This window comes from Dendrobates tinctorius, unplaced genomic scaffold (assembly GCF_039654945.1).
Source record: "Dendrobates tinctorius isolate UK_male_01 unplaced genomic scaffold, ASM3965494v1 ptg000082l, whole genome shotgun sequence".
Lineage (NCBI taxonomy): Eukaryota > Metazoa > Chordata > Amphibia > Anura > Dendrobatidae > Dendrobates > Dendrobates tinctorius.
Window position 1 is genome coordinate 10,029,294 of NW_027361750.1, and position 63,902 is coordinate 10,093,195.

At 47.2% G+C, this 63,902-nt stretch overlaps 1 protein-coding gene across 1 annotated transcript; it reads left to right on the forward strand.

The window, feature by feature from the left end:
- The first annotated feature begins 19,368 nt into the window (after positions 1-19,368).
- VCPIP1 (valosin containing protein interacting protein 1) lies at positions 19,369-38,323 on the forward strand. The gene is made up of 3 exons (XM_073583895.1): positions 19,369-22,261; positions 28,144-28,230; positions 29,679-38,323. The coding sequence occupies exons 1-3, from the start codon at positions 19,618-19,620 to the stop codon at positions 30,503-30,505; spliced, it is 3,558 nt and encodes a 1,185-aa protein (XP_073439996.1). The 5' UTR covers positions 19,369-19,617; the 3' UTR covers positions 30,506-38,323.
- Positions 38,324-63,902: the final 25,579 nt, after the last annotated feature.

The following is a 63,902-nucleotide window of genomic DNA, read 5'->3' on the forward strand; positions in this document are numbered from 1 at the left end:
CACGTAGAGTTTAAGCTGCATTTTTGCACCTTTGCATTGCTTTCAATGGTGAAAAAAAACATTCACCGGGAAACTTAAATTTTTTTTAATTCAAAGATTTTATTGGATACATTTTTGACTAATCAGAGAAAAGCTACACACTACAAAAAAACAATTAGAAGTGTATGAATCAGACAATGCCATAAACAATGAAAACTAAACTGAAACGACGGGAGAGGATGCGGACAAAAGGAAGGGTAGAACTAGGAGAGATCATGAAGTAAACCTAACTTCTGATAGCGGACACTAGAGACCATGTCACAAATGGCTTAAACTACAGGAGAATTATCTATGGATGCCTCTATACAGGGGTGAGGTTAGAAAGATGTCCCGATGAAACCATTTCTTAGAGATTTTACTCCTTCCTTCTTGCGAGAGGTCAATCAACAATTCCATACATTGGGCTATGGCAATTTCCGTGAACCACTCCTCCAGAGATGGGGCAGCTGATGATTTCCAGTGACGTGGGATAATCGTTTTAGCAGCTTGGAGTAGATGTCTTTAGAGCGACTTTTTAAAGCCAGGACCCAACATAGGGAACATGAATAAAAAAAAAATGGCTTCAGGTCTTAAGGAAACTGTAACACCGGTAACTTCTAGAATCACCTTAACGGGAACCTGTCAGCTGGGTTGTGCACAGTAACCTACACACACTGTCAGGTTGGCGCCGTTATACTGAATAACATGATACCTTGGTTGATGAAATCCGTCTTGTGGCTGTTTCTTAATCTTTATTTTCAGTTTTGTGTTAATGATATGCTCGTGGCGGGGTTCATGAGCAATAGCAGCTGTTGTCAATCTCTGAGAGCTGCCACTGTGCAGTGGGAGCCGAGTGTCATGCTACTGTGCTCCGAGCCTCTCGCACAGAGAGGATCGGAGCACAGCTGCGGAGGAAGCAGAGAAACTAATTTCTCCATCTCCTCCATTGCCGGTGTCAGAGTAAATTGCACAGCACTCGGATGATATCTGAGTGATGTGCGCTGTGTCACTCGCACCCAGTCTCGTTGCCAGTCTCAGTGCCAACCGCAGCATGCTGCGATTTTTCTCGCATGTAGAATATAGGTGAGAAAAAAAACATTGATGGGAGCTGCCCTATACATTAAGAGTGGTCCAAGTGCTATGCAATGTTTTATCACATAGCACTTGTCCGTATTCAAAGCAAGTGTGACCCCGGCCTAATCAGTATAATGGCGCCAACCTGACACTGTCTGTAGGTTACTATGCATAACCCTGCTGACAGGTTTACTTTAAGTGCTCCCTCACAGATTGAAGTCAGGGCTGGGCAAAACCACCAAATGTGAACCATTGTGCCCTCATGTGCTCTACAGCAGCCAACACAGGCTGGAAACACCTGGGAACCTGGTACCACATCATCACACTATCAGACACCACATTCAGGGGTACCCCATGCAACCGCACCACATGCTCCACAAATAATCTGGACAATGTTTCCGCATTAGGTAGAGCTGCCAAAGGTACAAAATGTGCCTGCTTACTAAACCTGTCCACTACGACCCAGACCACGGTATTACCCTTGGAAGGGGGAAGGTTGGTGATGAAATCCATGGACAGATGAGTCCATGGTCTCTCAGGAATTGGCAGTGGTACCAATTCCCCAGCCGGCCGGTTATGGGGAGTTTTCGCACAGGCACAAACCTCACACGCAGACACATAATCCCCAACATCAGAGGCTAAAGAAGACCACCAGAATATTCTAGCAATTGCCTTCCGGGTCGCTGAGATCCCTGGATGTCCACCCAGAACTGAGTCATGGAACTCCTGGAGGACCTTGAGACGAAACTGAGCTGGCACAAAAAGTTTATCCAACGGCTTAGCTGGAGGTGCAAGAGCCTGGGCTTCTCGAATCTCCCGTTCCAACACATTAGAAACCTCTGCCACCACCACCCCAGGCTGAAGAATGGAGGATGGAGGTTCCGGGGGGACACCGGATCAAGACTGCGTGACAATGCATCCGCTCTGATATTCTTGGATCCTGGTCGAAAAGTGATCGAGAAGTTGAATCGGGAAAAAAAAAGTGACCATCTAGCCTGTCTGGGAGTCAACCTTTTAGCTGACTCAATGTAAGCTAGGTTTTTGTGGTCCGTGATTACCGTTATAGGATGAACAGCCCCCTCCAAAAAATGCCTCCATTCTGCAAAAGCCAATTTTACGGCCAGAAGTTCCCGATTCCCCACATCATAGTTTCTCTCCGCAGGGGAGAACTTCTTTGAGAAAAAGGCGCAAGGTCTTAAATTGGTCAAAGTGGCGGGTTCCTGGGACAATACCGCCCCCACCCCCACCTCTGAGGCGTCTACCTCAACAATAAATGGTTCAGAGGGGTCCGGTTGGATAAGAACCGGGGCCGACATGAAACATTTTTTCAAAAACTGAAATGCCGCTACCGCTGCGGTTGACCAATTCTTGATATCGGCCCCCTTTTGAGTCATGTCTGTGAGGGGTTTAACCACCTGTGAGAACCCCCTTATGAATTTCCGATAATAATTAGCGAACCCTAGGAAACGTTGCAGACCCTTCAAATCACACGGTTGAACCCACTCGAGAATGGCCTGCACCTTATTAGGATCCATGCGATACCCTTCAGCAGACACGATGAACCCCAGAAAGGACAGTTCCTGAACAAAAAATAAACATTTTTCAAGTTTAGCAAACAGACAGTTCTCCCTGAGCCTTTGGAGAACTGCCCGAACATGACCAATGTGAGTCTGTTTATCAGGCGAGTAGATTAAAATGTCATCCACAGTCAAACGCTCAGGGGCCGTGGTAGGAAGGGAGAAAGCCCAAGCTTGGGGGGCTCCCCTTAACAGAGACATAATGACCCCCACTCTCTGACTTTCATCCCCAGAAGAGTGTGGTCTTAAGGAAAAAAAAAGCTTACAGCCCTCCTTGAAAACTCTGAAGTCATTTTTATCTCCAGAAAAGGTATCTGGTAACTTCACTGGAGACTCAGGGGAAATTAATGTAACATCCCGAGCCCCCAATGAAAGAACCCCCTGCACAGGGTCGGCGATCAGCTGCTGAGACTGAGCCAGGACTCTTTGTTCTCCAAAGAGTTTCTGAGACATCTGCGTCAGATGCTTAACCTGCTCAGAAAGAGTGTGCACAGGATCCATCACACACACAGGTGAATGGGAGCAGAGAAAAAAAAATGGTATGGGTCAGTTATAATGTCAGAGACACCGCACTGCACTTGCTCATAGAGCCAGAGCACGTGTCCTGAGTACAGAAGCAGTGCTAAGAGTTACCTGGGGAGCAGGGCAGCAGAGGTGACCAGGCGTGCTTAAGGCTAATAGTGTCAGGATCCAGTCAGTGCTGGAAAGTAAAGATGCATAGGACCTGCGGACACTGAAACTGAATAGTCTGCACGGGACCTATGGTCATGTGACTGCAAGGGGGCGGGGCTTAGCGTCCTGTACTCAGATAGGACAGGACACCATACAACAACTCAGAGTCAGGCAAAACAGAGGTCACAGCAGTACGGGCAAACGAGGTACAGAGGGACAAACAGACGGGTAGTCAGACAGAGCCAAAGGTCATACACAAGAGGGCGACGTGGTACCAAGGGGACGAGCAGAGAGGAGTCGGGTCACAAGCAGAGAGTCATACACGAGAGGTAGCGCAGTACAAGAGGGTCAGGCAGAACTCGTAACAGGGACAGAACCAGATCACAACCGAACAAGCAAGCAAGTTATCAGGCACAAGGCACACGTATACAAGAGGTCACTTAACTCAGCCGAGGGCAGGAGTATAACTGACACCGGACCCAGGTCCAGTGAGCATTAAATAGCCTCCTGCTGCCAGAGAGAGGCAGCACAATTAACCCATAGTCTAACCAGGACGGGTCAAAGTGAAATCCCGTCCTGGATCATGACAACAGGTCTATACACAGCGAATGCGTCTGTTCATTGTGTGTTAAACCCGACGTACCCAAAAATGCGGTAGATTTTGGCATTCATTAGGATGCATTACTCTAATTGCGGCCAATGGATGCGTTAACGCATTAGGTGCCAACACATACCCATAACGCAATGTGAACCAAGCCTTGTCAGTGCACTAGGTTTTCATGGCAACTTTCAGCAGCTGCTCCCCCTAGTGTTTATAAGTGGAAATATATCAAAAGTCTTTCAATTAGGCTAGTTTCACATTAGCGTTTTTTTGCGCAGCGCATCGTGCGCATAAAAAACGCAAAGAAAAACGCAAAACAAATGCGCGTTTTTTTAACATCATGCGCACGCTGATGTGTCAAAAAAACGCAGCGTTGCTTGCGTTTTACATGCGTTTTTGCATGCGTTTGCGTTTTTTTATGCACATGCGTTTTTAGGTGTGACGTTTTTTCCATTGTCTAGAGAACATTCTAGACTTCTTTCACTCAAAAACGCATGCGCAAAAAAACGCAACTGTGCGCAAGACCATGCGCACGCATGCGTTCCCATAGACTTCAATGTGTTGTTTTTGCGCATTCCGTGCGCAAGCGTGCGCATGCGTTTTTTTGCCGAGACAGGGCGCACCAAAAAATCCAACATGTTGCGTCTGGCGCGCCTGGCGCAAAAGACAAAAAAACGCATGCGCACGAAAACGCAAGTGTGCGCAAGACCATGCGCACGTCATGTTAAACATAGGTGCGCAGTGCGCATGCGCACGGGTGCGCACGATGCGCAGCGCACAAAAGCGCAAATGTGAAACCAGCCTTATTTTTCATATTTTACTCCATTAAAAACAAAATGACAATTTTTTAAAAAAAATTAATACTTTACATTTTTTCAATTGTTGAAAAAAAAAAATGATGATGACTCCTTCCCTTCAACATCACCTATAATCTGTACAAATCAATTGAAAAATGATATGAGATGCTGACACCAAAGTATGTTACACACCGTGCTGAACAAAGTCATAGTAGTCAGCATTAGGTGCTGCAGAGACATATGCACTGATCCTTTCTTTCCTAAAAGAACAGGCTCATATCACAAGTGCTGGGGTGCAGCAATACCCGCACTGCTCAAACACTGCTGCAGGGTTTCATCCATCCTCATAGACCTGCAAAAAGACAACAAGGACATTGACTTTAAAGGGAAAATAACAGAACTTAAAAATGACGTCCTACGTAGCAATGGCAGCAGAAAGATAAAGCAGCAATTTGTCCAGATGGGCCTGGGGTACATCCTACAACTGCAGGGTCTGCAGACAGTCTGGCCAAACTGAAGGCTGGAAGGAAAGGAAAAGCGGAGGACGAGGACGCTGCAGATTTCCTTGCAAAATGTCTGTGTGAGGGGCCATAAAAAATGGGGGAAATCTGATTGGCTTTTGTGAAATAAGCGAAAGTCCCACAGAGACCTATCAGCAAAATAAAAGAAGAATCGGTGCCCACTGGAGTGCCAAGACCCCTTCACTGCAGTACGTGGCACAGGAACATCCATGTAACTGTGACTGTAGGTCTGCATCTGAAACATCCTCAGTCCGAGTGACACACGTGTAGCAATACTAGTATGGATGTCAATGTAATATTCTGCAAAACCCCTGTAAAGGGAGTGTATTATCAAAAACTGACCTATTGTTTAAATCATGTTTTTTTTGTGTTAAATTTATTTTTTCTAAAATTGTTGGCATTGGTTTTTTTTATATCACAATCGATATTAAAAATAAAATTGATAAATCTTGCAATTTTCACAATGACCACTGGGGCATTTATAGACTTTTAAAGGGAACCTGTCAGCAGGATTGTGCACAGTAACCTACAGACAGTGTCAGGTCAGCGCTGTTATACTGATTACAATGATACCTGGGTGATGAAATCCGTCTTGTGGTTGTTGTTTAATCTTTATTTTCAGTTTTGAGTTAATGATATGCCCGTGCTCCGGGGCGGCCTGTGAGGGGGGGGTGCTTCATGTGGTGGTCTGATTATGTATTCATCAGTATGGCTTCTGATAGGTCACTGATCCCTAACCAGTCTTGCCTCAAACCCTGATGAAGCCAGGTTAATTGGCGAAACATGTCGGGGAGGTCTATGAGTTGTTTTTAGGTGCTAGCTAGTGGAGTGTGTAGAAACTTCTAATGAGAGTAGTGGTAGCGGCCGCACCAACTCTAGGGAATCCATAATAGATAGAATATTGGAGAGAAAATCCAGAGGATTAGATAATTCATATAATGATATCCTAATAGTGAACACTCACTGGCTTAGCAAATTTTAAATTTATTCTTTAATAGTTGAATTAAATGTTATGTTTTACCTTAACCTTTAGCTAGGGTCTAGTTACATTTGGCAAATTGTAACAATCCAGCTGACAGGTTCCCTTTAACTTTTGGGATATTTTAGGACATCCACATGTACATGGCCACAATGCACAGATACCGATCCTATCTTTTGCAGTGAAGCCACTAAGCCTTGCACTTTATACTGTACGCACATTATGTAAATGAATGGGTTATTTGGCTGAGGTTATTCCAGGAGATTGCTGTGACTATACTTATATATGAAAAACACAGACATTCTACTGCAAGTTCACCTGAAACTACAGTCACATTTCTCCATAGAATTTTACGAGCACTAATTGTCGTCTATGTCAGTAATACAGAGTGTAACGTTCCACCATGTGAGTGGACGGGGATTACTCACTTTGCAGGTCTTTGAGGTAAACACTGGCACGCTCAGGGTTAAAATTAAGCCATTCAGTTTATTATTTAGACAGTTCCAGCAGCCATTACACTGTGTGTTAAACCTTCAGCTTTAAGAAATGGATGCAGCTACAATCTCTCACTGACCCCGGTCAGTATAACATGGACACCTGTCCATTACCTGCTGGTGTCAGCCACACAGGTTCCCAGGTACCTCTTATCCACAGAGGCACCCTATAGCCACTTCTCACACAGTCTTTCACTGACCCCGGTCAGTGTAGCACACGGTTGTCAATACCGTTACCTGTTGGATCGCCCACACAGGTTCGCGGATCCCTCTTGTCCTCAGAGGTCTCCGATAGATATCAGTTCACACACAGTGTCTTTCTGACCCCGGTCAGTATCACACGGTTTTCAAGACCGTTACCTGTTGGCCATGCAGGTTCCCGGATCCCTCTTACCGCAGAGGCATCCTGTACACATTTCTCTCTGACCCCGGTCAGTATCACACGGTTTTCAAGACCGTTACCTGTTGGACACGCAGGTTCCCGGATCCCTCTTACCGCAGAGGCATCCTGTACACATTTCTCTCTGACCCCGGTCAGTATCACACGGTTTTCAAGACCGTTACCTGTTGGACACGCAGGTTCCCGGATCCCTCTTACCGCAGAGGCATCCTGTACACATTTCTCTCTGACCCCGGTCAGTATCACACGGTTTTCAAGACCGTTACCTGTTGGACACGCAGGTTCCCGGATCCCTCTTACCACAGAGGCATCCTGTACACATTTCTCTCTGACCCCGGTCAGTATCACACGGTTTTCAAGACCGTTACCTGTTGGACACGCAGGTTCCCGGATCCCTCTTACAGCAGAGGCATCCTGTACACATTTCTCTCTGACCCCGGTCAGTATCACACGGTTTTCAAGACCGTTACCTGTTGGACACGCAGGTTCCCGGATCCCTCTTACAGCAGAGGCATCCTGTACACATTTCTCTCTGACCCCGGTCAGTATCACACGGTTTTCAAGACCGTTACCTGTTGGACACGCAGGTTCCCGGATCCCTCTTACCGCAGAGGCATCCTGTACACATTTCTCTCTGACCCCGGTCAGTATCACACGGTTTTCAAGACCGTTACCTGTTGGACACGCAGGTTCCCGGATCCCTCTTACCACAGAGGCATCCTGTACACATTTCTCTCTGACCCCGGTCAGTATCACACGGTTTTCAAGACCGTCAGCTCCTTTTAGCTCGGAGTCGCTGGCACGGCTTCCCCAGGCTATGCGACGTCCGAGCCTGGAACATGGGAGCTCTGTCTGAGCTGACAGTCTCCAACACACTCTGTCCCACGTGCAACACACCTGCCTTAGATAGCCTGTAACCACTCCCAGTTACCAATCACATGGCTAGTCACATGATCATGACCTCATCACAGGTCCTGCAGATTCACAACCACACACATATCTTCAGACAAAACAGGGTAGAGTGAGCCCCGGCCCCACAGTGTGTGGTACATGGGTAGCCAGACCCTCCCAGCTCTCAAAGCGTGAACACTTCGGGCTACATCACAGGGACCTGCCATCCCCATGACACATACCTTCCACAAACCACGCGACCACCCATCACACCACAAGATTCACAGGCAGATTTTAACTGTGAATCGAGAATTTTTAGTATAAAAGATCAGTCCAGATTTGTAGAATAAGATATACTGCAAGGCTTCCTATTTTCACATTTACTAATGACTTATGAAAAAATAAACAAAATGCTAGTTACTCTTTAACTATGACAGCATATTATAGTCACAGATCCTCTGCCTGGATTGTAATAAGTGTCTGATAAGCGACTCCATTTACTGTATTTAAAAACATGATCCTCGCAGGACGATTGGCAGGTTACAGCCCCTACATTTTTAATAAGAGTTTCTAAAAGAAAATCTAAAAGGCAACTCAGCACTTATGTTCACAGGGATCAATTATTAATGGACAATCAAAACTTTCAATTCTTAAAACTGCAAACATTAGCTAGAGACGACCGATGGCATCAGGGAATCTAACTTGATATTAAAAAGCAAAAAGCGCCGTACAGACTCACTTTTCTTAAAAATGGAAACTATCATGAATGACAGCTTCTTCTAACCTTCTGGATCGCTGGGCAATTTATTAAAGATGTGGTCCCAATACCGACATTATGTTAAAGGGAACCTGTCAGCAGGTTTTTGCTATGTAATCTGAGGACACCATGAGGTAGGGGCTGAGACACTGATTTCAGAGATATGTCACTTATTAGGCTATGTGCTTTTGTTTCCATACAGTGAAAGTTTTATCACCAGAAGATTATCACTGCCCCGACTACCACCCATGTGCCAAGTAGTCCAACCACTCCCCATCTTCTGATAAGCAGCTCACTGTCAATAGACAATGTGCACAGAAAGCTGTGCCATGGGGGGGCGGGGGTTAACTTTCTCAGCTCTGCTTTGTGCTACATCTAAAAACTCTGATTGTATCATAACTGCTGCACCCAGTAACCTTAGGACACATCGCTGGAATCAGGGTCTCTGCTCCTACATTATGCTGCTCTCAGATGAGGTGGCAAAAACCTGGTGACAGATTTCCTTTATAGCGTACCTGTCATTTCTGGTGATGGTTCAGAATAAGCAATCACATGAGTATATGAGGAATGGCACTATTTCTGGCCATTAAGTGACTTGTATCATGCAATTTTCACCAGTTTTTCCTTGTACAGGCTCTATCTTTACTTTCAGTTATCTCTGAGCTATGTAGTAGGTGGAGACTAGCTGCTATGATGACTATGATATACAGTAGAGATTCGCAGGCCGTGATCAGACGTCTGCATGAGCCCTTAGGAAAATCACCTGTGTGCGGCTTCCAATTGTTTTCTTACATAAAGGGCAGCTGGAGTGGTGCTTTTAGGCTGTGTGCCCACAATGCGGATTTTCGGCGCGAAAACGCTGCAAAAACATTTAACCCCTTCACCCCCAAGGGTGGTTTGCACGTTCATGACCGGGCCAATTTTTACAATTCTGACCACTGTACCTTTATGAGGTCATAACTCTGGAACGCTTCCATGGATCCCGGTGATTCTGACATTGTTTTCTCGTGACATATTGTACTTCATGTTAGTGGTAAAATTTCATTCAAATAACTTGCGTTTATTTGTGAGAAAAATGGAAATTTGGTGAAAATTTTGAAAATTTCGCAATTTTCCAACTTTGAATTTTTATGCCCTTAAATCACAGAGATATAGCACACAAAAAACTTGATAACTAACATTTCCCACATGTTTACTTTACATCAGCACAATTTTGGAACCAAAATTTTTTTTTGTTAGGAAGTTATAAGGGTTAAAAGTTGACCAGCGATTTCTCATTTTTGCAACACCATTTTATTTTTAGGACCACATCACATTTGAGGTCACTTTGAGGGGTCTATATGATAGAAAATACCCAAAAGTGACACCATTCTAAAAACTGCACCCCTTAAGGTGCTCAAAACCACATTCAAGAAGTTTATTAACCCTTTAGGTGCGTCACAGGAATTTTTTTGAATATTTAAAAAAAAAATGAACATCTAACTTTTTTTTACAAAAAAAATACTTCAGGTTCAATTTTTTTTATTTTACCAAGGGTAACAGGAGAAATTGGACTTCAAAAGTTATTGTGCAATTTGTCCTGAGTATGCTGATACCTGATATGTGGGGGGGAACGACTGTTTCGGCGCATGGCAGAGCTCAGAATGGAAGGAGCGTCGTTTGACTTTTTCAATGCAAAATTGGCTGGAATTCTGATCGGACGCCATGTCACGTTTGGAGAGTCCCTGATGTACCAAAACAGTGGAAACCCCCTACAAGTGACCCCATTTTGGAAACTAGACCCCCCAAGGAACTTATCTAGATATGTGGTGAGAACTTTGAACCCACAAGGGCTTTACAGAAGTTTATAACGTACAGTGGTACAATTAAAAAATCATATTTTTTCCACAAAAATGATCTTTTCACCCCAATTTTTATTTTCCCAAGGGTAACAGAACCCTAAAAGTTATTGTGCAATTTGTTCTGAGTACGCTGATACCCCACATGTGGGGGTAAACCACTATTTGGGCGCATGGCAGAGCTCGGAAGGGAAGCAGCGCCATTTGACGTTTTTGGCTGGAATTGAGATCGGACATCATGTCGCGATTGGAAAACCCCTGATGTACCAAAACAGTGGAAACCCCCCACAAATGACACAATTTTGTAAACTAGACCCCCTAAGGCAGTGGTCCCCAACCTTTTTTGCACCAGTGACCGGTTTCAAGCAAGACCATTCTTCCATGGCCCGGCAGGGCGGGGATGGAGGTGTGGCAGGGGCGGGGCTTTGGTCATAAGGGGGCGGGGCTATGGACACGGTTGTAGTGTAGCAGTGCATACTTATAATTAAATAACATTTATAATGTGACTCAACTCACCATAGGTTTTGAATGAGTGCTCCATCACCCCCTTCTCCCCATCATTGACTTCACCCCATCACTCCCTTCTCCCCATCATTGCCTTCACCCCATCACTGCCATCTCTCCATCATTGCCTTCACCCCATCACTGCTGTCTCCCCATCATTGCCTTCACCCCATCACTCCCTTCTCCCCATCATTGCCTTCATCCCATCACTCCCTTCTCCCCATCATTGCCTTCACCCCATCACTCCCTTCTCCCCATCATTGCCTTCACCTCATCACTCCCTTCTCCCCATCACTGCCGTCTCTCCATCATTGCCTTCACCCCATCACTGCCGTCTCTCCATCTTTGCCTTCACCCCATCACTGCCGTCTCCCCATCATTGCCTTCAACCCATCACTCCCCTCTCCCCATCATTGCCTTCACCCCATCACTGCCGTCTCTCCATCATTGCCTTCACCCCATCACTGCTGTCTCCCCATCATTGCCTTCACCCCATCACTCCCCTCTCCCCATCATTGCCTTCACCCCATCACTCCCTTCTCCCCATCATTGCCTTCACCCCATCACTGCCGTCTCTCCATCATTGCCTTCACCCCATCACTGCTGCCTCCCCATCATTGCCTTCACCCCATCACTCCCCTCTCCCCATCATTGCCTTCACCCCATCACTCCCCTCTCCCCATCATTGCCTTCACCCCATCACTGCTGTCTCTCCATCATTGCCTTCACCCCATCACTCCCCTCATGGCCTTCTCCTCATTTCCCCATCTCCTCCAGGGCTACGTCACACCACACCACACCACACCACACACACACACACACACCACCTCTCTCCTCTCACCTGTCGCAGCATCGCCCGCGCTTCCTCGCTCTGACACAGCAGCGGCCGCGCTCTCCTCTCTGTGTCAGTCAGAGACAGGAAGCGCGGGCGGCGGGCAGGAAGCTGGACGCAGTGGACGGGTCCTTGCAGCTCCGCTCCTGCTATTCCCTCTTGCAGGCAGCGGAGCTGCTTGGATCGCCCCCTGGCCGCCGCTACTCACGCCGCTAAGAACTGCTGCGTGCCGCCCCAGCCCCCGCTACGCCACTGACCGCCCCTGGCTCCCCTTGTGTCCGCGGACCGGCAAGGGCACTGCAGCGGCCCGGTGCTGGGCCGCGGACCGGCGGTTGGGGACCCCTGCCCTAAGGAACTTATCTAGATGTGTGGTGAGAACTTTGAACCCCCAAGGGCTTCACAGAAGTTTATAACATACAGCCGTACAATTAAAAAATCATATTTTTTCCACAAAAATGATCTTTTCACCCTCAATTCTTATTTTTCCAAGGGTAACAGGACCCTAAAAGTTATTTTGCAATTTGTCCTGAGTACGCTGATACCCCACATGTGGGGGTAAACCACTATTTGGGCGCATGGCACAGCTCGGAAGGGAAGCAGCGCCATTTGACGTTTTTGGCTGGAATTGAGATCGGACACCATGTCGCGATTGGAAAACCCCTGATGTACCAAAACAGTGGAAACCCCCCACAAATGACACCATTTTGGAAACTAGACCCCCTAAGGAACTTATCTAGATGTGTGGTGAGAACTTTGAACCCCCAAGGGCTTCACAGAAGTTTATAACATAAAGCCGTACAATTAAAAAATCATATTTTTTCCACGAAAATGATCTTTTCACCCTCAATTCTTATTTTTCCAAGGGTAACAGGACCCTAAAAGTTATTGTGCAATTTGTCCTGAGTACGCTGATACCCCACATGTGGGGGTAAACCACTATTTGGGCACATAGCAGAGCTCGGAAGGGAAGCAGCGCCATTTGACGTTTTTGGCTGGAATTGAGATCGGACACCATGTCGCGATTGGAAAACCCCTGATGTACCTAAACAGTGGAAACCCCCCACAAATGACACCATTTTGTAAACTAGACCCCCCAAGGAACTTATCTAGATGTGTGGTGAGCACTTTGAACCCCCCAGTGCTTCACAGAAGTTTATAACGCCCGGGCGTGAAAATAAAAAATTCGTATTTTTTCCACAAACATGATATTTTAGTCACCATTTTTTTATTTTCCCAAGGGTACCAGGAGAAATTGTACCCCAAAACTTGTTGTCCAATTTGTCCTGAGTATGCTGATACCCCATATATGGGAGAAAACTACTGTATGGGCACACGTCGGGGCTCGGAAGGGAAGTAGTGACGTTTTGGAATGCAGACTTTGATGGAATGGTCTGCGGGTGTCATGTTGCCTTTGGAGAGCTCCTAATGTACCTAAACAGTGGAAACCCCCCACAAATGACCCCATTTTGAAAACTAGACCCCCTAAGGAACTTATCTAGATGTGAGGTGAGCACTTTGAACCCCCAAAGGCTTCACAGAAGTTTATAATGCCAGGGCATGAAAATAAAAAAATCGTATTTTTTCCACAAACATGATCAATTAGTCCCCATTTTTTTTATTTTCCCAAGGGTAACAGGAGAAATTGAACCCCAAAAGTTGTTGTCCAATTTGTCCTGAGTACGCTGACACCCCATATGTGGGAGAAAACTACTGTATGGACACACGTCAGAGCTCGGAAGGGAAGTAGTGACGTTTTGGAATGCAGACTTTGATGGAATGGTCTGCGGGTGTCATGTGCGTTTGGAGAGCCCCTGATGTACCTAAACTATTGAAACTCCCCACAAGTGACCCCATTTTCGACACTAGGCCCCCCACGGAACTTATCTAGATGTGTGGTGAGCACTTTGAACCCCCAAGTGCTTCACAGAAGTTTATAACGCTCGGGCGTGAAAATAAAAAAATCATTTTTTTCCACAAAAATGATATTTTTGCCCCCAATTTTTTATTTTCCTAAGGGTAACAGGAGAAATTGGACCCCAAAAATTGTTTTGCAATTTGACCTGAGTAGGCTGATACCCTACATGTGGGGGTAAAACACTGTTTGGGCGCATGGCAGAGCTTGGAAGGGAAGGAGCACCATTTGACTTTTTCAACTCAGAATTGGCTGGAATTGAGATCAGACGCCATGTTGCATTTGGAGAGCCCCTGATGTGCCCAAACAGTGGAAACCCCCAATTCTAACTCCAACCCGAACCCCAACACACCCCTAACCCTAATCTCAGCCCTAACCCGAGCCCTAACCCTAACCCTAGCCCTAACCCTAGCCCTAACCCTACCCTAACCCTAACCCTAGCCCTAACCCTAACCCTAATGGAAAAATGGAAATAAATACATTTTTTTTATTTTATTATTTTTCCCTAACTAAGGGGATGATAACGGGGGGTTTGATTTACTATTTATGGCGGTTTTTATGTTTGGCGGCTGTCACACGCTAAAAGACGCTTTTTATTGTAAAAATAGTTTTTGCATCACCACATATTGAGAGCTCTAATTTTTCCGTATTTTGACCCACCGAGTCATGTGAGGTCTTATTTTTTGCAGGACGAGTTGACGTTTTTATTGGTACCATTTTCGGGCACGTGACATTTTTTGATCGCTTTTTATTCCGATTTTTGGGACGCAGAATGAACAAAAACCAGCGTTTCATGAATTTCTTTTGGGGGGGTGCGTTTACACCGTTCCGCGTGCGATAAAATTGATAAAGCGGTTTTATTCTTCGGGTCAGTATGCTTACAGAGATACCTTATTTAGGTCATTTTTTTATGTTTTGTCGGTTTTATGCAATGAAAACTATTTTATATAAAAAATAATTATTTTTGCATCACTTTATTCTGCGAGCTATAACTTTTTAATTTTTTTGCGGATGATGCTGTGGGCAGCTCGTTTTTTGCGGGACAAGATGACATTTTCAGCGGTACCATGGACATTTATATGCGTCTTTTTGATCGCGCGTTATTACACTTTTTGTTTGACGGTATGATAATAAATCATTATTTTTTGCTTCGTTTTTTATTTTTATTTTTTAAGGAGTTCGCTAAAGGGGTTAACTAATGGGACAGTTTTATAGGGAGGGTCGTTACGGACGTGGCGATACCTAATATGTGTACTTTTATTGTTTTGTTTTTTTTTATTTCTAAAAAATGGATTTATTTGGGGGAATATTTTTTTTTTTTTCTAATTTATGTGGCGATTTTTTTAAATTTATTTTAACACTTTTTTTTATTTTTTTTTTTACTTTATTAAATAGTCCCAGGTGGGACATCACTGTCCTGTGACAGATCGCTGATCTGTCACATCACAGATCACTGTGACAGATCAGCAATCTGTCACAGGCACTGCAGAAGGCTTCCTCATGCCTGCGCTTTGCAGGCACTGAGGAAGCCAGCTTCCTGCAGGCCCCCGAAGGACCACCTTTGCCATCTTGGATTAGGGGGCCTGCAGGAAAGGAACACCCGGCAGCAGCGCTACACATTGGGCTGCCGTGGGGGGCTCAGGGAAGCACGGAGGGAGCCCCCTCCCTGCCGATGCTTCCCTTTAACTCCCGGTACACCGCGATCATGTTTGATCGCGGTGTGCAAGGGGTTAACGTGTCAGGGGCGGTCCGTGACCGCCCCTGACACATTGTCCCGGGTGTCAGCTGTGATAATCAGCTGACACCCGGCCGCGATCAGCAGCGCTCACCACGTGGGCGCCGCTGATCGCGGTAGACGTACTATCCCGTCCATGGGCATAGGGGCCCGGGCCCCATGGACGGGATAGTACGTCTCATGTCAGGAAGGGGTTAAAAATCGTGTACTGAACGCCCCCCATGCATTCCTATGGCATTCCGCACATGCTGTGCTAACGCTGCGCTTTTTTCCGCGGCGGAATCGCATCGCGGAAATAATCGCAGCATGCTCATTCTTTTGTGCGGAATCGCAAAGAATTTCCGCGATTCCGCACCCATAGGAGTGCATGAGAATCGCTTACTTCCCGCATGTGGCTATGCCCACCATGCGGGAAGTTAAGCGTCTCATGTGCGGTTGGTACCCACGGTGTGGAGGAGAGGAGACTGTCCTCCAGGCCCTGGGTACCATACCCCTGTAAAAAAAAGAATAAAAAATAAAAAATCGGGGTATATTTACCTTCCGGCGTCCCGCGCTGCATTCCCGGCCTAAGCGTTCCCAGTAATACCTTGCGGCACGGTCCAGTGATGACGTAGTCTCGCGTGACTCTAGCGGTCTCGCGAGATCGCTATAGTAACGCGAGACCAACGTCATCACAGGTCTCGCAAGGCATCGCTGGGAACGCTGAGGCCGGGAATGCAGGGCGGGACGCCGGAAGGTAAATATACCCCGATTTTTTTTATCATTTTTAACATTCTATCTTTTACTATTGATGCCGCATAGGCGGCCTCAATAGTAAAAAGCTGGTCACACTTGTCAAACACTATGTTTGACGAGTGTGACCAACCTGTCAATCACTTTCCAAGCGATGCTTCAAATCGCTTGGAAAGTGCTTGAGAAAATCGCGGCAAAATCGCGAACAGAATCGCGGTGAAATCGCGCGGAAAAAAAACGCACGATTTCTGGGAAGGAGTCCGGTTTTCAGTGTGCGTTTTAACACGCATCGTGGGCACATAGCCTTAACGTAAGTCATAAACTCACCCTCCGGCGCCATCACCGTTTTTCAGCACTGCTGCAGTCCTGTGGCGCCATCCTGTGAGCACAGCTTCTGACTGGCCAGAAGTCAGAAGATCCGTCACAAGCTCTCAGTGTAATTTTATGACAGCCAGAACGAGGACCGTACGAGGATCTCATAGACTTACACTGATTAGTGACCTGTGGCTCGCTCCATGAAACAACAGAACAGCCGACAGATCACAAACTTCAGAAGAAGGGCTGGGGCGGCGTCAAAAACATGAAAATAACGGGAGGTGAGTGTCAGACAGGGGACTTGGATTTCCAGCACCACTCCAATGGTGAAAAACAAGCGCTGAACTGGTGCTTTAGGCTGTGTGCACACGTTGCGGATTCTGCTGCGTTTCCGCAGCGTTTTTGCCGCTGCGGAAACGCAGCAGTTCCGCTGACCAAGTACAGTACAATGAAACCCTATGGGTTTTCAAAAACATTGTGCTCACGGTGCGGTTTTTTCCGCGCGGTTTTGCTGCGGTTTTCAAACCGCAGCATGTCAATTGTTTGTGCGGTTTCCACAGCGGTTTCACACCTTTAACATAGTAGAGGTGTGAAACCGCAGGGCAAAACCGCAGACCAAACCGCAGGAAAACCGCAGGTCACTTTACCTGCGGTTTTACCTGCGTTTCTGCGCGGAAAAAACTGCAGCGGAATCCGCAACGTGTGCACATAGCCTTAAAGCGCCGGGAGTAAAGGCAGAGACCAGTGACATCACCTGCGGGGGCGGCGCTAGTCCTCCTGCACGCTGGGTATAGCGACAACGCTCTGCTGCCGGCTTATTACTATTCATCTACACAGGCAACAGACTGGACGCCGTGCTCATCATACAGGGCACTGGGGTAGAATGCACCCGGGGGGAGACACTGCACAAGGGAGACACTTAGGGACACCACAGCCCCTGAAACGAGAGTCACTGATGATGCTTTGTTCAGGGAGGGGGCAGATGCTGTAACAAGGATCACACAGCCTCTTCTCCCCTGAGGATGCTTCATGCACTGGGGATACTCAAACGAATCATCATCAGACAGGAGGTAGAGAAAAAAATATACTGGCAATTAGATAGTGTAGTTAGAGAATGGTAGGAAACTTTTAAAGCAAGTATATTAGAAAATAGATTGGATTATGGGACTAAACAGATAGGGAAACCTAACTTTCCTTCGGACCACCACTTTAAATACCCCAACTTGCCTGCTAAAAGGAACTGCCACCACTGGAGATCTCTTGCTGAAACTTGCTCCCTTTTTCTTGTCTCTTTTTCCCATACACCCCAATGATGATGGCTTTCCTCTGAGGGTGTCCTTTCTTCTCCTCCTGCTCACTAACAACTAACCACCAGTCAGGAACTAACACACAGGTCCCTATTACTCCTCTCCAACTATGATCAGGCCCTACAATTAACCCTGTCACCCCTATGATCAGGCCCTACAATTAACCGTCACCCCTGAATATGGTCTGGCCATACAATTAACCCTATCACCCGTGACTAACAGGACCTGCAGCCTGCAGGAGGATAAAAAGTACAGCAATACACTTTCTACACATTGAAACAACAGGGGTCTTCAGAGGGGGTGTTAGCCATCTTCTCCACCTTTACACCTTCAGATGGCTTTTAAGACTGGTGTATGAAGGGCTAGTCATGATACTTTCCTCATTATGTATAAGACTACTGTATAAGGGCTCATTCAGATATCAGCATGAGAAAAATGAACCGATTATTCTGATCAGAGTTAGAATAGAGTGTTGTCTGAGTGTCAACAGTTTCTCTTGTACATGGAGAAAAAAAAAACAACTTTCTCCACCTTTTCCTTTATGACAGATCATGAAAATCGGACCTCGATCGGATGTCATGTGTGGTCTAATTTTTTCATGGATCTTATAGACTTGCATTGCCACTTTTGATCTGACACTGGGATCAAAATCGAACACGTCTGCGTCATTTTCGGCAGACCACTCAATCCGAGGAAAAAATTAAACATGTACACAGCCCCATAGAATAACAGCTAGTGCTCGTATGAGAACATCGGACATGTGAACAAGCCCCAAGGCGGTGTATTCAGGTTGCAGCTGAACTGAAATCACATGCTGTGGAGATCACCGTGGTATTTAAGGAGATGCTGTGATCAGGTTACTGCTGTCCCATCTGTGAGCTGCATGATGTAGGGACAGAGACCCTGAGTCCAGAGCTGTGTTACTTGCTCAGCTTCTGCTGTAGTGTTGAGAAATTCTGTTTTATCTGCTACAGATCTGCTAGCTCTCTCAATGATGCGCTCTATAACACACCACTGATTGGCAGCTTTCTGTGTACACTGTGCATAGGCAGAAAGCTGCCTGATGCTTATCTCCTTTGCATGATCCTGCTGACAGCGGAGGGTTTGGGTGACTGTATGTGTATAGAGGCCTTTATTAAAACACGGCTGGAATTAGGGTCACTACCCACAGACCCTGCACCATTCCTCTATAAGAACCCCATTCACATTGCTAGTGAGGCCGCAGCAGTCGAAGACACCTGTAGATGACACACACAACCTAACCAGGCAAAAAAAGAAACAATAACAGGAGTCCTCGGCTCCGCCCCCCGGCCGTCATCCAGCCCTCCGCAGCCTATGAGAATCCGCACATTGCCTACCCATTCACGGGCAGCGGTTTCAGAGCCACTTCCGGGTGTGCCTCGCATTGCATGCTGGATGTTGTATTTCCCCGGCTGCACAGTTCATAGCGTACAGCCGCTCTTAAAACTACAATAACCGTGATGCTTAGGCCGTAGAATGGGCGTAGTTTGGTAAAAGGGGCAGTTACGTCTGTCAACGGCTCCGACACAGAAGGGGCGGAGCTGCAGCTGGCGGCGAACGGGGGTAGTGCTTCCGCATTGGAGACCGTTGCTGGTGGAAGGGCCGCTGGAGGATGAGCCAGCGGTGAGCGGTGTGTAGCCATGTCTCAGCAGCCTCCTCAGTCCCCGGCGCAGGCGCAGCAGAGGAGGAGAGATCGCCGCATCTTTTCAGGGACCTGTCCGGAGCCGAAGTGCAGGGCCCGGCTCTTCTTCCCGGCTCAGGGCTCAGCCAGTATCGAGTGCACCGACTGCGGCCAGAGACATGACCAGAAGCAGCTGCTGGAGGTGGAGGAGGTGACGGAGCCGGACGTGGTGCTCCACAACTTGCTGAGGAACGCCCTGCTCGGGGTGGCGGGGACCCCACGGAGGAACACGGACATGGTGAAAGTCATGGGGCTGTCCAACTACCACTGCAAGCTGCTGGCCCCCATCCTGGCCCGCTACGGGATGGACAAGCAGACGGGCAAGGCCAAGCTGCTGCGGGACATGAACCAGGGCGACGTGTTCGACTGCTCCCTGCTGGGGGACCGGGCCTTCCTGATCGAGCCGGAGCATGTGGACACGGTGGGCTACGGGAAGGACCGCTCCGGTAGCCTGCTCTACCTGCACGACACGCTGGAGGACATCAAGAGGGCCAACTGCAACCTGGAGTGCTTCATCCCGGTGCACGTGGATGGCGATGGGCACTGCCTGGTGCACGCCGTGTCCCGGGCGCTGGTGGGCAGGGAGCTCTTCTGGCACGCGTTGCGGGAGAATCTGAAGAAACACCTGAAAGAAAACCTGGACAGATACAAAGCCCTCTTCCATGACTTCATCGACGTGGCCGAGTGGGAAGACATCATTAACGAGTGTGACCCGTGGTTCGTTCCCCCGGAAGGTGTCCCTCTAGGCTTACGTAACATTCACATATTCGGGCTCGCCAACGTCCTTCATCGCCCCATCATACTGCTCGACTCTCTGAGCGGTATGCGGAGTTCTGGGGATTATTCGGCGACTTTCCTTCCTGGATTAATCCCGGTGGAAAATTGCAAAGGCAAAGACGGGCATCTGAATAAGCCGATCTGCATCGCCTGGAGCAGTTCCGGGCGCAATCATTACATCCCGTTGGTTGGTATTAAAGGGGGGCCTTTGCCAAAATTACCCTTGAAATTGCTCCCCAAAGCTTGGGGGGTGCCACAGGATTTGATCCGAAAATATGTGAGGTTGGAGGAGGATGGGAGTTGTGTTATTGGAGGAGACAGAAGTCTACAAGACAAGTATCTGCTGCGACTGGTTGCTGCTATGGAGGAGGTGTTCATGGACAAGCACGGTATCCACCCTAGTTTGGTAGCTGACGTGCACCAATATTTCTATAGACGGACTGGAGTCATTGGCATCCAACCTGAAGAAGTCACCGCTGCCGCTAAAAAGGCAGTGCTGGAAAATCGCCTTCACAAATGCCTCATATGTGGGGCACTATCAGAACTGCTGGTTCCTCCAGAGTGGCTGGCACCGGGTGGCAAGCTATATAACTTGGCCAAGACGACACATGGCCATTTGAAGCCGGATAAGAATTACAGCTTTCCCCTAAATAACATAGTTTGCTCTTACGATGCCGTAAATGATATTTTAGTACCTGACTTTACCTTGAGCAATTTAACCAGTTGCAATTGGTGCCGGGGAAACTCCGTGCGCAGAGTGAGGAGCGATTCGTCAATTGTTTATCTGGATGGAGACAGAACTAATACTAAGTCTTACGGGGGCAAATGTGGTTGTGGCTTCAAACATTACTGGGATGGTAAGGAATATGACAACTTGCCTGAAGCCTTCCCTATAACACTAGAGTGGGCCGGAAGAGTCGTGCGTGAAACAGTCTACTGGTTCCAGTATGAAAGTGACACCGGTCTGAATAGTAATGTCTACGATGTTGCAATGAAACTAGTCACTAAGCACTTTCCAGGGGAGTTTGGCAGCGAAATTCTTGTACAGAAGGTGGTGAATACAATATTACACCAGACGGCCAAGAAGAATCCTGATGACTACACCCCTGTATCTATAGATGGGGCTCACGTTCAACGAGTGGAAGATATCAAACCAGACCAGTACTCAGACTCCCAGTTACCAACAAAAATCATTCTTACTGGCCAAAAGGCCAAAACTTTGCACAAAGAAGAGTTAAGCATGAGCAAAACCGAAAGGAAAATTCAGCAGAGCATTTCAGAACAAGCGTCTGTAATGCAAAAACGCAAATCCGACAAGATTAAACAGGAACAGAAAGGACAAGTAAGATCGTCCTCTCCTGGCACAGTCAGAGATGGTCCTTCATCAGGGCCTTCAACCCCCACTAGAACGCCTTACTCCCCAACCTCCTCCAAAGAAAAGAAAATCCGCATAACCACCAATGATGGACGCCAAGCGATGCTTACCCTCAAGTTCTCCACAACATTCTCTGAGCTTCAGGAAGGAATAGATAAAGAGTTAGATATCCCTCCTTACTTACAGTGTATTCGCTATGGATTTCCTCCGAAGGAGCTTCTACCACCAAAGGATGGCATGGCGAATGAACCTGTGCCTCTACAACATGGCGACCGAGTGACTGTAGAAATTTTAAAGGCCAAAGAAAAAGCTGTCCAGCATATGTCTGCTCACTCGGACCATTCTGTCACAGAGGAAGATTCGACTGTGTCTGTGAAGTCTGTTTCTAAGGAGCTGCAAGACCAGATTGATAAGGAGATGTACTCCTTGTGTTTGCTGGCAACCCTTATGGGTAAGGAAATGTCCCTTTTTCTTGCATGACTTGCCACTTTTCACACTCTTTTAATGTTTAGGTAATAACGTACTGGACATATGTTAGATGCACACTGTTAAGTCTCCCCACTGCCATCACCTGACTTGCTCCTTCTGTTCTCTGGCTTTAGATCAGATCATCTGCCGATAACATCCTTAGTTTCTTAATGAGTACAAGGTTTCGCTTCTTGACTTTATTTGGATCATGCATTTCCTCTTACTTTGTTTTAGGAGAGAGGATCTTCTTTTGAGTTTCCAAATGAAGTATACGTTGGTGAGCAATTTATTAAGAGTTGCAATTTTTTTTGGTATTAAAAAGTTGTCCAATACTTGAACAACTTCTCATACCCCTCACTTGGCCCTCATAAAATAACGCTTATACTCGCCTACCGCGTCGGTACTCCGTCTCCCGGGGCTCCCGTACTGTTGTGACTCGTGACGCTGGCGCTCAATTAGTGCCGGCGTCAATGTCCTCTCTCGAATTGAGCAAGGAGTGGAAGTCCAAGATCAGTTGCAGCCCGTACTTTCTCTTGCTGTTCGATTTGTCCTGAGACGGCGGACAGTGATGCTGCTAGTGCTGATTGGGCTCCGGGCTCGCGTGTCACAACTGCAGCATCGGAGACTGCGAGTGCCGGCACCCCGAGAACGGTGCCGACACGAGAGGGGAGTATAGACTTTACTATTTCATGGGGGCCAAACATTTAGATGAAGGGGTTGTCCTAGTAATGGATAACCCATTTATTATAAAGCCTGCAGGTAAAAAACGTTACTAATTTATTAAAGAAGCACCTCCATGAAACATCTTATAGTTTAAACCCGTGTAAATGTAGTGTAGGTTCGGTGAATTACTTACTGACTGCTGTCTTCTCTAGTATCCAGGGCCGCTCCATTGTTCTTCTGGGTCATGTCACTTCAATTCTGACTTGCCCGATCACACCGAGGTTTGTGTGTGAGCTTGAATTCACTTTTACAATGCAACAATGGAGTCTCGTTCCGACACTTCGTAGACGAACAAACCCTAGTGTGATCTGACAAGTCGGAATAGAAGTCGCATGACCTAGAATTGGACTGGAGTGGTGCTGGAAATCGGAAAAGATGGTGATTGCGGAGTAGACCATGACTGTACTGTTCATATGTCACAGGACCACTGAAGCCTGTGATTCTTTGCCTACTGCAGTGGCCTGGGCTCAGTCTATGATGGTGAAAGAAGGCGAGTACACCTACCTTTTTTGGGTTGCAGTGGCCGGTTGCCATTCTCCAACTATCTATTTTAAGATTTATAAATTTGCCCCGATGGACACACACAGAGGTACAGTACAAGTATGAGTCCTCAGTCTTGTAAGGGGCCCGTGCCCCTCTGTGTCCATCACATTCACCAAACACATTTTTAACACCTGGCAGCAAATTGTAAAGGATCTCATTGAATGAATAAGCAGAGCACCTGGTACAAACGGTTCAGAAAATTGTACAAAGCCATTATTGACCTATGTACACTTACCACTGATAGCTGAATGAGCAAAATGCGATAGTTTCTGCGGTCCCTAAAATTGTCAACAATATTCACGTGGCATAGAGACCGAACAATCGTATTAAAGCACCCTCCAGTGTTTGTGCTCCTCCCATCTTCTTGCAATGCCGACCTCCTGTTGCTTCATGGTCCCCGGCATCACGCTCCTGCGCAGGCGTACTTATCTGCCCTGTTGAGAGTAGAGCAAAGTACTGCAGAGCGCAGGCGCTGGGCCTCTCTGACCTTTCCCGGTGCCTGCGCACTACAGTACTTTGCTTTGCTCTGCTCTCAACAGGGCAGATAAGTACGCCTGCGCAGGAGCGCAGATGGGAGGCGCCGGACCCGGGCCTGCAACACCCATTGGACCGGACCGCCCGCGGATGACTATAATAAAACTTATTTTACTTATCTTGCAGGTTGGAGCGGGGGCTTATCTACAGCATTTTAGAATGCTTTATATCAGCCCTGAAGAGCGGTGGCCGCATCTTATAGCGGCCAAAACAGGTGACAGGTTCCCTTTAATATCTAGGAGGAATAATGAAGGAACAACAAAATTGAGATCAAAGACAATGCTCCAGGATTGTGTCATGAAGAGTTTTTGGCTGAGACGTCTGCAGGCACTCTATATGATGGCAGAATCATGACATTGTGCAATGTATACACTCACAGTTCCCCTGTATTCTTGTTGGACAGTCACGTGACTATATGTGATTTGCATACTTGTGGTCAAATGCCAACTAGACTCATCTGACTTGTCAATAGAAGAGAACTGTGTAGTGTAGAAGTCTAGTTGGCATGTGACTACATATAGTATTTAAATCCTATACATAAGGTTACGTGACTGTCCAACCACACGTGGAATACAGGAAAATCGTGACAGTGTGTGCATTATACAAAGTAGCGATTCGCGTGACTACAGACTTCTCGATATTGCATAGACAACCCCTTTAAATATGTAAAAGTGAAAACATCGAAAACGGCAAGAATATTTTCATAGTGACACTTGTAATTTGTATTCTAAAAATGTACGGTACCTACCTGTAGGGTGAGGGTGAGCGTGCAGATCAGCAGTGGATTTTCCAGGTAGAAAATCTTTATTTCAGTAGCAGCACTGTACAAAATCTCCTCTGCTCTCTGTGGAAATATCACAGCTGATGAATCCTGTGGTCAGATACTTGTATAGTCATGTGTGAGAAGACCCCCCTCTAAGGTGATGGCCAGATCCTGTGTTAAGGAGCCAATTGCAGGGGTTCTTCTACAGCCAGGGAGCTGGTGTGATGAAGCTCTAAATGTCGCCATAGGTGGCAGAGAACGACGGCGGTCTTCCTGAGTGAGAGCTGATCGTCTCCTGCTCTCCGGTCCTAAAAAGTTGTTAGGTATTGATGGGGGTAGATGATCCCTACTATATCGGTGCAGTTCTGTCCGTCTAAACTCCAAAACAATGGTCTTGGGTCTTCTGTATGAGTACTGTGCCATTCAGTTGCTGGTGGTCTCCATCAGTCCTTTAGATGGGTCAATCCAGGTCGTTACATGACTGATGACTGCCATTTTGCTACATGGGGGCCAATTGGTGTTTACTTACTGGCTCGATTAGACAGGCTGATGAATTATTGTTTTGCTCATTCGCAGGTATGTTGGAACGAGCTTTCCTACAAACGCTTGTTCCCCAATTATTGGGGCTTGTATAAACGAGAGACATCCGATGGGCAGGGATTTGGCAGTGGGTCGCCTGGTCTGGCAGTTGCCGCCTATCCCATGGAAACTTGGTAACTTATGACCGCAATGCCTCTTTAATGGGTTGTTCAGGATTACAAAGGTTTTCTGGAGATTGTTTTTCTCCTCTTTTCTACCATCGGGATAAATAGAATTTTCACAAGATGCACATAGTCAAATGTTCTTTGCATATAGATAATTTGTGTGCCTGGAACAAGGAGCACCTGATGACAGGTGATATAAAGTCACACCGCCGAGATCACATGGGGTCACTGCACGCTACTCTCTTCTATCATTGCCAAATCTGCAGCATAAATCCACCCGAAATTCTGTGACATTTGGGAATTTAACATACTGCAGCTTCTCCCTAAAATCTGTAAAAAATGCAAGTTTCTGTACAGCAAATATAGCAGATCTGAACGGCGAGCAACTGTTAACCCCTTCATGCCTTGCAACCTACTATAACAGAGCAGAAGGATGGTGAGTGTGAGGTTCTGTAATATTACCCAGTGATGATTCCAGCACGGGAGCTGTCTGCAGCCATGCCAGTTATATATTTCCACTGTTAGCCCAGATCTGAAATCTGGTTGCCACCAGCAAATATTTGAATATTTTTTTGTGTGTGAGTATATAATCATAAATGGAAAACTTTTGTCCTCAGTTGTACATGTAGATTTACTGTTGAAATCTGAAATCCTACTTTTTTTGTGTATGTTAAGTTTCCAGATACCGTAAGTGATCACAGCATTTTTTATAATTAAAGAATTATTCCCAGCACTGAAAACTTTAAAGGGAATCTGTCAGCAGAATTCTGCATTGTAATCTGAGAGCAGCATAGTGTAGGGGCAGAGAGCCTGATTTCAGGATTGTCACTTACTGGGCTGTGTTTTTAATAAAATCAGGAGATTATCACTAAAGGACTGTGTCTGGTGCCTCCTTGTCAACTGCTCTGTGTAACCCGCTCCGACCACCGCTTAGCAGCTTTCTGTCAATATTCAATGTACACAGAAAGCTGCCAATCAGAGGGGAGGGCGGGTTATACAGATCTCAGCATTAGAGAACTGCTAGAATCAGTTTTCACTGCTGCACAATTTTTATCCTCTTAATATATTACAGTCATTATCTTATATAGCACTGTATACTTGAGAATTAGTTGGACGGAAAGGCAAAATGAGTAATTTTCTCTTTTCCATTAGATCTATGATGTGATTATAAACTGACTAACTGAATTCTTCTAAGCTCTATGTAGAAACAGGAGGTCAGTTTTCCCTGTATGAGTCATCAGTCACTGCAAAAGTCCCTGGCAGAGGGAGGAGGCAGCAGCTGGGTCAGGAGTTGAAAAGAGAAATGATAAATGCAGGGGAAAGAGAATAATTATCTGGGTAGAAAGGCAAAATGAGCAATTGTAAGTGCACAGTGCTGTATAATATGATGATTGCAATATATTAAGAGGATAACAACTGTGATGGCAGGAGGAGGAGGGCCTCTTTATATACATAAGATTTTCAGCATCAGTCTCTTGCTGTAAATGTACCTGTGGATCTCCTTAAATAACATGAAGTAAGAGCTTCCCCCTCCCCACCAAAAAAATAAATACAAAAGTACTAAATATAATATCAGTTCATAATGTACCCCACAGTGCAATGTTCTGGCTCATACGCCGGTCCCCAATGTCGGCCCACCAGGTGTCTGTTGTTTTTTCTAGATGTGCAGCCCTGGATCCTGTGGCATATTAGGGTTCACAGTACAGGGAAGGTGCTGGTCAGTCGCTATAAGTGGAGCACGGCCTGGGCCTCCCGAGTTTGTATATAAGGTGACGGCTGCACACGGTGCTGGGGTGTAACCGTGGAGGCTTGGCTATAGCGGATGACGCTTTATCACGTGTACAGTCTATCTGCTCCGACTTATTACGTGAGCATGATGTTGGGATGCGATTAGTAGTTTGTGACTCACGTTGGTGACAGCTTCGTCTTGATAAACTATTTCTTTAATTTTCTTTTTAGTTTCCTTTCTGATTTTCACCGCTGTATTAGCATAGCTAGCTGCATTTCCTAAGAATGGGAGAAGGCTGCTCATGTAGTATTACACGGGGCCATCAGATAAGTTGGCGATCTGCCGGCCCCCTCCCTGCTCCGCTGACATCCTTTGGCACTAATTGGGCAGTCCCTTATTTCCATGTCCATTAGGATCCCCAGGATGCCTTGGCAGCTTGATGCCTTCTTTATCTGATCACCATAATGTGCATTATCCGCTTTCATAGTTTCTCTATTATTGCAGTAAATCATGTTACCTTCTTGCAGTCGGGGTACGGAGCAGATCACTAGTGATGGCAGATGCAGATTGTGATTCTTTTTCTCCTTTGTCTACTTTGTGACTCTGTAATTCCTTTTTATGTTACACTAATGGAGGTGATACTGTGGAAAACGGCTTAATTATGGTGTTTTATGGCCTCCTGGAGGGGCAGGAAGTTCATAGCATCACAATCCTTCTGGGTAATTGCCCAGCCTCAGATGATGAATGGCAGAATGATATATTATGGATGATGCTTGTCATCGGCCTCTATTTCTTGTTGATAAGTACGAGAGGGTGTCATTTTTGAGTTTTTCTGACTTTTCTGAATTTGTGTGCATTTTGTCTTCCAGGAGAAGATGTTTGGTCCTATGCTAAAGGCCTCCCTCATCTGTTTCAGCAGGGTGGCGTCTTTTACAACATCATGAAGAAAAACATGGGTGAGACCTTGTTAAAGGGATTTTATCCCCTGACTGTGTTTATTCCTGAGCATGCAAAAATCATGTATGATGTACTGACCACCGGCCTGAGCTTGGATCAGCAGATGGCACCACAGTTCGTTTCCCCTGTTAATTGCTGTCCTATGAATTTTTTTTCCAAATACATATAAAAAAAAAGTGACACTTTGTAGCACATGCCACTTTCCTAGATTCCAGTGCAAATAAGTTTTATAAGTAACTTGTCTTATAACCTTTGTAATTAACAAGAAAAACAATAATGAGGCTCCTCTATAAAAATGGATGCCGAGAATTTTTGACTCGCTTATCTAGCACCATTAATTCTGCAGTGCTTTGCAGACATCACTGGCCCCATCGGGGCTCACAATCTAAATTCCATATCAATATGTCTTTTGAGTGTGGGAGGAAACTAATATTGTCCTTGATGGGATTTGAACCCAGGGCTGCAGAGTAACAGTGCTTATCCACTGAGCCACCGTGATTTAGGAATTTAGTATCTGTCAGAGTAAGCATAATGTCTGCATCTTCTATTCCAGTGTATCTAGTCTTCTAGGTTTTTTTTTTTTTCTTTCATTTTACTGATTAAAGTATTAGGAAAGGAACATTTTGTAGCATGTTGTTTTTTTGTGTTTTAATGTTAAAAGTAAGCATCAAGGATATATTAGTCTGGAACCTGCCATCATCTCTCGCCCTTCTAATCCTTTTACGTCTGTTTATTAAAATATGGGTATAGTAGGAGATCATCTACTTATTAATGTCCGTTCAATCCAATATTGCTTTTAAAGAGTTATTACCAACTATTGCTATATAGGGCTGGTTCAGTTTAATAGTTCTCCCTATTGTGACTCAAAAATAGTTTGATCAGTAGGTTCTGCACAAAGAAAATATACTGTAATTACTCTTTTATCTGTTGTTGTGTTCCTCAAAAAGATCCAGATGTATCCATGAGGGAGACCAGGACACTGAGTTGTAATAAATGGGTATGTTACAGAGTTCATGGTGACTCAGGAAGGGTTTTGCTCTACTAGATTTTATCTAAAGTGAAATTGCACTTTTTAAAGAATGTCCAAAGTTTGTATTCGTGCTGTTCCGTGTACTGACACCACCACCAATTGCTGAAAAGGAGCAGAAGCGCTACTCTCCTCTGAGGCTGACGCATGGCTCAGTAGAAAGTTTGACTTGGCTATTGTCTTGGAAGAGATCTGTGCTTAGCTGAGAACATCTTGCTAATTAATAGGAACTCATAAGCTGGTACACACTGATCAAAACTTCTGACATGTCAAAGGTTTTCAAAAAGTTTGAGTTAAGTAAAAACTTTTTGTAGACCTTACCGATATTGAGTATGTACAAATGAAGACTTCATGATGATTTTAGTTTAAAAAAAAAAAAAAAAAAAAAAATTTATATATATTTTTTGTTTCTGTTTTTAGGAGTAGTTGGTGGAAAACACTGCACATTTCCATACCTACCTAACAAAACCTTTGTTTACAATGCGGCTGAAGACCGGCTAGAACTGTGTGTGGACGCAGCAGGTCATTTTCCCATTGGCCCTGAGGTAGAAGAACTGGTGAAAGAGGCGATGACTCAAGTGCGTTCTGAGGCATCTTCTAGGAGCAGAGAGTCTAGTCCTTCACATGGACTGATGAAGCTTGGCAGTGGTGGGGTGGTGAAGAAAAAGTCCGAGCATCACAATGTCACAGTCTTTCAAGGCAAAGGGCACTCTTTAGGAACGTCCTCCACAAGTCCGGAACATAACCAGAGAACCAGAGCTACGGCTAAGTCCAGCTCCACTCCCAGCCTCAATAGCACTGCGACGTATTCTGATTCCTCGTCATTTATGTCAACATCCAACGATGGAGAGCTTATCAGAGTAGCTCCTGGAGTAGTCACTATGAGAGATGGTCGGCAACTTGACCCCAATTTAATTGAGGCCCAGCGTAAAAAATTGCAAGAAATGGTGTCTTCCATTCAGGCTTCTATGGATAAGCATTTACGGGATCAAAATGCAGAACCATTAACAGGATCTGATGCTTTGCCTCGTAAAGGAGAAATGCTTACCTCAAAGCCTACGGGCAGCCCTTCTAAGGGGAATGTCGACACGACTATAGCGCCTGCTAGTAATATTGGGGGCTCTATAGCAACATCGATATCTGTTAGACCTAAAGTTCAGTCTGCAGTTTCTACAGATGATCCAGAAGAAATGGACAGCCAGGACACAGAAGTAGCCCATGTAGCTGAGCCTATGGATCATTCATGATTAGCAAGGGGTTTGTTCGCGAGGAGCGTGCATAAATAAATATATATATATATATATATATATATATGTGTGTGTGTGTAAAAACATGGCTGGGCCACCGTTTGGAATAGTCCTTTAAAGAAATCTTGTACATTCAAAAGTATATTAAACACCTTTTCGCTGCATGAAAATGTGTGTAATTTGGGGGAATAAAAGCTTTTCGATGGTTATTTTAGCTTTTAAAGGATTGAAAAAAATCTGTAAAATGAAGGGTCTGTGCTTTTTTCGATGATCATGCTGCCATTAATGTTGATGGGAATGTCCACTGCTGATACGCACAGTGTGAATGTGATAGTGACGGGCTATAAAAGTGGTACTTTGTTGAGTTGCCATCACTTCCCTGTGAGGTTGCCTCCATATTAAAGAATCTACCGCCATTGTGGAAGGAGGATTTTAGAGCCCTGAGATTAGCTGTATGTGCTTTACTGCCTTTGTAGCACCAACTTCTGAGAACATAGTTTTGTCTTGAGCGTTTAGTAGTTAGCGCATTGTTATACGTGCAGTAATCTGGCTGTGCGCGAGTGAGTAAAGATTTATGTCATAGAGTAAAAATAAACCTAATGAATCACATCTTCAAAGCTTGAATCACAATCCAGAGTGCCTCAGTTAGCTCACGAGGGCCTTTACCGAAAACCCAAGCTTCTGCTGACCAAAGTGAATGCGTCTAGAGACCTTTTTGGGACAGAATTATTGTGGTAAAAGGTTTTTGTAAGTTTTATTTTTTTTTTGTGTGGATTGGAAAAGTTCATGTGTTTTTTTTCCAGCTCTTATTGTTGGTATAATTCTTGTAGATGATAGAATAAGAAATGTAACCTCACTAGACATTTCCTTTAGTCACTGTAGGGTATGAGGCAAATGGGTCATTGCTAAAAATGATCAGTGGCTTTGGAGACCAACTACATGGCTTGAATACGTGCAACAAAGATTTAGTACATTTTGAGCTTTAAGTATGAAATTCAGTAGGCTTTTTCGTCCGAGTAAGGGAGTTACGCTGTGTGCTTACTTGGGGTTGAGCTGTGGCCTCGGACACATGCCAGTGGCAACTGCCTGAGATGCCCGGTCTAATTTTTCATCAAATACAATCAAATCTAGCTAATGATCAATGACACAATTTCTTTTCTTTTTCGTCATTAGTTTCACTATATGGCTGATCTACTGATCGGACAACCTCTTCTTAAATACTCTCCTCCTGCAGCGGCGCAATTCCAGCGACGTCGTCACAGGGTCTCTTGTGTTTGTGTGACATAATTATCATCGGCTGATAATGAGTGGTTTCACTCACACCTCTCTTAAACGAACCTCAGATGTCTCTGATGGCAGTGAGAACAACAGCCCATTAGTGGCCACTGATTTGCTGCGATGTTCACGTGGCGTAACAACGTTGCCTGAGCACCGGGAGACTTGGCGCCAACAATGCTAGAGCAGGTTGGGACGATCTTTTCCATTGGGGAGCAAAGTACATAGCAGGGGTTGTCCAAACCCTTTAATGAGAATATTCTCCTATAGCTGTTGGCTAAATGCTCATTTGGATGTTGGCTCTTCTCCCCATACAGATGCTTGGACCCAGCAGCAGGTTTGAACAACGTTAGTCTGTTGTGTATGGATATCTCTAGGCTTTCTCCTGCTTAATGCACTTTTGTGGGGGGTGAGTTTTGGGGGTTTTCTGTCACTGACTGTAAAAAGAGAGTATTAAATAAAACCATCACTTGATGGAGCTGTCATTCTGTCTAGTGTTTGGCATCTGTCTAATATGTATTTGCTACAGTTATGGATGTGCATTTCAGAGCTATAGAGATACCTGTCGACGTCTCCCCTATTCTCGTTTGATAGATATGTGGGGGGGGATTAATTGTAGCAATACTCAGACCTCCGGTGCTTCACCTGAAACGCAGATGTCTAAGATGAGCGAGTTCTGATTGTGGAACACACAGAGGTCTGCGTTTTATGGCCCATAATACGGACACTACTTTAAATATTTTTTAGTAGCTTTTATACATGAATGCTGCAGGTTGGATTTTTAGGACTAGATTTAGGTAGGCCCTTTGCGGGCAAGTATTGGTTATTTGTATCATGAGCCAATTCTGTCGGGCGACTTCAAAACGCTCCATGTTTTCTTATGTTGCTACAAATAGGCGTCTTTTTTTAGAACTGCTAAAAGTTCCCACTACTCATGGTTCTTTAGGTTAGGGCTTAAATTTCTTAGACTGGGTTCACATTGCGTTATGGTCCTGCGTTTAACGCATCCGTTACATAGTGGCACTTATGCTATGTAACGGATGCGTTAATGCACCCATTGCCCGCCAGTCTTGTAACGCATCCTAACGCATGCCAAATCCGGCATGCATTAGCGATGATGCCTTACTTTGTGACGCACCCGCGAACGCGGTCTACCGCGTTTTCGTGTGCGTTGGGTCTAACGCACAGCGAACGGACATGTTCGTTATGCATAGACCTGTATGGCTAACGCATGGTAACAAAATGCTACCATGTGTTAGGGCATACGTTAGCGCTAAGGGCACAAAACATGTCAAAAATGACATCAGCGTTAGCGCATCCGTTTAACGGATCCGTTAAACGGATGCCCCTAACGCAATGTGAACCTAGCCTTATCAAAGATCAACTATTTAGAGCAATGTTCCTCAACTCCAGTCCTCACAGCCCACCAACAAATCATGTTTTTCTTAGTATTGCACAAGGGAAAGAATTAATACTTGCACAATACTAAGGAAATCCTGATCTGTCGTTGGGCTTTGAGGACAGGAGTTAAACACCAACTTGGAGCAAGCGCTCACTAATTTAACATCAACTGTCAAAAAGGTGTCAATATGTTTTAGTCTAAATTTTTATCTAAAGGATTGCTTGTTGGATGAAATTTTAAAGGTGTTTACCACTTTTAGAAAAGTGTCCCTAAACGAATTGGATACCAGTAAAAAAATAAATACAAATAGTGCTTGACCTCCCTGGGAAAAGCGCAGACTTCCCTCCACTGCTTCTGTCCTTTTGCTGCAGTGATAACGTCACATCGACAGCTCGTACCACTGCAGGCAATCCCTGAGCTCAGCAGCTCATGCATTCTACAATGTCAGAGCCACTGAGCTCAGTGATTAGCTGCAGCAGTGACTTGTACTGTTGACGTGACATCACCATTGCAGCCAAACGACTGGTTTTCATCGGCTTTATTTTTTGTACATCAGTGTAGTTGATGCACAAAGAACACATCCTTTATACATTTTGCACGTATAGTGTTTTTTTTTCCCTCCTGACCTCCATTTTTCTGCCTCCTCCCAGATCTACAGCTCAATACAGCCGGCGTAGTGGTAAGTCAAAACCATGCTGCCTCTGATTTTTGTGTGCCGAGGAATGGACACAGGCTGGTGGGATGTGGGGGTCGCTGTAACCCACTTCATTGGTTTTTATTAGTTGTCGCAGCTAATATTTTACTCTTAGCGTCTTTCTTAAAACAAGTTACTAGTGGATATAAAATGTAAAAAAAATCTGTATTTTTTGTTAGGCTTTTGGTAAGGCCAGTTTCACATGTCTGTGTATGAAATGCGCTTTCAGCATCATACATGGGTCTCCTGACCTGAACTCTTACGCCTCATAGGTATATACAAGGCTGTTGGGTTTCGGTCAGGAGACTCTCGGCCGGTATGGAAATTGTGTCCTGTGTATGGATCACAAATCAGACTCTTGAAACTGATTTTATGGCATGGTGTTTCATCTAGAATAGCATATTATTGAAGTGTTGAAGGGTGGCAGATATTTTTAGGAAATCTGTTTGATTTGGATTTTAACTAGATCCCATCAATTACTTTAGATTATAGTTGTTTTTTTTATCAATGTAACAATGTTAAAGACAATTATAGGTATAAACGTCACAGGAAATATTCTTGAAGCATAAGCTCTGTTTTTTTTCCAGCTTCTCAAATCCATTCCGTAATTACAATTCAGAGAACCTACAGTTACGTTCCTGAAATGCTTCACATTCCCCGTCAATGCAAGTAATGAAAATAAATTGTATTGGAATTGAATTTTCGGGTCTGCTTAGATTAGTTCCTCTTATTGGCACCAGTTTGTTGGCTCTGTGTTAATATAGTTAATGGATATTTTCATCCTCATATTATGAAATTATATGTTGGTTCTCTGAGGATGCCTACGTTCTGACGAAGGCTTTGGATTGTGCCATGAATGCAGCGTTTAGTAGAAGTCGGATAGCTAAATATCGTCTTTAACAAGAATTGTTTTAAAGGAATAGTTTGACGATCCATCTACAAGGAATGTCCTATCATGTCTACTAGATACGACCAGAAGTGTCAGGTAGCTTTCTCTAGAACAGGGATCCATCATGCAGCACCATGACTGATGTGGCTAAGACATACAGTATGTCCTGGATGGGAATTACTCTTCAAGCTTTCCACCATTATTTTAGTATTGTATTCTGACATTGAGATCAGAAGTCGATGTTACAAGCCCTCCTGTCAGAAGAACTTCTGTGCCTGCCGGACAACCCTCCATGCCTGTGATACTGCACTACAGGGTTGTCATAATGATGCTGTGTTTTTAAAGTAACTTTTACTTTCTCTTCCTACACTTTATCTGTGCTAAGAATAAGCTTTGATCTTCCTGCTGCTCCTTGAAGTTGAATGTTGCCTTGCACATGTGAATTACCATGTGCACTTTGGCTTTTGGCTCTGTTCACGCCACTTTTTTGATGTACATGTGTCGGATTAGTTAGGAGCAGTTGATGGCGTATAGAGGGACGTGCCCATACATTTTCCTTTTCACAATGTACTATGTTCATCTTTACGTGAGCGAACCTGTTGGGATAAGGTGTTATCTGATCACGCTTGGGTGCTAACCGAGTGTCTTCAGCATGCTCGAATATGTTCGAGTCCTCGTGGCTTTTAGACAGGCGTAACGCATGCAGGGATTGCCTGTATTTCAGATATTTGGAACGCTCTCTGCTACGCAGGTCAATGAGCCCATGAACATCCGAGTGAGGTCCAATTTCTACCTACAGAATGAAGAAGATGGAGACCTTTATTTTTCCAACCTTATCTGAAAAAATCAGATCCTACTACGCTCACACTCTGATTAGAGGAGCAGCGTAATCTGATTCTCTAGGATGAGAGCAGATCCGGTGGTGCGCCACTAGCCTTAGTCGGAGTCATTGGCACACGTGTAATTACTGGGGAAGGCGAATAGTTGAAGCATGCTTAATTTCTTCAGACATTGCCTTTCAATGAGCCTTAATTTCCATGTGCCACTTAATATTTGGGTATTGTCGCCTGAGAAAGTGTAAGTGTGTATATGTTCAGACACATATAGGGGTTTCAGAGTTATGGTACCAAGTTTGCAGTATCCACAGGATGAGATCGCTGGGTCTGACCACTGAAATCCTCACCATTTACAGGAACGGGGTCCCGAATCTCCTGATTAAATGGAGCATGAGCCTACAGGTTGAGCGTTGCCATCTTGGTACAATACCTTTCTGGGCCTTGTGAGACCTGCAGTGATATAGGCTGGAGTGACATTATTGCTGCCAATAATACATGTACAATTTCTTTTAGTAATTCTTCTGGGGTAATCATGGTGTGGAGAACGCTGGATCCGCGTATGATTATTATGCATTTATTGCAGAATATCAGATGTGAAAGTAGCAAAAGCATAGATCAATGGAACTCAATGAGTCTACACTTTTTTGATGTGGATTTTTCCAGCTTTTTTTGTGTATAGGGGACGTTTTGTTTCCAAAGTTAGATTTGGAGGTTTTTGCGGTTTTTTTTTTTTTTGTTTGTTTTTTAGCAGAAACACCTGATGAATTGACTTGTTCTTTACAGAGACAAAATAGCATCTCGTTGATGCTAATATGGGCACAAAAATGCACCCGTAGTATACTCATGTGAAGCGATCCAAGTCCTAGACCTGTCCAGTCCATTCACAAATGTCTCCTTGTAAAGATGCTGTAGAGAAGAGAAGGCAATTCACATATAGTATGTTGTGATGAAGGGATTGTGGAGGGGGCCGCCTCATCAAAGCACTTTAATGGACAAGCACATCATAGACCTTGAGCTTTAGTATTCGCACATCCAGCACTTCATATTAAGTCACTGTGGCCAGGCAATGTGCTATAGGAGCTTACTGAACTGCATGCTAAGAGATGGGAACTTTGTGGAAAAAAAAAAATTCAAATAAATATATTGGATATGCCATGAATATATAGTAGATATGGAGCCCATCTATAGGATCTGTGTGGCTGAGAGCAGTGCCCAGACTCATGCCGCGGTCAGTGGAGAGGTGGTCGGCATTCACAAGTCCTATGTTTGGGAACTCTCATCTGTATCTACTATTCATTTGTGGCTTATCTTGTGGACATGTAAAAGATGGGAATTATTCTTTAAATCAATGTCACCAGTGTCAGGTTTGTAGATAGCAGGACCCCTATGTTGTATGTTCTCCATCTCACTTTGTATGTAGGGAATATTTAATACATTGAGGCAAGGAAATAGATTTATTCATATAGGGTTGGATTTTTCCCCCTCGTCTGATACCACATTGATCACCTGTCCACCAGTCATACTACTGTATAAGTAGTGCCGGCGAGGAGCGGAGCACCTGAAGGCCACACCTTGGTTGCTTTTGGTCAGTCGCTCTACTGGGGTTACGAGTCTTCTCCAGTTTAATAAGATAGATGGTGACTGTAATGTGATTTTATTTTTTTTTGGTTGGGGGGGATGTTCTAAATTAATGTCCATGTTGACTGTCTGTGACTGGAAACATTTTCCAAAATGAATCCAGATCGAGGCCTTGTTTAGCATGTCAATGGACACATCTGAGCTACACGCAGCAACAGTATAAACCTCCTTCACCCCTTAGTGGGAGTCTCTCGGCACAAAATAACCAGTCCAACAAAACACAAGTACTCTATACCCTTGGAGTCGCCTGAGCTTGGTTTCCCTGGTCATTCTGTGCTACCAGACTGCTAGCTTTTACCTAATGATACACTGTAACAAATCTGTCAGCCATTGGATCAAGCTGGTTGTGTTTCCAGTCATTGATCAGAGTCTGAGTTCTTGAAATTAGAACCTTCCTCTCCTCTATAACTTTCCATTGTGATGATCACAATGACCGCTGTCCCATGAGTTGCCTCTGCACCTTCTGTGGGTTTTTTATACAGTTCTATGACCTGGTTTCTTACGGAGTAGAGAGTAAATCCGCACATAAGATATTGACTACAGAGCGTGAAATGTAGATAATTGCCTCCATTGCGGTGTCAGACGCACATGAGTATATAGGATGGGGACATTGCAGTGTTTGTGCCGCCGTGTTTTAGGATCCAGATGAAGGGGTCTTACTGTGAGTAAATTATACAGACCTATATTGCCTCAGATTAGCGTAGAGCTGTACATAATGTGGGAGAGAAAATGCTTTCCGCCATTGGAAGGTTTGTACATTATTGTTGTACGGTCGTTATTTTTTATTTCTTATAAGGAGCACTTTAGAAGGGAAAATCAGAATAAAATGTGTAGATAAACTCCTGTACATTTATAGAAAGACTTTTTGGAGGAGTTGGCTCTCCACATAGGATATTAAGCATTTTTGTTGCACTGGCTTTTTCTTCAGCCATCGATTTTGTTTGGTGATTGCTGTGTTACCTGATTTTTTTTTTTTTTTTGTAATGTAACAATAGTGTATTATAATGGTATATAGTGTACTATATTACACTGACTGTACAGTATTTCAAGTTGGATTGCTCTATTAAACAATGTTAAGTCTAAAGGCGAGCGCTCCGTGTCTGTTATTCACCATGGTGCACGTCATTTATATGCCTAGTATGTAGCCGCATAGCGCCGGTATTGGAAACTTTTTTGTCTTCCTCTACAGGATAATAACGCTATGTCCTGCACCTTTATTCATCATTTGTCATATGTACTGCCTATCCACTTGTATAGTGCTGCAAAAGAGAGTAAGAGCAAGACCCCCTCCAGTTACCATATACTGTACTTGTAATAGTAGGGAATCTGCCACCCCCCACGATCACCCATTTCATCCAGAAGTATTGTTGGGAGCGGTGCCGCTTTGGTTGATAAAATAGATCTTTTATTCACAAATGAAAAAGCTATTTATATCGCAGTATTATACGACTGTATAAAACACCGTGACACATAATATCAAAACATATATCATTGTATACACACACACACACACACATATACAATACTGGGCAAAAGTTTTCGACCGGTGTGGAAAAATTGAGCAACGTAAGAATGCTAAATGGAAAATCTAAAATCAATATTCAGTGTGATCGTCCTTTGTCATCAAAACCTCCATTCTTCAATGTGCACTTTCCACATGGTCAGGGATTTTGTAGGATTATAGTCTGGTGTATGAGTAAAGGTACTGTCACACTTAGCGATGCACCAGCGATATGACGCGGTCAGGATCGCTGGTGCATCGCTAAGTGGTCGCTAGTGAGCTGCCACACAGGCAGATCTCACCAGCGACATCGCTGGGGACGGGGGTCGCTACTTACCTGTCAGACGAGGCGATCCTGACGTCCGCCTGCCCGCGTCCACGCGTCGCTCGTCTCCACAGCAGGAAGCTGACGACGAGAAACGGTCCAGGACGTTCTCGCACGATCAGCGAAAACCAGCGGGGGAGTGGTCGGAGGTAAGTATCAGACATAGCGATATCGCTATAACGTCACAAAAACCAGTGATGTTATAGCGATATCGCTTAGTGTGACAGGCCCTTAACTAGTTATACTAAACAGATGAGAATGATCATTATTTTTATGTGAAAGTTGAAACATTAATTGAAAAAGAAACATGTAGGAGGCTTAAAACTGGGTGAAGAACAGCCAAATTTTGCTACGAAGGTGAAGTGGTGGAAACCAGTTTCATGTCACAGGTCATTCATCACAACAACACAATAGGGCCCCCTGATTTTATGGAACACCAGTCTTAATGAGTGGCATGCAGGAATAAAATACACAAATCTTTAAAAGACACATGTCAACTGTTGTGGAAAAGCCCAAAGTTGCAAAATTATAAGACCATTGAAGACGTTACACCAGTTTTCTGGCATAAATACTTTGATGTATCAAAGATTTCAAATTTCAGGATCTGTTGTTTAAGCTCTTTTGAAGAAGCGTCAAGAAATGTCAAATGTTGAGGACCATAGACGCAGTGGTGGTCCAATGAAACTTCGTGAAGCATATGCAAAGATGTCCAGTGCCATCAACTCAGAACAGGCAGCAACGAGTGGGACTTGGTTACACATCTACTGCTTGAAGAATTCTGGCCCTAAGTGATTGTAAAAAAAAAAAAAAGTGTCCTGGAAATGCTATGGCCCCCAAACAGCCCTGGGATTACAAGAAGAGACAGAAAAGATTTCGGCAAGGAACAATCTACCTTTAAAGGCCGGGATCACATATGTGAGACTCGGCCGTGTTTTTCGCATTTGTGATCCCGGCTTAACACTGAATGCCAGTGTACCTAGAAGAATTGATGCGGCTTCGAGAGCACATTTCATTTTTAATAAACTAAATTAACATTTCTATTTTTTTAAAGCATTCTTATTCTACAGCATTTATTCTACACCTGCCTATAACTTTTGCACATTACTGGTTGTCTAGTATTCTGTGTGGTCATCCATATAACTAAGCGCAGTCTACAAAGCTTTTTTTTTTATCCAGGTGAATGCAATGGAGGCCAAAAGGTTCTTACTTACAAATGTAGAGGTGAAATGCAGTGTGGACTGAACAAAACACATGGCATCTACAAATAAATACAAAATGTATCATACCTGTAGGGGTTATTTAGGGGTCTACTGCACAGAAAATACACAGAATTGGTCATCAGAGGACAATAGCCCCAATTCACTGAGACCTAACCCTACTCTGCCAGATGACTTTAATAAATCTGCCCCAATGTTTCTCCCAAATCAAAATGAGGAAATGGTTGCACTCAGTTGCATTAAGGCATGTCAATGTGAAATACATGAAGTGTGACTAGCGTAATGGCTTTTGAAATTTAGGAAAAACACATCAGATGCTTAGCACAAAATTTGGCCAAAAAATGTGGGCCCATTCACTAACGTCAAGGTAATCTCATCGAATGGGTCCCTGACCTAATTGCCTAGTGTGAACACTTACCTCTGGCTGATAACTTGGTAAAGCCTATATTTATAGGAAGGTCGGAACCAAATGTGATTGGATGTAATTAAAACCACAGCATGGCGGAGTGCTCTGGCTTTACCAAGTTATTAGCCAGAGGTACATGTTCACACTAGGCAGTTAGTTCAGGGACCAGGGCCGGACTGGGACTAAAATTCAGCCCTGGCATTTGAAGTTACACAGGCCCCACTACTCACATGGTGACTATATAATATCTTTGTACACTTGTAGGTTACAAGAAGCGAGAGAAGATTAACACGACTATATAACATGTAGTCACAGCTGTGCCCAGTATTTCAGCTCAGTTTTATTTATTGCTTTTAGTTGCAGTACTCCTCCCAAAGCTTTGTCCCCTTTTGTACGCACGGTGACAGAATTCCTGGCAGAGCTGCTATCCATTGGGCAACCAGACCCCCTGGTCATAACCTCCCCTATCATACCTCCCAACTTTTGAAGAAGGGAAAGAGGGACAAAGACTGTGGCAAATTTTAGGCCATGTCGCGGTCACACCCATTTCACAACTAGTCACACCCATGTCCACGCCCAACTGCACCCATTTAGCACTGCTGATCACACTGACTGTTACTGAGGGCACAGTGGCTGGCATTATGGGCACATTGATGGTACTGTGGGCACAGTGACTGGTACTAAGGAAGAGAGAAAACAGAAAAAAGAAGAAAGAACAGAGAGAGAAAGGATGAAAAAGAAGTAAAGAAAGAAAGAAAGGACAGAGAGAAAGAGAGGAAAGAAAAAGAAAGGAAGAATAGAGAGAGAGAGAAAGAAAAAAGAATAGAGAAAGAAAATGAGGGAAAGACAGAACAGAGAATGAGAAAGAGAGAAAGAAATAAAGAAAGATGCTATAAAGATACTATAGCAGCCCGGCTCTCATTGTAGTGCCCACTTGAGCCTACCGATGCAGGACATACCATGATCCCCTCACATGGCCCCGGCATCCTTGATTCCAAGGTGATCCTGCTGTCTGCTCTGTCGGAGGACATGGTGATGGATCTGAAGCATTCCTAGTTCCGTCACAATCTCCTCTTGAAATCTCATTTACGGTCAGCTTACAGCACATCACTTCCGGTGGAACGTCATGTGCGAGTTTTAAAATGCTCCTCGGGGCTCCACTGTGTACTCCTGTGTCCGTGGGAAAAGTCCGCTTTGTATGCCTCGTACACACTTGACTCCGCTCTGTACATCCCGAATACATATGTCTCCACTCCGTACACACACGGCTCCGCTCCGCATACCCCATACACACGCGGCTCCGCTTCGTACACCAAGTAAACACGACTCCGCTCCGTACACCTCGTACACATGTGGCTCCGCACACCTCGTACACGTGCGGCTCCGCTCACATTCACCTCGTACACACGCGGCTCTGCTACATCCACCCTGTAAACCCCTCCTGACCCCACGCAGAAACTTACCTGCATCCAGCAGTGCAGCACGACAACCAGCATGGCAGAATCCTGCATACACACGGAGGCTCCTGATCATGTGACCCCTGACTCCTCCCCTCCTGTGACCTCATCACAGGTCCTGTGCGCACAGAGCAGCCAATTGCAGCCTGACAACGGAGCTGCCTGCATGGGGGGGGTCAGAAGTGCAGTGCAGCGTCTCATCCTTTCATTGCAGGAGGGGGACCCCGCATTTGCGTGCAGTGCCCTGGAAGCAGGAACGGATCGAGCGGCCCACTACAGGCACCGGCCATTCTGGCATTTGCCAGAAGTGCCCGATGGTCAGTCCGGCCCTGTCAGGGACCCATTCGATGAAATCACCTTGATGTTGGTGAATGGGCTCACATTTTTTGGCTAAATTTTGTGCTAAGCATCACACTTCCTGTATTTCACATTGACATGCTTTAATGCAATTGAGTGCAACCATTTCCTCATTTTGATATGTAAGCTGTTTTTTGGTATGCACTTGTTCAGACTAGTTCTTGATGTGCCGTCAGTTTTCTGTTATTTGTTTCCAATGTTTCTCCCAACAGCACAATTATTACTTGGTGCCGTCTTCCTTATCTCGTTTTTGGCCCCAAATCAGCAAATAATTATCTGGCATAAAACTGCTTGAATGTGTTGCAACTATTGTCATTTGTATGCCATTCCCAACCAGCCTCACCAAATTTTTCAAAAGTGGGCAGAACTTAGATGAGGGAACTTAGACAGCAAATTGGTCAACGTGTACAGTGGGGAAAAAAAAGTATTTAGTCAGCCACCAATGATGCAAATTCTCCCACTTAAAAAGATGAGAGAGGCCTGTAATTGACATCATAGGTAGACCACAACTATTAGAGTCAAAATGAGAAAACAAATCCAGAAAATCACCTTGTCTGATTTGGCAAGATTTGTTTTGCAAATTTTGGTGGAAAATAAGTATTTGGTCATTAATAGAGTTGAGCGACTTTTGGTTTTTTAGGGTCGCGTTTCGTTTCGTGAAACCCGACTTTTCCAAAAGTCGGGTCGAGCAAGATCGTCCGATTATAGGGAAAAGTCGGGGTCGTCCCGAAACATGAAACCCAATGTAAGTCAATGGGGAATAAAAGTCGGCAGTGAGAGGAGGACAGGAAACACACCTACAGTGCCCATTTGAATGCCAAAAGCATCAATTCTTCTTACTTAAGCTTGTCAACCTTAATTAACTTCATAATACAAGTTACGCACTGAAAAATGGGGGTTATTTGGCTAAAGTTGTGGGGGGGAGGGCTGGCTGCAGGTTTTCATGTGCCCTGGGCGAAAGAGCGCCCCTTTAACACATACCACAACTCATCATGCTCCGATACGGCAGAGAAATAGCGGTATAGTACAATGAAAAATACCTCACTTTTTACATCTCATGACGAGGCCTATCTATTTCTCCATACAGAATCATTGGTCCCATATAATGTTTGAAACAGTATATGATGAGCTCCACATAATGCTACAGTATATGTTGGTCCCCATGGATGAAGCTCCACTGTCTTATGGGCCCAAATAATGCTCCAAACATAATGGGCCCCATTTCTAATGCTCTAGTGTATAATGGGCCCTGTAAATGCTGCTCCAGTGTCTGATGTCCACCTTTGGAATGTTCCAGTGTATGGTGGGCCCCATCTATCATTCTCCAGAGTATAGTGCTCCCCAAAAATTGCTGTCCCAACATTGAAAACAATCAAATAAGTCTCCTCGCTAGGGAATCCCTGTACTTGCCTGGATTCCTCGTCGTCCCCATCTTCCATCTCACTGCACAGTATTTCAACTTTGCAAGTGCTGTGATCCTGAGCAAGCAGGGGGGGGCCCACTCGTTGGCGACGGCACTGGCACAGGGCCCCTGATAGTACGGTGGTATGTCTGATGGCGGGTGGGCCGAACCTGCACTTTCATCTGCAGCTTCCTCTTTGTCACCGTGTAAGATGGAACTGTATATGGGAAGGGTAACCTGAGTTTCATCAGGGTCAGATTCAGGTCGTGTAGCGTGCGAGGGGAATGTAGTGGTCTGGGTCAATGTACCAGCAGATTCATCGAGCAGTGGCTGGGCATCAGTGCACATGTGTCGCCCCCAGGAGTACGGTCGCCACAGTGGCATTACCTTCTTCCTAGGGAGTGTGATGTCATGCTTGGGAGCAACGAACGATCTCTCTAGCAGGTTAACTGATTGGGCGGCGTTATTCCCACGAGTCATGACCCTCCAAACAGCGTTCATGAAGGCAAAGTGTTTGTTTTACGTGGGCAGTATGGTTGCAAAGCTGAACCTTAAAGGAATGTCCAGAAGGGCACCACCAGGAGTGGAGCCTACGGTTAAATTCGACTCCACCTGGGAAACCTCAACCATGCCAGCTACAGAACAGATGCACACATTGCAAGCTTAATTCCGTTAACGAACGAGACTCCGTCATGCCCCGCGGTCCGAGTCCGGCTTACTAGAGGGACACGTGAGGCTCTGGCACATGAGATTGGCCAATAACTGGTGTGTCATGCCCTTACATGTCCGTGGCTGCATGTGTGCTACACTGAAAAGGCCAGCGTTTGTCGCTTACAGGTGCAGATAACCCGCTGAACAACGTTAGTGATGGGGATCACTGATTACAATTATTACCCGCGAACAATGATTTCCCAGTAAGTGCAGGTCAACCGCAGTTCCGGAATTAGGCCTAACCGTCATTCCTGAAAAAATGAAAAACTTACGTGTGCAAACCACAGGTGCTGTAGCTTGCTTAACAGCTCGCCAGCCGTTCTCACGCCCAGTATGGATTACACGTGATTGCACAAAGGTGAGAAAGGGTACCGTATCCCCAGATAACATGTATGGATAGCGTACACATTCAAAATATATGTCTATACATCAGGAGGCAGGCTCAGACGGTGTTAGGCCCAGTATGGATTGCACGTGATTGCACAAAGGTTAGAAAGGGTACCGTATCCCCAGATAACATTTATGGATAGCGTACACATTCAAAATATATGTCTATACATCAGGAGGCAGGCTCAGACGGTGTTAGGCCCAGTATGGATTGCACATGATTGCACAAAGGTTAGAAAGGGTACCGTATCCCCAGATAACATGTATGGATAGCGTACACATTCAAAATATATGTCTATACATCAGGAGGCAGGCTCAGACGGTGTCAGGCACAGTATGGATTTGACGGCCCAGACTACACAGCGGAGGAGCAGGGAGAGGTAAAGATTGCAAATGCTGGGGCCCTGCCCAAGCAAGGGGGGCCCACTCGTGGGCGTCGGTACTGGCACTGGGCCCCTCATAGTACGGCGGTGTGTCTGACGGCGGGTGTGCACCACCACCGTCAGAGACACTTGATTGCACTATGAAGGACCCTGTACCAGTGCCCGCGCCCAAGAGTCGGCCTACCCACCTGTCCAGGGCAACGGCACTCGCACGGTGTCATGCGCTAGGTGGTGACCCCGGCCATGGGGGGGGGAGGCAGCACAGTTAGGGAGTTTTAGAAAGTGGCATATGTTGATGTTGGACATTCAGCTGATGCAAAAGGTGAAATAGGTCAAGTCCCAGGAAGAGGTGGACCAAAGCAAGCCATTTTTCTGTCACCCTATGTGTCATCAGGGGAAGGTGGGACAAAATCCTTGGAAACCTATGCGTGGTTCATTTTAATGAAGGTTAGATCATCCACATTTTGGGTTGACAGACGGGTCCTTTTTTCTGTCAGGATTGATCCAGCTGCACTGAAGACTCTTTTCGATAGCACACTTGCAGCAGGGCAAGCGAGCTCCTGTAAGGCATATTGTGCCAATTCAGGCCAGGTGTCCAGTTTAGCGGCCCAATAGTCAAAGGGGAATGACCTGTGTGGGAGAACATCGATATGGGAGGAAAAGTAGTTTGTAACCATAGTTGACAACTGCTGTCTCCTGTCACTTTCCATCGATGCAGTATTACCAGTTGTGTGAGCGGTACTTGAAAAATCAGTCCACAACATTGTCATGAAACCCCTGTCTCCAACGCCACTTCTGCTGTGTGCACCACGAACACCTCTGCCAAGCTGCCCCCGGCCCGTACGGCTCGTGTGAGAACCATCACCGCTGCTGTGCGCTGGGAATGCCTCAAGCAACCGATTTACCAGAGTTGCTTGTTTATTAGCCAATATTAGGTCAAGGTTCTCCTGTGGCATGATGTTTTGTAATTTGCCTTTATAGCGTGAATCCAGGATGCTGGCCAACCAGTAGTCGTCATCGTTCATCATTTTGGCAATGCGTGGGTCCCTTTTTAGGATCTGCAAGGCATAATCTGACATGTGGGCCAATGTTCCCCGTGTCAATGATGCACTGCGAGTGCTGGTTGGAGGAGCACTTTCTGGCAAATCCACATCCCTCCAGTCACGCACAAACCCTGTACCATACCTTGCCACGCCAACATTTTCACTTGCCCCACGAGATGCATCCTCCTCCCCTAAGTAATCATCCCCATCATCCTCCTCCTCCTCCTCTTCTTCCTCCACCTCGTCCAGGAGAGGTCCCTGAGCAGACAATGGCTGAATGTCATCAAGGATTCCCTCCTCCTCTTCCTACTCATCAACATTGTCTGCAGACGCCTGCTCCTTAAGGTGCGTCAAAGTTTGCATGAGCAGACGCATAAGTGGGATGCTCATGCTTAGGATGGCGTCGCCTGCGCTTACCAGCCGTGTGCATTCCTCAAAACACTGAAGGACTTTACAGAGGTCTTTCAGCTTCGACCACTGCACACCTGTCAACTCCATGTCTGCTCTCAAAGTGCCTGGCCGTGTATCCTCCCACAAATGCATTATGGCCTGCCTCTGCTCGCACAGCTGCTCCACCATGTGCAGGGTGGAGTTCCACCTTGTTGCAATGTCGATAATGAGGCGGTGGTTGGGAAGGTGGAGCAATCGCTGCAGCTTCTGCATACGAACGGAGTGTACAGGCGACCGGCGGATGTGCGCGCACAGTCTTCGCACCTTCTGGAGCAGGGCTGTTAACTCCGGATAATTTTTGAGGAAGCACTGCACCACCAGGTTCAAGGTGTGAGCCAAGCAAGGTATATGGCTGAGTTTTGAAAGGGCTATGGCTGCCACAAAATTACGGCCGTTATCACTAACTACCTTGCCTGCCTCAAGATGTACACTGCCCAGCCATGACTCAGTTTGTCGCTTCAAGTACTCGAACAGCACCTCGGCGGTGTGTCTGTTGCCCAAACACATCATCTGCAACACAGCCTGCTGACGCTTTCCACTAGCTGCTCGATAGGGGGACACATCGTGTGCAACAGTGGCAGCTGCAGATGGAGTGCTCGTACGACTGCGCTCTGTGGACGAGCTTTCGCTTCTGGAGGAGGAGGAGGGTCGAACGCCTACAGCCAACTGTTTCCTATACCGTGGGCTAGGCAGCACTGTCCCACCACCGCTGTCCCCTGTGGACCCTGCATCCACCACATTAACCCAGTGCGCAGTGATGGACACGTAACGGCCCTGGCCATGCCGACTGGACCATGCATCAGTTGTGAGGTGCACCTTTCCGCTCACTGACTGCTTGAGTGCATGGACAATGCGGTCTTTCACATGATGGTGGAGGGCTGGGATGGCTTTGCGAGAGATGAAGTGGCGACTGGGTACGTCATAGCGTGGTACTGCATAGGCCATGAGTTCGCGGAAAGCTGTGCTTTCCACCAACCGAAAGGGCATCATCTCAAATGAGATTAGTTTGGCAATGTGGGCGTTCAAACCCAGTGTACGCGGATGAGAGACTGAGTACTTTCTTGACCTACTCATAGTGTCTGGGAGGGTGAGCTGGACTTGAGAGCTGCATATGGTGGAAGTAGCGGTGGACAGGGCGGACTGAGAGAGGGTTGATGATGGTGATGGAGTTGGTGTTCTTTCTGATGGCCTAGAATCAGTCTTTCGTTGATATAACAGTGGGATTCCCTGACTGCTGTGGCCTTGCAACGACACCTCAACATTTGCTGCTGTGCTAACCGGTGGGCTTACAGTGGGGGAAACAATGTAGCGTTGCTGACTACCTTCGTTGTGATCAGTTGCACATGTGGCACTTGAGGTTTGGTGTTGTGTCCACGCTTGCAAGTGCATGCTGGTTAAATGTCTAAGCATGCAACTGGTATTCAAATTTTTCAGATTTTTCCCTCGGCTAAAGGTCTTTGCGCACTTCTTACAGATAACCTTGGCCTGATCATGAGGATTTTGGTCAAAAAAGTGCCACACTGCACTCTTCCTACTTTGGCAGACATTTTGCGGCCTAGCACGCTGTGATCTTTTGACCCTCTGGACAAGCTGTCCAGCAACTCTTTTGATGTTTGGAACCTGTCTTTGGAGTGCTCCGGGCCTGCCAGATAACAGCTGTTGCGATGTCGATGTCTGCTGCGGATGCTCCTCATCTGAGCTATTGGAAGCAGCACCCTCTTCCCCCAATGGATTCCAATCTGGGTCAACAACTGGGTCATCCATCACCTCCTCTTCTATGTCATGTGCACCTTCCTCTGTGTCACCGTGTATGGTGGTATAGTGTGCGGGAAGGGGCACCTGAGTCTCATCAGGGTCAGAATCTGGCTCTGTACACTGCGAGGACAATGTAGTGCTCTGAGTGAATGTACCAGCAGAATCATCCATCAGCGGCTGTGCATCAGTGCACTCCATGTCAGTTTCATCTTGACCTGGGTAATTCACCATTTGACTTGATAATCCAGGCATGGTATGTGAAAACAGCTCCATGGAGTAATCAGTAGTATGGCCTGCGTCATCCTTCAATCTTGGTTGGGGTGAAGGACACAAGGAAAGGTGTGGTTCATGAACATGAGCCTCCAATGACGACTCAGTGCTTTTACTTTTTACAACTGAAGAAGAGGAGGCGATAGAGCTGGAGGCTGAGTCAGCAATGTAAGACAAAACTTTTTCCTGATGCTCTGGCTTTAAAAGCGGTTTGCCAACTCCTAGAAAACTAAGCGTTCGAGGCCTTATGTAGCCAGACGATGACGCAGGCTCAACACCTCCTGCATTCGGTCCTATTTTGCTCTTGCCACTACCATCAGATCCACCACCAACACCATCATTACCAGCTGCCAACCCCCGCCCAATTCCACGGCCTCTTCCACCAGCCTTCCTCATTTTTGGTAGAAATGTAGACAAAATCCAACAAACTATATAGTAATGTAAAACAAGGTACAAGGTGTCTATAGGACAGGGGAGATTTTGAATTTCTGCACACACTTGTGGACACTGGACACTTTTGGATTGTGTGAGGCCCAATGAATATCTGAGCGCTATGTGACAGGCTCGATGGCACAGCTGTGACCAAAGTGACTAGAGGATAAGGGAGATTTTGAATTTCTGCACACTTGTGGACACTGGACACTTTTGGATTGTGTGAGGCCCAATGAATATCTGAGCGCTATGTGACAGGCTCGATGGCACAGCTGTGACCAAAGTGACTAGAGGATAAGGGAGATTTTGAATTTCTGCACACACTTGTGGACACTGGACACTTTTGGATTGTGTGAGGCCCAATGAATATCTGAGCGCTATGTGACAGGCTCGATGGCACAGCTGTGACCAAAGTGACTAGAGGATAAGGGAGATTTTGAATTTCTGCACACACTTGTGGACACTGGACACTTTTGGATTGTGTGAGGCCCAATGAATATCTGAGCGCTATGTGACAGGCTCGATGGCACAGCTGTGACCAAAGTGACTAGAGGATAAGGGAGATTTTGAATTTCTGCACACACTTGTGGACACTGGACACTTTTGGATTGTGTGAGGCCCAATGAATATCTGAGCGCTATGTGACAGGCTCGATGGCACAGCTGTGACAAAAGTGACTAGAGGATAAGGGAGATTGGATTGCTTTTAAAAAAGCAGTTTGCAGAGCAATGCCAGCCTGTCAGGAAGCCTTAAAAGGCAGCCCAACAACCAACACCACTGATACACCACAATATAGCCTCCCTTTGCACTGCACACACAGTGACTGGTGTGTTGTGCAGGCCAAATCGCTAGCAGCAGAAGCAGTTTTTTTTTCTTCTCAGCAGGACAAAAAAAAAAAATTGGGATTGCTTTTAAAAAAGCAGTTTGCGGAGCAGTGGGTAAACAGCAATGCAGGAATGTCAGGAAGCCTTAGAAGGCAGCCCAACAACCAACACCACTGATACACCACTATATAGCCTCCCCTTGCACTGCACACACAGTGACTGGTGTGTTGTGCAGGCCAAATCGCTAGCAGCAGAAGCAGTTTTTTTGTCTTCTTCCCTGCCTAACGCTCTCCCTACAGAATCAGCAGCAACCTCTCCCTATACTGAGATCGGCAGAAGTAAGAAGGCGGTCGGCGTGCACGCCCTTTTATACCCCCTGTGTCGCCCACCAAAGCAAGCCAATCACTTGCATGCCCTTCTGAAAGATGGTGGTGACCCCTGCCTATGTCATCACGTTGCCCACAGTGTCCGTGGATCCTGATTGGCTGAAAAAGAGCGCAAAACAAACTTTTGAAACGCGACTTTGGCGCGTAAGTCGCCGACCTCGTGGCCGACCTCATCCTAGGGTCGGGTTTCGTTTCATGAAACCCGACTTTGCCAAAAGTCGGCGACTTTTGAAATTTTTCGACCCGTTTCGCTCAACTCTAGTCATTAACAAAAGTTCATCTCAATATGTGATATATCCTTTGTTGGCAATGACAGGGGTCAAACGTTTTCTGTAAGTCTTCACAAGGTTGGCACACACTGTTGGTGGTATGTTGGCCCATTTCCTCCATGCAGATCTCCTTTAGACCAGTGATGTTTTGGGCCTGTCGCTGGGCAACACGGATGTTCAACTCTCTCCAAAGTTTTTCTATGGGGTTGAGATCTGGAGACTGGCTAGGCCACTCCAGGACCTTCATATGCTTCTTACGAAAGCCACTCCTTCATTGCCCTGGCGGTGCGCTTGGGATCATTATCATGCTGAAAGACCCACATTTCATCTTCCATGCCCTTGCTGATGGAAGGAGGTTTGCACTCAAAATCTCACGATACATGGCCCCATTCATTCTTTCATGTACACTGATCAGCTGTCCTGGTCCCTTTGCAGAGAAACAACCCCAAAGCATGATGTTGCCACCCCCGCGCTTCACAGTAGGTATGGTGTTCTTTGGATGCAACTCGGCATTCTGTCTCCTCCAAACACGACGAGTTCTGTTTCTACCAAACAGTTCTACTTTGGTTTCAAGAGACCAAATGACATTCTCCCAATACTCTTCTGGATAATCCAAATGCTCTCTAGCAAACTTCAGACAGGGCTGGATATGTACTGGCTTAAGCAGGGGGACATGTCTGGCACTGCAGGATCTGAGTCCCTGGTGGCATAGTGTGTTACGGATGGTAGCCTTTCTTACGATGCTCCCAGCTCTATGCAGGTCAATCAATAGGTCCACCGTGTGGTTCTGGGATTTTTGCTCACCGTTCTTGTGATCATTTTGACCCCACAGGGTGAGATCCTGCATGGAACCCAAGATCGAGGGAGATTATCAGTGGTCTTGTATGAATTTCATTTTCTTATTATTGCTCCCACAGTTGATTTCATCACACCAAGCTGCTTGCCTATTGCATATTCAGTCTTCCCAGCCTGGTGCAGGGCTACAATTTTGTTTCTGATGTCCTTCAGCAGCTCTTTGATCTTCACCATAGTGGAGTTTGGAGTGTGATTGTTTGAGGTTGTGGACAGATGTCTTTTATACTGATAACAAGTTCAAGCAGGTGCCATTACTACAGGTAATGACTGGAGGACAGAGGAGCCTCTTAAAGAAGAAGTTACAGGTCTGTGAGAGCCAGAAATCTTGCTTGTTTTTAGGTGACCAAATACTTATTTTCCACCATAATTTGAAAAATAAATCTTGCCAAATCAAACAAGGTGATTTTCTGGATTTGTTTTCTCATTTTGACTCTCATAGTTGTGGTCTGCCTATGATGTTAATTACAGTCCTCTCTCATATTTTTAAGTGGGAGAACTCGTACAATTGGTGGCTGACTAAATACTTTTTTCCCCAATGTATGCCACAAATTTGACTCGTGACCCTAGCAGAAAGGTCTGGTCCAGACACCGTGGAGTCCTGGAAGTGCAATACATACAAAAGTCTCGTAGCTCAGTATCGTTTCTCTGTAAAATGCAGCTTCTTTTCTGCAGTGAAACATGGATTTTTGTGATAACTCACCGTAAAATCCTTTTCTCCGAGACGCTCATTGGGGGACACCGGTATTTTGGGGTGTATGCCACTGCCGCCTGGAGGCTGATACTAAGTGAAAAAAAAAGGTTAGCTCCTCCGCCGTATACACCCTAGCCCCGATTGCGGGCGGAAACCAGTTTGGTGCAAAAGCAGTAGGAGATCAAACAAAAATCAGACATCAACCTTAATGCAGGTAACAACATGTCTAGAAAATAACCACCCTAATTTCATACAGAAAGCATATTAATTAAATAAACAGAAGCCAATTTGGCTAACAGGGTGGGTGCTGTGTCCCCCAATGAGCGTCTCGGAGAAAAGGATTTTACGGTGAGTTATCACAAAAATCCATGTTTCGCCTTCGTCTCATTGGGGGACACAGGTACTTTGAGACCTCCTAAAGCAGTCCCTGGGTGGGAAGTTTACTCACCGATCCAAGCTACATGCACCTCTTGTCTAAAGGTGCGCCACTGCTGCTTGGAGAATCCCTCTACCCAGGCTCGCATCCGCCGAAGCCTGAGTATGGACATTGTAATGTTTAGTAAACGTGTGCAGGCTGGACCAGATTGCTGCCTTGCAAACCTGTTCCGCCGAAGCCTGGTGTCAAAGCGCCCAAGAGGCGCCCACTGCCCGTGTAGAGTGTGCTCTGATCCCTGCTGGAATCGGCGCACCTCTGACGCGGTAGGACTCCTGAATAACCAAACGAATCCATCTGGCTATGGTCGATTTTGAGGCAGCGAGTCCCTTCCTGTGACCCTCAGGGAGCACGAACAGCGCGTCTGACTGACGAAAGGGTGCCGTCCGCGACACGTACCTCCTGAGAGCTCTCACCAGGTCCAACGTATGAAGAGCCTTTTCCACACGGTGCACCGGTGCTGGACAGAAACAGGGCAAGACAATATCCTCATTAATATGGAAAGAGGCAATGACCTTTGGTAAAAAAGGAGGAGCTGGTCTAAGAACCACCTTGTCTTTGTAAAAGGTCCGGAACGGGGCTCGGCAAGATAATGCTGCCAGCTCCGAGACTCTAAATCCTACACAAACCACGGAGATATAATCCACAAGAAATATATATGTATATAATAAAAATAATTTATTATTACAAATACATAAAGGCTAGTACAAAATACAGACAAATGACAAAAGTGCTCATACAAGGCTCACATGTGGTAACCGCTAGCAACACCCTATATAGCAGATTGGGTAATGAATATATGTGAATCACTATACTGCCAACATGTTTATATCATAATGATATTATATATGCATAGTGCACAGATTCGTATCATAGCGATATTATATATGCATTATGCACAGGACACCATATAGCGAAAACAGCGCTAACACACTCCAAACAGTGATTAAATAAAACGCGATGCAAAAGGTTAATATCATACCCATATGGTAACTGCAGGTGAGCGCGGCACAAGGCAGAGCAGCCCCGACGCGCGTTTCGCGTGGGCTTCCTCTGGGGGCTGTGTCTGTGTGTTGGACATATGGGCATTTTATGTAGGAGATCCAGGTGTATATGATTATCAGCGCCATTATCGGCGCATGTGCAGTGTCAGGCAAGACGCCACAAAGCAACGCCCACAGCCGCCCATGTGACCGGAAGGCAGAGGGAAATCCCTCATGACGTCAATAGCCTCCCGTGTCACCACTAGCCGCCGGAGAATTGAATCATGGGAGCCGCCGCACTGGGCATGCGCACACACACTGAAGCCACCATCTTTGATATGGGCAGAAAAGAGGGCATAGATATCGCTATATCCAATGTTGATGGAGACAATATTAAGGTGAAAAAAGAAGATGTAAATACCACAAAGTCTCATATTAATGAGAATAGTAATAAAGTGTAGCAGTGACAATCTATTATAATAGAACAAGCAATAAAGAATAAAAAATAATAAATAAAATATATAAAGATCACCCCTGCAAAACAAACACACATAAATATAATTATAAATATATGTGAAACATAGATACTAGGATAGTACTAATAAAATCCCAGAAAAAAAGGAATTATATTGTAAATGACAAACAATATATATAGTAAATAGTGATAATATATCAACATGTAAAGATAGGATAAAGAGACCCCCCCATATAGAATAGTCAGCCCAATAATGACAGGACCGCTTCGGGATGGCCGTATCTTGAATAGCCGATTATTCCGAATCCACTCGATGATCCCCAATCATAAGATTGGGTACTGTACTGGTACTGTCACACCTCTAGAATCACTGTGTTGAGAAACATGTGATGGTGTCTCCGCAGTGCTGGATGTTGATCTCCATGAGTTCATTCATCCTCATTTTTCACAGTCTTCTACTAGGCATTGCTCCTACTGGCCAGTTTCCTACTCCACACTGATGAGGGGCAATACCCCGAAACAGCTGTCTGTGGATGGATACCATGTTTTGGCATAGGTGGTTTCCTTCATTGGAGACTGCCCTTCCCGTGGTTGTTCCTTCCCGGGGAAAGACTTGGCTAGTCATTGCTTGCATTGAGAAACATGTGATAGTGTCTCCGTGGCTTGTGTTTTGCATATTTTCACACGGTAGGTCTAGACGGATGTAGTGTCGCCGTCTTGGGCTATTCCTGTGACCGGATACCATGTGTGTATTTATACTGAGTACTGTGACCTCAACAGGCTCAGTCTTTGTGTTTGTGTTTAGTGTTTATTTTTGCATCTCTGTGACTTAACTGAGATTGCTCTGCGCACCTGGGTGAAGTTTAACCCTGTGCGCATTACCGCCATATTGCTCCTGCCACCACTTAGCAGCGGTTATATCACCTACTGCACGGTGGACCCCGAGCGGCGAACGCACTTTATTATTATTTTTATTTAGTGCATTCCGCCGTTCCTAACATGATCTGGGGGAAAGGGTTTCCCCTGAAGAAGGGAGGAACTGATTGTCCACCACTCTAGTGACTGACCTGAGAGGACAACCTGCACCGATGATCGAGCATGAATGGGTTCTTGTCCCAGGCTGACAAGAGGGCGTGCTGCAGGGGACGAAGATGAAACTGGGCGAATGGGATCGCTTCCATCACTGCCACCATTTTCCCCAGAATCCTCATGCCGAAACGGATGGTGTGAGGGACTGGTTGGCGCAGTACTCGCACTCCCTGCCGGAGGGCTAGGGCCTGGTCTCGAGGGAGACTTACCAACCGTCGGCAAGTGCCAAAGGTCATCCCTAAAAAGGAAATTCTGAGCTGGAACAAGGGATGACTTCTTTTACATTGACCAACCACCCTAAGCGGGCAAGAGTATCTAGCGTAATGCTGACACTTTCCTCGCATGCCTGCCTTGAAGGGGCCTTGACCAAGAGGTCGTCTAAGTAGGGGAATATGACTATGCCCCGGGAGTGCAGGATGGCCATGGGGACTGCCATGACCTTTGTGAACACTCTGGGGGCAGTGGCTAGCCCGAAGGGCAGCGCTGCAAACTGAAAATGTAGACCGTTGATAACGAAGCGTAGAAACCTTTGATGCGGAGGGAAAATGGGGATATGTAGATAGGCGTCCTGGATATCGATAGAGGCCAAGTACTCTCCCTGCCCCATTGCCGATATGACTGAACGGAGAGATTCCATCCGGAAATGTCTGATCCTGATAAATCTGTTCAGGAGCTTTAGATCTAAAACGGGCCTGACCGTCCCGTCCTTTTTGGGGACTGCAAACAGGTTGGAATAGAAGCTCTGTGTCTTCTCGTTTTCCGGTACTGGAATGATAACTCCATTGTGGCTGAGCGAATTGATGGCTTCTAGTACAGCCTTTGCCCGGGTATCCACTTTGGGAAGACGGGAAAGAAAAAATCATCTTGGGGGGTACCTTACAAATTCTATATTGTACCCTGTGGACACCAGCTCTCTCACCCATGTGTCATGTGCAAAATTGAGCCAGGCGTGGTGAAACCGGAGTAGGTGGCTGCCTACCCTGCTGGTGCTGCCTGACAAATTCCCCGAGTCATTTGGCTGAAGATCTTTGGGACCTGGATCCTCTCGACCTGGCCTGGTTAGTACGCATCCTCCCCAATGGGTTGGCTCTATATGAGACCTGTCGGTCCCTATTGTGATTGGGACGCCCTGATGGGGCGGAATTAGCCGCTGTCGTCCACCCGGGGTTGCGGAAGGCCCGAAAACGCACCTGCAGCTGGTGACGAAACGGCAGTTTGGCCTTTTGCTGAGGAAGAAAACCGCTCTTGCCTCCTGTGGAGTCGGAGATGAGCTGATCTAACCTCTCTCCGAACAGGCAGCCACACTGGTATGGTAGCGCTGTCAAGGACCTTTTTGAGGCTCAATCGGCCCGCCATGTCCTTAACCATAGCGCTCTACTAATGGAGATTGCATTTGTGGCAGCAAGTGCCGTGCAGTTGGCTGCATCTAAAGATGCATTAATCAAGTAGTCCCCCCGCCATGGCTATCTGGTTTGGGATTTCTGATACTTCCGCTGGTAGGTCTAGGTCCTGCAAGGTTCTATTCAAAGTTTCTGATCAAGAAATCATGGCCTTGGCTACCCATGTTGCTGCGAACGAGGGAGAGAGCGCTGATCCTGATGCCTCAAACACTGAGCGAGCCAAGTTCTCTATGAGACGATCAGTGGGATCCTTAATAGAAGAATCACTAGGCACAGATAGTAGAGTTTTTGTAGCCAAGCGCGACACAGGTGGATCCACCGTTGGGGATTCCGTCCAGTTCTTACGGAGATCCGGGAGAAAAGGGTACTTCGCCTCGAGTGCCCTCTGACCCGAGAACCGCCTGTCCGGCCATTCTCTGTGTCTTTGCACTACGTCCTCAAATTCAGGGTGAGTGCAAAATACCCTATGGGGATGCTTGACACGCTTAAATGACACCTTATGGCCCGCAGCCAGAGTGGAATCATCCTCAATCCCCAGAGTCTGGTTGACGACTTCTATGAGACTGTCAACCGTTTCCTGACCACCTGGCGTATCTAGGTCAAGGGGTATATCCGAGTCGTAGTCCGAGCCTTGCTCGCTATCGACTGCTGGCGACGGGGAGCGAGAAGCAGAGCTCACGGATGCCGAGGCACCGGATGGACCGGGAGACGCCATGTGAGTTCGTTTCCCATGCGCCTGCCTAGAGTGAGAGCGGCCCCTGCGGGCCGGAGACTCCTGTGAGGTAGAGGACCCCTCTAAGACAGGAGAGCCACTGTCTGCGCCCGCGGAAAAGCCGACTGACAGGAGATGCATGCAGCGTATAGGAACGTATGTGTCTTGGATTTTCCTGACATGTTGTACCTGTTGTCACGCTCGCGCCTAGGCTGAATGGCGCGAGCCGGGGGGTTGTGGCCCCACTGTGCCACAAACCAGACTACCCTGGAAGGGGCGTAACTACGGCAGCTTCCTTGGTCTTCACTGGAGCCTCTGATGGTGAGGTCAGGCTTGTGCGGCAGGTAGCTGCCGGGTGCCACTCCAGGGTGGTGTCTGGCTGTGGCTGCTGATCCCACTTGGGAACAGGACACCTTGACAGAGGCTATAGACAGGCAGGCAGGTGGATACGACAGGCACGGCTGAGACAGGGCAGGCGGGCACGGCTTGGAGACACAGGACAGGCGGGCACGGCTTGGAGACACAGGACAGGCGGGCACGGCTTGGAGACACAGGACAGGCGGGCACGGCTTGGAGACACAGGACAGGCGGGCACGGCTTGGAGACACAGGACAGGCGGGCACGGCTTGGAGACACAGGACAGGCGGGCACGGCTTGGAGACACAGGACAGGCGGGCACGGCTTGGAGACACAGGACAGGCGGGCACGGCTTGGAGACACAGGACAGATTGGCGTGGTATGAAAAGGAGCAGGTAGGGACCTGTTCACACAGCAGGTGTAGGCAGGAGGGAGTGGTGTATGCTGGAACAGGATCTGGACCTGTTCACACAGGAGGTACAGGGATGGATATAGGCAGGAAGGAATGGAGTATGAAGGAACAGGTTTGGGCCTGTTCACACAGGAGGTGCAGGTAGGCAGAGCCGCAGGAGTGCGGAGCAGGCAGAGCCGCAGGAGTGCGGAGCAGGCAGAGCCGCAGGAGTGCGGAGCAGGCAGAGCCGCAGGAGTGCGGAGCAGGCAGAGCCGCAGGAGTGCGGAGCAGGCAGAGCCGCAGGAGTGCGGAGCAGGCAGAGCGGCTAGGGAGCCGTGCAGGCAGAGCGGCTAGGGAGCCGTGCAGGCAGAGCGGCTAGGGAGCCGTGCAGGCAGAGCGGCTAGGGAGCCGTGCAGGCAGAGCGGCTAGGGAGCCGTGCAGGCAGAGCGGCTAGGGAGCCGTGCAGGCAGAGCGGCTAGGGAGCCGTGCAGGCAGAGCGGCTAGGGAGCCGTGCAGACAGAGCGGCTAGGGAGCCGTGCAGACAGAGCGGCTAGGGAGCCGTGCAGACAGAGCGGCTAGGGAGCCGTGCAGACAGAGCCGTGCAGATGCACAGATAAAGAGGACACAAGGAAAGACACGGCAGGGAAGGAACCACAAACAAGGAAACTGACAGACAGAGGTAAGACTGAGTTCAGACAGAGGCACAGGGACAAAGACTCAGGGGCCAGGATATTCAGCCTCCCGGCAGGCAGACAGGGTACAAAGCAAGACTAGAGAATCCTCCAGAGAAGGAGACCAACAGAACAGGGCCTGGCTAGCTCAGCAGCGGAATACTAACTGAGTATAGACATTGCTCAGGCAATGTTTCAGTGGGAGTGGCGAAACTAAATAGTCAAGGGCTCCAGGTGGTTGGTCAGGGACAGATTACACAGGTGCACCCAGACCGCATAAGAACCAGAGAGTTCAGGCGCCGCCCCCCTATACACACAGTCTGGAAACATGGAGAGCAGAGGCACAGAGCTGGCAACAGACAGATTTCACAGCATGGCTTGAAGCAGAAAGTAAGTTGGTGTGCGAGGGAGGGGAGACCATGCAGTGATGCCAGCAAGGTTGTTACAGTACCCCCCCCTTTACGGCCCCTCTTCCTCAAGCCTGCCAGAATGACCAGAAGAAGGAGTACGGGACCACACACAGTCCAGGTTGACATGACATCCTTCAGGTAGGGTGGAGTATGTGTGCCATCAGGAATCACAGATTGCCCGGTTTCTTGGTGCCTAAGGGAGTCAGTTTCCAACACCGAGGGTACAAAGACTTCTTCCTCCTGATTGGCAGAGAGCCGGGACCTGGAAGCTTTGACCCCTACATCAGCTGGCCAGCTAGAAACAGCAGACACCTTCACCAAGTCCGACTTCAGCCCGACATGCCAGAAAAATTGGACCTCCTCCCGGTTGGTGAGAATCGGAGATATGTGGGTCACTGTTCCAACCTCTTCACCCACCTGCCAAATGGAAGCTGGAGGCATACATACAGGGAGCCACTTCAGCCTGTTACCCTGAAAAAACTGGACCACATCCTCCTGGTTAGAGGATGAGTGAAGCTCTGTCTTGGGACCTTCACCCCTCGGCCACAGGGGAGCTGAAGGCATACACTCTGGATCCATCTTCAGCCCTTTATCCTGGGGAAGACAATCAAGAGGCAGGGGTGCTCTTGGGAGCAGAACACTGGTATAGTCGCTGGGGATGTGTGAGGAGACTGAGACCGCCTCCCCCTCTTCAGAGGCATCCTCACACCTTGACTCGGCGACTAGCAAACCAGGCGAAGAAGACGAACTTGCTGACTGAATGAGACGCAAGGGAACCAGACTCCTCTTGTCCCTTGGTTGTTTCAAGTGTGGTGCCTTGCTGGGTCTCCAAACATAAATGGGCATCAGGATCTCTGGTTCAGAATGACCCATGGGCATACCAGTCAGCAGATGGAAGATGAACTTCTTCATGTATAAAGCTCCGACCTGGAGCTGTAGTTGTCCTTGCAGGACTAGACTGTTCTCCAATAGGGCTCGGCCACCTCGAGACAACGCCCACGCTGGCTTCGGGAGTTGTATGACAGAGACCACACACTGACTCAGTCTGACTGGCGACTTAAACACACCAAAGCTCCCTGAAGGCAGAGAAACAGTCAAAGAGTTTAATGGAGAGGGAGTACTCTCGCCAGGGGCAGCCTCTTCTACTGGCCCAGGGTTCTGGAGTACAGGCTTCACAGGGCAGAGGCCAGATTCCGGTTGCAACTTGGCCCGCTTTTTCTTTTTAGACCTCTTGGATCTTGCACGGGAGGCTGCACCGGCAGACTGTGGAACAGGTGATGGCTGGACGGTCATAGGTAGTTGAGACGTTTCACCCACAGGTTCCTCTTGTCTGGTCTCTCTCTGGAAGCTTGGAGGGGAAGACTTTACAGGAGCAACTGGGCGAGGCACATCAAAGACTTTACGGAAGGCCACCAGGAAGGCCCCTAGGTTCATGACAATAGGATCCCCTGCTTCCCAGAGGGGAGTAATCCATATCAGAGCATCTCCTGCTAGGTAGGACATGATGTATCCCACCTTGAACCGGTCAGAGGGGAACCAGGCTGCATTCTGCAGGATCTGGTGCAGGCACTTTTTCAGGAACCCTTGGCACTCTTTAGGGTCCCCATAGAACCTAGGCGGGTCATCTGGGTTGTGCTCCTCATAGGCCAGAAGTTGCTCATACATAGCCCTGGAGACAATGAGTGGTTCAGACGTCTCAACAATTGGAACCACGCAAGGCGGAACAAATTCTTCCGGTGGCTCATACTGGCAGGAAGAGAGTTCATCATGTTCTGCAAGCAGAAGGACATGGGACTCAGCGGGGACCATGGCCTGAGCAAACTGTCACGCTCGCGCCTAGGCTGAATGGCGCGAGCCGGGGGGTTGTGGCCCCACTGTGCCACAAACCAGACTACCCTGGAAGGGGCGTAACTACGGCAGCTTCCTTGGTCTTCACTGGAGCCTCTGATGGTGAGGTCAGGCTTGTGCGGCAGGTAGCTGCCGGGTGCCACTCCAGGGTGGTGTCTGGCTGTGGCTGCTGATCCCACTTGGGAACAGGACACCTTGACAGAGGCTATAGACAGGCAGGCAGGTGGATACGACAGGCACGGCTGAGACACAGGGCAGGCGGGCACGGCTTGGAGACACAGGACAGGCGGGCACGGCTTGGAGACACAGGACAGGCGGGCACGGCTTGGAGACACAGGACAGGCGGGCACGGCTTGGAGACACAGGACAGGCGGGCACGGCTTGGAGACACAGGACAGGCGGGCACGGCTTGGAGACACAGGACAGGCGGGCACGGCTTGGAGACACAGGACAGGCGGGCACGGCTTGGAGACACAGGACAGGCGGGCACGGCTTGGAGACACAGGACAGATTGGCGTGGTATGAAAAGGAGCAGGTAGGGACCTGTTCACACAGCAGGTGTAGGCAGGAGGGAGTGGTGTATGCTGGAACAGGATCTGGACCTGTTCACACAGGAGGTACAGGGATGGATATAGGCAGGAAGGAATGGAGTATGAAGGAACAGGTTTGGGCCTGTTCACACAGGAGGTGCAGGTAGGCAGAGCCGCAGGAGTGCGGAGCAGGCAGAGCCGCAGGAGTGCGGAGCAGGCAGAGCCGCAGGAGTGCGGAGCAGGCAGAGCCGCAGGAGTGCGGAGCAGGCAGAGCGGCTAGGGAGCCGTGCAGGCAGAGCGGCTAGGGAGCCGTGCAGGCAGAGCGGCTAGGGAGCCGTGCAGGCAGAGCGGCTAGGGAGCCGTGCAGGCAGAGCGGCTAGGGAGCCGTGCAGGCAGAGCGGCTAGGGAGCCGTGCAGGCAGAGCGGCTAGGGAGCCGTGCAGGCAGAGCGGCTAGGGAGCCGTGCAGGCAGAGCGGCTAGGGAGCCGTGCAGACAGAGCGGCTAGGGAGCCGTGCAGACAGAGCGGCTAGGGAGCCGTGCAGACAGAGCGGCTAGGGAGCCGTGCAGACAGAGCGGCTAGGGAGCCGTGCAGACAGAGCCGTGCAGATGCACAGATAAAGAGGACACAAGGAAAGACACGGCAGGGAAGGAACCACAAACAAGGAAACTGACAGACAGAGGTAAGACTGAGTTCAGACAGAGGCACAGGGACAAAGACTCAGGGGCCAGGATATTCAGCCTCCCGGCAGGCAGACAGGGTACAAAGCAAGACTAGAGAATCCTCCAGAGAAGGAGACCAACAGAACAGGGCCTGGCTAGCTCAGCAGCGGAATACTAACTGAGTATAGACATTGCTCAGGCAATGTTTCAGTGGGAGTGGCGAAACTAAATAGTCAAGGGCTCCAGGTGGTTGGTCAGGGACAGATTACACAGGTGCACCCAGACCGCATAAGAACCAGAGAGTTCAGGCGCCGCCCCCCTATACACACAGTCTGGAAACATGGAGAGCAGAGGCACAGAGCTGGCAACAGACAGATTTCACAGCATGGCTTGAAGCAGAAAGTAAGTTGGTGTGCGAGGGAGGGGAGACCATGCAGTGATGCCAGCAAGGTTGTTACACCTGTCAGGTCTCCGTGCTGACAAAAACCGCCGGGGGAGGGCGCTCTTTGTTCCTGATAGCGTGGCCTCTCCGTGGGGCTGGGGGGCAGCACTTACCCCAGTCCTGTGTCCCCTGTGTCCTCAGCGTGCGAGGCGTCACTTTAATCTGCTCGCCAGTACTGCAGGCTGGCCCCCGTAAGAAAAAGAAGGATCCTGGGGGCAGTCTTCTCTTTGCGGCCTAGTTCCGGCCTAAAGCCGGGGCCTAAATTTCCTCCGGCGTCCGCCCAGGCCACAGGGGTGGGGCCACCGTGACGCGATGCCGGGGACTTCCGGCCGCGGCCTAGCGCCGGGTGAAGCCGAGGCCTTGATTTATTCCCCCATCCGCCCTGGGGGGGCGGAACCGCCGGGCCTTCAGAATCACGCCGGAACCGGATCCCCGGACGCTACAGGAGCCCTCCCTGGCCATCCACCTCCATTTCCTCAGGTAGAGGGAAGGGAGGCTCTATTCTATAGGGACGGTGCTGGCACCCTAGCTCCATCTAACCCCTTGCAGGGGTGAGGAGAGGGACCGTCTGCCACCTTGCCCCCCGCAGTCCTTAGCATTGGTGGGGCAGAGGGGGCAACACGGAATACGCTTGTGCCTCTGTGCAGCCTAGGGCTTCAATACCCTAGGGTGGACAGGGCTAAGTCCGGCATCATGTCCCACGGTGCGGGAGAGGATACGTGGAGGGACACTTGGGTCGCCCTCCCTGGGCTGTGGGGTACTCGGTACCGGGACGGTGTCAGGGGGATGTGTCACAGCAGCAGAGACCCAGTTGATGACCCTGGGCGCCCAAGTAATCAGGGGTGTTGAATGGTGGTTTGTAGTTAATGGAATAGTTCGTGACGCCACCTGTTATGAATGAGTCACCGTAGGAGGCAAAAACAGAAATGCTAGCTAAGTCCAGAAAACCAGAGAAGTTGGCAGCTATCGGATTGCAGACCCCTGAACCTATCAACACAACTAGCAGTAGCCGTGGGGGGTTCCTACGATGCCCTAGACCCCTCGATCACAGCCGGAGAATTAAATAGGCCTAAAGAAAGAAAGGGGAAATCTAAACTGCCCCAGAGCAGACCCCAAAGCAATAGGCAGCCCCCAACATATA

Coding starts and splice junctions, on each gene's coding strand:
- VCPIP1 (XM_073583895.1), top strand. CDS start 19,618: ATGTCTCAGCAGCCTCCTCAGTCCCCGGCGCAGGCGCAGCAGAGGAGG. Junction 22,262..28,143: donor TTTGCTGGCAACCCTTATGG/GTAAGGAAATGT, acceptor TTTGTCTTCCAG/GAGAAGATGTTTGGTCCTAT. Junction 28,231..29,678: donor CATCATGAAGAAAAACATGG/GTGAGACCTTGT, acceptor TTCTGTTTTTAG/GAGTAGTTGGTGGAAAACAC.